General features: G+C 46.4%; 1 long non-coding RNA gene across 1 annotated transcript; it reads right to left on the bottom strand.

Moving 5' to 3' along the window:
* Positions 1-14,371: 14,371 nt before the first annotated feature.
* On the bottom strand, positions 14,372-22,791 carry LOC146198565 (uncharacterized). The gene is made up of 3 exons (XR_014704722.1): positions 22,625-22,791; positions 15,071-15,277; positions 14,372-14,437 (listed from the first exon to the last, which is right to left on the bottom strand). It is a non-coding gene; the product is annotated as an uncharacterized LOC146198565 (long non-coding RNA).
* Positions 22,792-72,089: the final 49,298 nt, after the last annotated feature.

The following is a 72,089-nucleotide window of genomic DNA, read 5'->3' on the forward strand; positions in this document are numbered from 1 at the left end:
CATCCTGGTGGATGCAGGCAGGTATTTAACTATATATGCATCTCTGTAAAATAGCAAAAAAAAAAAAATGTAGCCAAACGTATGGGTGTCGCCTCAACTATATATCAGACAGCACGTGAATGTAACTAATGTATGAAAGAAAAAGAAAACACAATGCTTAAGATAGTACAAGAAAATATCGCACTATAATTACAGAAGAGGATAACTGTGTGTGCATCCCTTCATGCATCAGGTTAGAAATCCTGAAACATTTACTCACTGCCGCATTGCAAAGTGCATACAATTGGTTACATTCAGTTATTGTGATGGAAAATAAGCACGATTGTCTGAATATGCTAGTCCAATATTAGCACCCGAAAAATTTCGACCTTTTTTACATGTTCATGTTAACAAAATAGACAGCTAAAAATGTCTCAAGATCAATTTTTAGGACATAAAGCTTTTATAAGGCCGCATCTCGAATCTGAGATTTTTTTTTTTTTTTTGACGTGTGCGCCGTGTGTAAACGGTTCCTTTTCTATGTGGCCGCAAAATAAGATAAACAGACCACGCTAAACGACGCTCAGATACTACCTTTTGTCTCCCCCTGCATGTCACAAAGAAAGAAGGTGCGTGAAGGTAAATTGTATAAAGTGCGCGCCACAACACGCTCATCGAGTACGTCCGCTTGTGCCTCCTTCTGGCTGCAATTTACGCAGAGCTCGTCGAGGATGACGCCTCGGCGATGAAGACGGTGTTTAGTTAGAAGCACTCTCATTCGCATGCTTTCGGCTCATATCAGGCGGAAGCGCGGATAAACAGTTGCTCACATATTTGTGATGCGGGTATCATGTGTCATGATCCGTTGGTACACACCTCTTCAAAATGGGGGAAAACGCCAAGCGCGGCGGCATAAAAGACCGAGAGGTTAAGGGCCCTGGGTGCACTGTCGCTGAGGTCGGGTTGAAAAAAGAATTTTTACAGACTTGCCAACCGACAAAGGAGGAAAACCTATCTATAGGTTTTCAGGTTGGTCAAATAGCTGTGGGACACATTTTACTCAGAACGCTTGACAGAAGGTCGAAAGGCATGACATGCTTTCGCCCCTGCTTTGGCCTTCAGAGTGAAGGTGGGTGCGCGCCAGAAGTTCTTTTTGCACTATACCAAACTAGCCAAAGATCAGGGTGTTCAGTTCTAGGGCGAAATTGGTTATGCTATGCTCGCTAGAAAACACGGTTTTCAACAAAGCTAATTCTTGACAAAGTGAGACATTTCTTTTAGTGAGAGGGAGATGGAGAGACGACAGAAACGGGTACACTGCTGACAATCTGCCACGTGCTCGGAGAGACTCTGCCCGCAAAGAATGTCACGCAAAGGAATGCTATAAAGAAGTAAATACTCATCGACATCCACCCAAGTGCAGCCATTATACGATTACACAGGAAAACTATACAGCTTTCTCAGGAACCTCGTAGTTAAACAAAAAGAAAAAGAATAAAATTTTTCCTTTCTTCCTAGTTAAAAGAAAACAAATTTTTATTTAACTGGAAGTCAATTCGTAGTTACTTCGTATTTTAAAAAACATCGTCCTTGTGCTGGGCTTTATTTTTTCTTGTTTCTTTTATTTGACTACGAAGTCTCTGAGAAAGCTCTGTAGCTTTCCAGTGCAGCCGTATGGCTGCGCTTGAGTGGACGTCGATGAGTAGTTACTCCCTTGTTATAAATCTACTCCACCTTGGGGATTTCTGTAAATATTCGACCAAAGGAATGGCATGTGGTTAACGAGGCCGACACCGCCGGGGGAATTGGCGTCCGCGGGACCATATACATAGTGCCTTACATCTAATGAAGCTCAGCCTGCCGCCCTAGAGTACTGCTTAATGCCTGTATTCTTCAGAGAAGCTTGAAAGGCTGCCTTTGTGACAGAGCGGCTGTGCGAAATCGTCAACATAAGCTACGACTTTAACGTGTGAGGCGCAGGGTGGAGGAAGCCCGCGTATCAATCTCGCATTTTGCAAGTATCGCAACAACGGGACAACCACAAGTACAAACAGAGCGAACAACAAGGGCTACGTTGCAAGAACTATTTCACGGCTGCAAACGCTAATTATGGGCCTACACAGGCAAAAATCTTTATGCTTAAAATTATGCTGAAGTCTAGACTTATGTTCGACAGCGTCGAAAGGAAACAGCAGTTTCGAAATGTTGCCAGGCGCGGAAAGTGATAACGGATCACGTCAACTCAGGACAGGACGGGACTGTAAATCAGGAACACGAAAAAAAAAAATAATTAGAGTTATAATATTGGGGCGTTAGAATCTCTTAAGTATATTTCTTTTGCATCATAACTATTCTGGAAAACAAAACCACATAGCGTAAATAGTACAGTTTATTCACAACACATGTATACTCTATTCCTCCCCGCAATAGCATAAACTGCACATGTTTCTCCAAACACATTTCCTCCTTATCACTTCTGACGCGTTTGTCCTCGACCGTCTCCTTTTTTTTTTTTTTTTTTGCATGTCAATTGTGGTTCAATGTGCGGTTATTATTCTGTGTCTTTGTACTTCGAGACGTAACATAATGTTGATGCTTAGCCAAATTTGAGTAAATGAATTTGTGACTTTTTGTTGTTCAATCTGACGATAATATAAAATATTTTCTTTCCTTGCCGATGTAAACCGATTACTGGTGATTCACGGATTGGAAGTCCGATTTAAGTGTCACTGGGGTGGAGACAGACACGGGACGGGAAGCCTGCCAAAAATAAGCATGGGATGCTCTTTAGGTTAAGCTTTGTTCACAGGTGTTCGGTTTCAATTGAATTGCATTTAATGTAATTTAATCTAAATTTAAATCAAAATTGTGGACAGTGGCTAGCTCCATGAAGCGGTCCACTACGTCTTCGATGCAACGCAGGTTAGGCATAACAACGCAATGCTGCTGGCGCGATTCAAACACTCCGGCGGCGGCTTGTCTTTTCAACAACTCCGTTTCTTCTATGAGTGCCAGCTAGACATTCTCGCTTCTGGATTAGGTATAGACTTACTTAATGCCACTTTCCTTTATCGAAGTAACACATATTCAAATATTTCGCCAATCCTTTCGAATTCGATGTAATCCGGAGGTATATTTTTGGTTCTTCTGCAAGTTTTTTTTAATCATTCCCACTCATTTCTAATGAAACCTGGTAAATTTGAAATAATATTTATCAAGCTGTAATTTATTGTAATATTCTACTAAAATATACATACAATATGTTTCTTGGAATGAAAAATTTATGCCTTAGACACAACATTTTTTGATGCAGTGCTAAAAATATTCTCTAGCCAGGACATAATAATAATAATAATATAAACTGGATCAGAGGAAGAAAAAGGTACTGTATCCTTCACACTTATTTCTGTGGACACCTGACCAGTGCTGTAAGGAAAGGGAAGGAGGGAGGAGGAATTGAAAGTGGAAAAAGAGAAAGAGGAGCCATAGTGGCGAATTGCGGAGTAGTTTCGACCACCTGGAGAACTTTAACATGCACTGACATCGCGGGGTAGGAGGAGGAGGGTGGTTGTTCCTGGCCCTACGGGACTAGGAATGGGTAGTCCCCGCCGTTTGTGACGGGTGACAGCCTATCCCCGGTGGGTGTACCTGTAGTAGGCTGTCATTGCACCCGCAACGGCTTCGGTGGCGGATGGTGGTGGTAAGAACATTAGCTATATGTTGTTGCTGTTTTTGTGGCTGTAGAAAAAGAGAAAAGAAAATGCACGGGCCTGCTACTGGCTCTGTAGCTCAGCCACCTCCACTGCCTGTGCGGACAGAAGAGAAAAAAAGGAAGAAAGAAAAGGAAGATGGAGAGAAAGACGCGCGCCGCAACAACAGCCGTCGTCCACCACCGAAGCGGTGGCGGGTAAAATGACGGCCCACAACAGATAAAAAATCGGTGGCAGGCTAGCCCCCACCGCAAGCGGCGGTGACCTACCTATTAGCTATGCAAGGGCCAGGAGGTATGCTTGAATCAGCCCATAACGGACCGGTCCTTAAAAGCACTAGGTGGAGGTGCCCAGTTTGCAACTCCAGTGGCGGTAGCCGCCGCCCGGGCGCGCCCGACTAAGGCTTGTTGGGCCTGTAAGTCATGGCAGCCGAGCAGGATCGCCTCCCAGTCCTCCCGGATTGGGTTGGGGATGGGGGAAAAGCCGGTTTGGAGGGGTAGGCCCACACCATGTGATAGATGTCAGAAGACACCGCTCCACAGTGTGGCCAGCTGTCACTAAAGGAGGGGTTAAAATGTTTTAGGGCTGCCAGGCACAGCAATGTATTGGTGAAAAGGCAGAGAAGGAGCCGCTCATCCGCCTTTTTGAGGCTTTTACACGGACTGGGGTAGAGACGATGACAATTTTGGTAGTACATTGTGATATCTTTGAAGGTGTAGGCTGGAATAAAATCGGGTTCCTGATCGGGTGGGGAGGAGAAAACAGCCCGGTGAGAGAGTGCGCGGGCGGTTGCATGTGCTGCCTCGCTTCCTGCAAACCCTGATGAGCAGGGGTCCATACAAGGTAACGGAGTGCGGGGTCCGTATCCCGTATGCCATTTGAGTAGATTTAATAGGCTAGGAAGGGAGTCCCAGCCTTGTCTGATGCTTCGACAGGCTCCTCGTGAGTCGGTAATTATGTATTTTGAATCTGAGTGTGAGGTCGCGAGAGCAATGACCACCTTTTCTGCGTGTGATGTACTGTGGGCTCTGAAGGTGAGACTGTTAATCGTTTTGATATTGACGGCCGTTGTGACGTGCGTCTTTTTCTCTCCGTATTAAGGCACAAGCCTTTAATACCTCATCGTTGTCAACAGACGGTTGTCAGCAGAGGTGTCACACTTTCGAGAGCGAGGGCTAAAAAAAACCTTGTCTCCACTGGGAATCGAACCTTCATGCCTTGGATCCCCAGCCCAGCGCTTCACCAACAGCTCTACGCCCCGGATCGTGAAACGCTCTTTATAACTTCGCCCCGCCGGGGTGGTGCAGTGGTAAGACGCCCGACTACTGTGCCGGAGTTCCCGGGATCGAATCCCGGCCTCGGCGGCTGCGTTTCGAGGGAGGCGAAACGAAGTGGCGTCCGTGTGCTGTGCGATGTCAGCGCACGTTAAAGATCCCCAGGTGGTCGAAATTACTGATGTCAGCGCACGTTAAAGATCCCCAGGTGGTCGAAATTACTCCGTAGCGCTCCACTATGGCCTCCCTTTCTCTCTATCCACTTTCACTCCCACCTTCATCCCTTCCCTTACGGCGCGGTTCAGGTGTCCACAGAGCAAGTGTGACAGATACTGCGCCTTTCCCTTCCTATGAACCAACCAACCATCTTTATAACTTCCATTTTCTACCGTTGGGATGATAGCGGGATTCCGCGGTTGACCGATACTGCGCTTTTCCTTTCCTGTAAACGAATTATAGAACGCCTTTTTGATGCGTTCAATGAAATGCTGGTTGTGTTTGACAAGGGGCGCGCAATGTACCATCACGAGAAATCATGACGTCACGAGCTGATTTATGCATATACGAAGCTGACCCCGCCGGGCGTCTGATCCAGGCGTCTATGCGGCGCCTTTTATTTGCCGCTTCCTCGAACGCCACACCAGACAGCAAACAGAAGCAGATCCAGATGTATAGTGAACTAGAGTATTCTAGTTCATTATACCCAGATGTCTTCGAGGCGTGAGTTCAGCAGGCATCAGCGGTGTTTGAAACTGATTTAAAAGCCGTAGTATCTATCACAATTCTCCGCGGACACTGTACCACGCCGTAAAGGAAGGGATGAAGGTAGAAGTGAAATAAGAGAGGACGACATAGGTACCGTAGCGCAGGGGTACGGTCCACCGCGCTATGATGGCTTTAAATAAATAAATAATAAATTGGTTCACAGGAAGGGAAAGGCGCAGTAACTGTCACACTTGCTCTGTGGACACCCGAACCGCGCCGTAAGGGAAGGGAGGAGGGTGGGAATGAAAGTGGAAAGAGAGAAAGAGGAGCCGTAGTGGAGGGCTACGGAGTAATTTCGACCACCTGGGGATCTTTAACGTGCGCTGACATCGCACAGCACACGACGCCTCTTCGTTTCGCCTCCATCAAAACGCAGCCGCCGCGGTCGGGTTGATGGCTTTTGCCTCATCGCACTTTAGTAGTCCAAAGGGCCCTCTAGAATTTTTTCTTTCTTTTCTTTTTCTCCTGTCCACACGAGGCAGAGGAGATGGCTAGCAGGCCCATCCAGTTTATTTTCCTCCTTCCTACTGTCGCAACAACAACTGACATCGCACAGCACACGGAAGCATCTTTTCGCCTCCATCAAAACGCAGCCGTCGGGTCTGTGGTCACAAGGAACAAGTGACACAATATTAAACAAGCCATTTAGTAGCATCCAAGCCCATCACGGACGGACACCTATTAGAGTAAAGAACTGCTTCTCTAGCCGATAAGTTCACGTGCTCAGATAATTGCCCGGAGGTGGTGAAGGATGGCAGTTCCTAGGCCTACGGGGCTGGGACGGTAGGTCAACGCCGCTTGCTGTGGGGGCTTGCCAGCCACCGAATATTCTTTGTTGTAGGCCGTCATTGCACCCGCCACTGCTTCGGTGGTGGATGACGGCTGTTGTTGCGATGCGCGTCTTTTTCTCCCTCTTCTTTTTAATTTCTTCTCTGTTTTCTCTTCTGTACGCACGAGGCAGCGGAGGTGGCTTAGCTACAGAGCTAGTAGCAGGCCCGTGCATTTTATTTTCCTTCTTCCTATAGCTACAATAACAAGAACTCCTGCAGTTAGCGAACTGTCGTCGTAGGCCTTTCCGTCTCCCGGAGTGAGCATCGCGATTTATCTTTTGTGCTCGGAACGCTTATCGGCGCTTGCCTAGCTTTAGTGGTACAAAACAATTCGGGCCCCACCGGGCCCTAGACTAGTGCGTCAGGCTGTTGTGAAGCCATTTTACGCACAGATTTGGACCAGAAGTGTGGTGGCCCAATAAGGGAACTGTTTTTCAGCCAGCTACCGAGTGGGAACACCGGACACGTTCCTCGAAATGCAGTTGTCCGTTACTACGACAGTGCGCAGAAAAAAGAGGCGGAGTCATCGCAACTCAAAATTCATTGTTATAGGGAACAACGGATGTGTTCTATTCACCCCTGATGAAAGAGAGAACATTTGGATTGTGCATTGTTTGCGCACGTTTTCATACGAGGGTAAAGATATACTTGATCGGCTGATACGATGCTGTAATACAGTGCGTTGCATCAGCCTCCGTTACGAAGTCTTCTAATATACGCTTACCGAAGCCGTGAGATTAGAGAATATGTAGCGAAAGGCGTCTTTCAGTGCTATTAACCAACGTAATACGTGCAACTATGCCTCCGCGTGCGGCTCGAAGCGTCTGCTTTAGCAAGAAGAAAAAAAGGAAGTTGCCCTTTATACAGCTGCACAATACATCTGTGTGGTTAGAGGGCTTGTTTTTATTTCGTCTATAGTGCAAACTTGGAAAATCGTACTAAAATCTAAATACAACGTTTTCCTTAAAACACGTACCTCTGGCCAGAAAGAAATCATTTCGTGCTAGGGTCACACCACAATATGGTGTTGAGATATCTGCAGCTTTTTTTCCTTCTTTAACATTCGGTCCTAACATTTTGTTTAAGCGAAGGGGGAGAACGAGGGCGGCTATCAGCGTTCATTTTGATTGCCATGGGGCCTTGGTATTCGATCCCCGTGTCGTCTACCGTCATCGGTAGGGCAGAAGAAACCAGTCAGATTAGCCGCGTACGTGACCGGCCTTTAACGCCCGAGTGGCGAGGCAGGCGTTATTACATTCTTGTGCGTCCCTGCCCGTGATGTTTATACCAAGTGGCGCCCATAGCTCTTCGAAAATGAAGTAGCAAATATTCGCTACTGGTTATAAGACAACGCGCAGTTCATGTTGCTTTGGGATAGTGCGATACGTGTCAAGATAATAATGGATAACATATTTCTTTATTTTCTGGTCTGAGAACCATTTGCAGCTTTGCAAATTAGAAGGCTATATACTGACGGCTAGAATAATACCTTTCCCACCTTGGTGTGACCAAATAGATGAACTTCAGATGGAAAACTTGGATGGGGTAGCGAGAAAGCCGTATCGTAAGGCTGAAAGTCGGGGTTGCGCTGCTCCTTGTGTGTGTGTGCGTTTCTGATTGCCTTCTTTATTTCTGCCATCCCAAACCCTCTATATATGCCTCGAGAGATATATACGGTCAAAGGCAGAGAATGTGAGGGCTATAAGCATGTGGTGATATCTTCTACAGTTGTTTGCCTTGTTATTGCGAATATGAAGGCACAATTTGCGGACACATGTGTGCTCCTTACTTAGGAAGCTTAACCATCCTGCTGTTTAAAAATCGTAGCGTATTGTACACATCATGACAAGTGGCACTTGATACGGTTCGACAGTATTTTCGCTAGTTGTTGAGAGCTGTGGCCGCTATAATTATCGAAGAGCACGTTTTATTTATTTATTCCAGTGAGCGCTGTTTAATATATATATATATATATATATATATATATATATATATATATATATATATATATATATATATATATATATATATATATATATATATATATATATATATATATATATATATATATATATATATATATATATACGCGATATGACTGTAAAAAAAATCATGGCTTCTCCTCGACACTACCCCACCATTTGCATCTGACAGGCGAATTTCTCGGTACTGATGTTCAGCTTTCTGAACTACCTTCTGTTCTAAGGCAAATGAGGGATATCGGAAGAGACCGTTACAGACATATAGATGGGAATGGTCTTAGCTTACGATGTGTATAGCGAACATTCGCTTTTAATGTTTTTCCTGACCTCACATTGTTTAGTTAATATTGCCATAATATATAATAGTGAAGCAACTGTCGAAAAGAATGAGGTACGTTTATGAACATATTTATAGAAATGGCTCAAGCTTTAGACGTGTAGCAAAATTTTGTCTCTTACGTTTCTCCTGAGCGCACGATTCTAGCCGTGGCGGCCACACTACGATAAAGGCAAAATGCAAGACGCCCGCGTACTGTGAGAAATCTGTGCGCGTTAGATCATACGTGGTAAAAATTATCCCGGGGCCTTAAACTTCGGCGTCACGTATATAGCCTTGTCGCTTTGAGCCGTTCAACCCCGTCAATCAAAGCAAACAGGAAATATATGTGGGACTGTCTTACAGAACCAACACTGTGAATTTCTTTAAATAAGCAGCAAGAATAAGTGAGGATATTTTGTCTGTCATGCGTGGGGCAATTATAAAATATGCAACATAATTGTGCTTGAAACACCTTTCCAGAATTTGGCCATTATTTCTGCATATTTTAAAATATTTCCTCTCAGTTACTTTTGCATATCAAGTCGTTATTCTGCAAAAGATCCTATAAATATCTGTGGCCACAACACCGTAATTAGAAGGAACTTTCTACAAGCCACAATTTGTCCTGCAGGAAGAAGAAAGAAGCAGAATTCAAGAAGTTGTTACATTCATCTTAAGTTCTATTTTGCTGGAAATTATTATAGTGGTTCTTTTGTTACACCAAAATATTGTCACGGACTACTCTCGACGACAGAACAAGAGGCTTTCACCGCGCTGCGGTTTTCGCGCGTTGGCACTAATTCCCTGCAGACCTACTCATCGTTAAAAGCAGTTGCGGTGCAGGTGGCCTGCATCGGCACAGTAGTAGCAGAGGGGGCGATGATCGCGAGTGCGCCAGTCGTCAATTTTGCGTGGATGCACCTGAGGAAGTCAAGCGAGGGGTGCTGGACAGATGTAGGTAAGGACGTCTTGGTCCTGGCTTCGGGGTGGAAAAACAAGACGAGCGACCGCGGCCTAAATCATGACATGTGGTGGTATTGGCTTTAGTAAGTCGGGCGGAGTGAGCACCTTGTTGACCTCTTCCTGAATCAGGGGTGAAAGACTGCATAATTGTAGCATTGATACCATTGAAAGGAGTTTTTGCAGCTGCTTGCTTACGACCGCCCTTATGGTCTCGCGGAGCGCGTCAGTGCTACCAGTGTCGCCGATGGTTGCAGCCTTAGGGATGGATGGCTGCTTTTAGTGCTTGGATTGCACCTCAAGTGCCTTCTCGATGGTAGTGGCCTCGGACACAAATTCTGCGATAGACTTGATGGGACATCACTTAAATGTAACGATGATAAGTCCCTTAATTCTCCTCATAACATAACAAAGCTTCTTCTCGGAAATGTTGGAATCAGCCTGACCGATTAACTTCGGCATGCCCTCAAAGTAAGCGAGGACGCAGTTGCTAGGAAAAGGTCCAGCTCCGCGCATTGCTGTCGAATAACGGCGGAGAAGGCTCGCTGGAACTGGTCCTTGAAGAAACTCCTCGCTGTTACAATAATCTTATGATTTTAAAACCAGGCGTCATCCAGCGAAAAGCATACATGCTGCAGTTTCTGGTAGCTGCAGTTTCTGGTAGTCGTCCCAGTAGTTGTGCAAGGCTACACTGTAAAAAAAATTTCGCTGATTTACGTAGAAACATGGAGGTGATTTATTGCCGAGCTGTTTTTGTATTTCATATAACGGACGTTCCTAATATAACGTAAAACCGTAAAACGGACTCTGTTAATTGGTTACAGAATCTCTGTTTCCTGATTACAGCATAATGTTTATTTCTGCATTATAAGGTTTCTGTTTTCTGAATACAGCATTGAGTTCATTTCTGCTTTACAGAATTTCCGTTTTCTCAATACAGCATCAAGTCCGAATTTCCATTATAGGTTTCTGTTTTCTGAATACAGCATTCAGTTTATTTCTGCTTTACAGAATTTCTGTTTTCTGAATACAGCATCAAGTACATTTTTGCATTATATGATTTCTGTTTTCTGAATACAGCATTTAGTTCAATTCTGCTTTACAGAATTTATGCCTTCCGAATACAGCATCAAGTCCATTTCTGCATTACCGAATTTTCCTTTTTTTTTTAATTACGTCAAGCAACCTGTTATACAGACCTTCTTTTGCAATTATGAAGCTGTCTGCTTTCTGAGTCACCCGCACAATCAACAAAATATGAAATCTGTTCTCTTACCGACAGTACAGCATCGGCTGGTACAGTTTGTACCAGCCGACTGGATATGATTGTTGATTTCGTTTTAGGAAGAATGTTGGTGTTCTTTCAGCATGCAGTTGAAGTGAGAGTAGCGTCGGTGACCAGATGTGAATTTTGTGATTTATCTAGTGAAGTAACATGCACGCATGCAAATTGTGTAGGACTTTGTATGCAAATATATTTAACACCCATTCAATGAAACACGTACATAATGTTTATTTCCCTTCGTACACTAAACTGTCTTCGGGGCATGCATTCTCTTTTGTAATCTGCCATTCTGTCTGAGATCCCCTGAAAAGCACAAAAAAGATAGTTTGTCAGAACCGTAAGATTCTAGGCACTGGAAAAAGATGGCGAATGGGTTTGGTTTGTGGGGTTTAACGTCCCAAAGCGACTCAGGCTACGAGAGCCGCCGTAGTTGGGGACTCCGGAAATTTAGACCACCTGGGGTTCTTCAACGTGCACTGACATAGCACAACACACGGGCGCCTTGCTTTTCACCTTTAACGAAAAGACGAAAAACGTTGTTTTCAGTACTTCTAATGCAGTGATAAAATTAACACCTGAGTTTCTGGAATTCGACACAAGAAATAAAATAAATTTGAAAAATATGGCTATATTGTAGAAACTAACATGCAAAGAAGGGATGTAAGACATATAAAAACCTTTTACTGATAATTTGCACGTTAGATAGGGTAAAAGACTTGAGTTAAAACTTAAAAAATAACTGAGTGACTATCAGTGATCTTAAATGTACTACTGTACAAGGGCAAATTATTGCAGAAGGGTCCCCATTTTTGTTAGATCAGCCATTTCAATTTTTTCATGAGCAAATTTTCAACAAATGGGACGCTGGCATTTGAATGTTACCCCTGGATGTTCATTTTTCTCTGTGCTCAATATTGGGAACTAAGTGGCTCATGTTTCGAATGTATTACTACATGCTAAGTCTGCCATGCCTTTTACTTTCCCTATGTAAAAGAGGTAAAATATTTGTTGAAAGTTATGCACGAGATGAAATGGGAAAAAAGCTTAAGTGATGCGGAAACGCAGAATTTTCAGTTATTACACTGTTTCCAGGACATTGGTTAAAGACACATAAATATATATATTTAAATGAGGAGGCATCAGTTGTTTTTAACGTAGCAAGAATTCATCAAAAAAGATCAAGAGAGCCATGAAGGCATGCAGTCAAGATCAACCATGAGAAAATTGACAAACATGCTTAGTGTATCAGGAGATGGAACGAAGCTTCTGCGCCAACTTCATAACTGTCGAATGGACGCTGGTGCGTCACTTCTTCCCGCCTCGCGACTTGTTTCCTGACAAGGGACTGATGAAAAATTTGTCTGTAAAACAGCAATGACTTGTTTTAGTTGTGTTTGTTTTACCAAAAAATACATTGTAACATGCTTGTTATGTTTGTTGCTTAGCATTTCATAAACCGTATGAAACACTGAAGGCGAACAAACTTTTTCAGTGCAACTATTTCACATTCATGCAATTCTCGAACACTGATGTGTATCGCTGATTGCTTACTATTGCAAAAACTTCGGCTGCAGAAAAAGGTAAAATAGTGGCTAAATAACCTGTAAAAATTATTTTAGTTATCTATATATCTCTGGATATAAGTAAATAAAATCGTAATGTACAGTGACATAGATTCACGTATTCTGCAATACCCCCAACAAAAGGGAATTGCAAACGCGCACAAAATCACAGGTGTATATTTTGTTTGAGCTACGAGAGGTTGCACATTAATAGAGCTTAAATTATGTGCAAAAATATTTCGTAGATTTTTTTTGCAGTAAGGAACAGATCTGGCCATCACATCGGTGCATGTCAGTAACGTGCCTATTAAAAACACCCTTGGGCTAGGTGTTTAGAAGGCTATTGACGAAAGTGACAAGGGCCTAGTCCCGCGAGGCAAGCAAAATGAGCCATGGTGGGGTTCGAGGCAAAGAATAAGTGGGAGACAAGAAGTCTGTATGGCGCTGTGTGAGGCAATGTTCTATATCTGCGTATAAATGTGAACAGCTGGGGCACTGTGACATGAAAGAGTGTTTGTACAAATAAATTTTGGCTGCTGTGTGAAGACGGAATTGCTGAAGGATGTAATTTTCACAGATCGACAAGGGTGGGCGTCCTAAGTGGCAAGTTAGCTGAGTCAAATCACTGGTGCGTGCATTATTCATAGCCTATCGCTTTGTACACCGTCCGCATTCACCCTCGATGGGCTCGTGCTTAGGAGCCTCAGCACCCGGTTTACAATAGAGCAGTCAAGCTAGTAGTAAGCCAGCTCATAGAAGGGCACATAAATTAATTATGTTTTCTTGTCTGCACCACTGCTGAATTTGACAAGATAGGGACTATTATTTTCTCAATGAAAAAGTTGAGTACTGGAAACAAGACTAGAAAAGTAGCGTTACATGCATTAGTACATACAGCACATAATTATAAATCAGTTCTAAAAGCAACAAGAAAAGTAAGGCCAGGAGAAAAGATATTTTCAAATGGTCCTTTAAAGGCACTATCCTGAAATGCTTCACCTCAACAAGCACAATAAACGAAGAATCAAGTGTTAAATGGAGAAATGACATTCATCCCATATATACGGTACAACCGGAAAAAAAAAAAAAAAAACGATAAGAGCCTCACCTCTGGATAAATTTCCGCGTCGTTGCCACTGCCTCGGCATACTAAAGATTCAGGACTTATTACAGCACGAAAAGCAGGCAAGCTGCCTCACAGATGCTGGCTCTATAAATACAGCCTCCTGTTCACAAAACACGTAGCACTGCTTTCCAATAACATAAATATTGACTTCAGTATTGTAAGCCATAAAACAATGCTAGTAACGAAAAAAGAAAGATGTGCCTGTCACGCAAATTTATATAGTAATCATTATTTGAATACTCGAAGGGGCAACTTTGTCCCATTCTTTTTAGGAAGTCTATGCCTTCAAATGGTCATTTTGACTGAAATAGGAACACATCTTGTATAATGCTCGCATATCTACAGTTTACAAGAACATATACCCATACTCATTGGTTAGATATATGACAATATCTCGTAACCTATGAAGACAGCTTCCCAAAATTTAAACCGTAATTTAATTTGGTTAGTTAGCCTTTTTGTGAATGAAGAGCGAAGCAATCCAGGAAAAGGCATGGATCACTAAAATTAGTCCGACCCCACAATCTGCGGCCGCATCCATACGTACAAAGCATGATAATAAATACCATGATCAAGCTTGTCGAGTACAACTATAACTGGCGTGGACGGCAAATCGGAGATCCTCGATGTAATGCTCGTGCCTTCCTGATAAGAGACGGGAGTAAAATCGAATTCATGTGGTAACGAACAAGAACAGTTTATAGTGCTCCAAAACAGTGATAACTGACTAACTTTATAGCTATGTTTCTTAACTCAGCCGATGCACCGAATCCCTTGGTTTCTAGGGACATATACGCGGCAAACAATACAGCTGCGGATATTCCGACAGTCACCTGCAGATTTAACTTCAATGATGCAGCTCTCTATTCCATGCTACAGATGCTAAGCATTTCAACAAAAATAAAACGGCACTGACAGGTGCACCTTTTCTTTTTACAACTAAGGAGTTTCCTTTCCTTGATGGGTTCCATGCTTTTATTCCGTATAGCCATAAGCATCAGTCTTGCAAGTAGAGAATAGTGGTGCCAGCAAATGGTAGCTACCGAACCTAACAAGCATACTGAAAAGAAGTAAGGGAAGTCAAACGGAAATAATCAAGGCTTTTAATAATTATAGTTCTTTCTTCTTTCTTTCATATAGTTCCAAGTTGCAATGAATAATGCCAAGAAGGCTGTTAGGTTATACTTGGCACCACAATATAGTTTCACATTATTTTACAATCTCCAAAATGGATTGCTCAGGATTCACTACTGAAGTACAGTGGGGTTTATAACTCACTTCAAAGATGCGGTAGAGAGCACAAGGGTCGTCCTTGAAGTATGCGGCAAGGAGAGGCATTACCACATCTGCCTCAGCTCTTATGTTGCTTTTTGTTTCTTGGAGCTGCCGCTCTGCAAGCAGGTACATGATTTCCTTTGAAGGTGCACTGTCAAGGTACTTCACAAGGAGTGGAGCGCATGTTGCAATACTGTCCTGAAATGTGGCCTGGAATAAAATAAAACATTTTTTTTTCATCATTGGCAAGCAAAGATTATTGGTAGGCTTCAATGGCAAAAGGCAAATGTTTGCTTTGACATGTATGCAGAAATTTAAATTTGCAGCAAGAAACACTGCAGTATGCTACCATTTTTCTACGGCTATCATAGTATCACCATTGAATGTGATGGGGGTCTGGCAGTCCTAAACCAAAGAAACAAATTATCGGGAAGAAATTAAACATTTAAAAGTTCTCATAAAATGATGCCCATTTACATCTTACTGATTAAATTTAGCTGCAGATCTTCACCAGCCTAGGATTTCCACAGCTTTCGCTGCTCTGCACAAGATCTGTACTTTTAATGCTCAAATTTTTCATTCGCAAAAGCAAGATCTTTCACAGCATAGCTTGGTTTCTTCACATATCAGTCAGCAGAACTGAATATCCACAACTCTAACTTGTACACTGCAGCCATTCTCCTTATCTTACCTAAGAAGGTTATTTGCAAGACTGTAGAAGAATGGTCTGTGAAATAACAATGGCCATTCTTTCACTTGGGCTGTGGTATGCACTGGGTTAGCCGAGTTGATGAACACCCGTTGGCAAAAGTATGTTTCCTTCATGTACGCCATTGCAAGCGGCACGTCTATATCTCTGAATGTTTTCCTTCCTTCCTTTTTCAAAAAATTAATTTTTTCATGGTCATTTTCGGCAATTGGCTTTTGAACAGGCTGCCAGTTCTGACAGCCATAGCTGCTGCTCTTACTTTTCTTAACTTGTTTTTTGGTCTGCTGCAGTGCCGGTGTTCCACGATGCAAATTTTCTACTCTGTTCTCTATTTGAAATGGTCCGCAATATGTAACACTAACACTAGCTTCATCCGTTTCAGCATGGCTTCTGTGGTGCCGAAGACATGGCTTCTGAAGGTTCGACAGTTCTTGAACGTAGCACCGCATGGGCTTATTGGACATAAGACACCATCGAGTACACTACTATAATAAGAAAAATGTTAAAAGTAGGCCAGCCATGTAGAAAAGCTCTGCGCACACCTGGGGCATCTGTTCATATTTCAGCACCATCCGGTTTAACGCTATAATAAAACATAAGTTGTCATATTGCCAGGGGGCGCTCGCAGCGAAAGACGTTGAAGTGGCGCTCGGAGAAAAAGGACGAAGTGAATCGGCTCCGGACTAGAAGGACGTACCTAAAGCTGGGACCTTATAATTCCACCTGCACCGGCTCTGATAGCCTAGCCCTAGTCGCCAATATCGTGACAAATCTGGTGGAGGTGCTGGGTAATCGGCCCTGCGCTGCCCATGAGGACCTCGCAGCAGATGGCGAAGGGCGAGCCCTGGGCGACGGTGATCGAGATTGCCGCAGACGAGACGGAACACCACGGCGCTGGTCATTGAGGAAATCTTCAACGGCTCGGGGCCGTTCGCCGTAGCGAGGCCGCGGAGAATCGGCGGAAAAACCTTCGAGGCGCAGTCGACGGTAGGGACAGCGCCGATAGACATGTCCTGGTTCGCCGCAGTGAAAGCATAAAGGCCGTCGGTCGGGGGTACGCCACTCGTCTGCTTTCCGTCTAGACTGTCGGGAATCCGTTACGTACTGGATCACGGGGGCCGGTGTTGTTGGTGCAGCTACGTTAGCAGGAATTAGGGTCGGCGACTGGGGTGGCGAGTATTGTAGCACCTCGGCGTATGTGGGACGCTGGCACTCAGGTGGCGTAAGGGGAGGAGCAGGGTGAGGTTCACCGCTTGGAAACGGAGGCCGGAGCGCTTGCTGCACTTCGTCGCGGACAACGCTCGCAATGGAGGTAGAAGCTGGTTGATGTGCGCCATACAGCAGTCTGAGTTCGTCGCGCACAATCGAACGTACGAGCTCACGTAGCGCCGATGCGTCCATGCCATGCGATGGTAACTCGGCAGAGACGGAGGTGGCGTGGACGGTACGATTCTGTGCCGAAGCTCGCTGCTGAAGCACTCTTTTTATTGTGGATGTTTCCGCAAGGAATTCTGCGACAGTTTTCGGTGGGCTGTGCGCCAGGCCAGCAAAAAGCTGCTCTTTAACGCCAAGCATAAGGTAGCGCAGCTTTTTGTCCTCGGACATTGTAGGGTCTGCCCGCTTGAAGAGGCGTGTCATGTCTTCGATATATGCCGCGACCGTCTCGTTGGGCATTTGAACCCGAGATTGGAGAGCGCGTTCGGCCCGTTCGCGGCGATCTGAGCTACCGTAAGCAGCCGCAAGATGACGCTTGAACTCACTCCAGGATGACAGCTGGTCTTCATGGTTCTCGAACCATGTCCGAGCGCCATCTTCAAGGCTGAAGTATACGTTGCGAAGCCGGGCGGCGTCATCCCAGAGGTTGAAGGTAGCTACCCTTTCGTAGTGCTGCAACCAGTCGTCGACGTCTTCATAGGTGTCCCCGTGAAAGGTCTTTGGGACGCGGGGGTTCTGAATCGTCACGTAAGTAGGGGCCGCTCCAGGCATTGCGACGACGTCGTGGCTGCCGGTAGTCATAGCCGATGGGGAAAACTCAGGTGGTAGGCCTCGTTGCCTGCGGCTGGTGCGGTGAACAGGCGTTTCTTCGAATATATGACCAGCACTCCTGCTTAGCGGAGGGGTACGGGACATCAGACCTGACCTGCCCAGCCCCCAGCGGGAAAACTGAAACCAGCGACCTTCGGGGGTAGGCTCGCTGGACATCGCTGCGCGGGAGACCCCCCATCGACGCGGACACGGAAACTCTACGAATCGACACTGGAAAAGTCCGCGGTTGCCGATTATAACGCTACCTCGACGACGCACCAACGCACCCGCAACAACGATGAATTGCCGGTGAAACAGACAACGCAACAATGCACCCGCAACAACGACGAATTGCCGGTGAAACAGACGACGCAACAACGCACCCGCAACAACGACGCATTGCCGGTGGAACAGATGACACGACAACGCACCCGCAACGACGAAGAATTGCCGGTGGAACGGACACCGCAACAACGCGCCTGCAACAACGACGAATTGCAGGTGAAGCATACCGCGTACACCGATGCAGAGCACTCAAACACTCAGAAGCCTGATATTCGCGAGAAGCTGTCGTTGGACATACCAGTAATACTGGATGGTCGCCATGTTCGAGCTTTGTTGGATACTGGCGCTGATTATTCTATTTTGAGCAGCCAGTTTGCCGCGATTCTCAAGAAGCTTTTGACTCCGTGGGCTGGCACACACGTTCGCACTGCGGGTGGTCATCTGGTTACTCCTCTAGGCATGTGCACGGCCAGGGTTCAAATTCAAGAGTCGACATTTGTGGTAAGCTGCCTCGTTCTGAAAAGCTGCTCACGTGACCTAATTCTGGGCGTAGATTTTCTTCGTGAATATGGCGCAATTATTGACCTCCGGGATTTTAAGGTCTCGTTTTCAACTGAGAAAGCAGTGGCCCTCAGCAGTACACAGCGACCACTCAATGTGCTTCGAGTTTATGCGGACAGTGTCACGCTGCCACCCCGAACCAGCACCTTCGTTAATGTCAAATGCAATGCACTTCACGATGGTGATGCAATAGCCGTGTGACTGTTGACGCAGGGAGTCTGCGTGGCTCGCAGTTTGATCCATCTTAACTGTGGCCAGTCCAAGGTACTTGTTACCAATTTTTCGCACGAGTATCGACACCTTTTTCGGAATACTTCCGTAGCTTTCGCGGAACGCATATCTGAAGTCTCCGAGTGCTTGTCCACAGAAACCGTGCCACCGCCCACATCCCTCGACAACTTCGATATTAGCTCAGAGCTATCGGTGAGCCAGCGTGAACAGCTGTTTGCATTGTTACTTGAATTCAGAGAGTGTTTTGCATCATCGTCAAAAGTGCATCAGACTCCCATTGCCAAGCACCAGATCGTGACGTTCGATGATGTCCGCCCAATTCACCAGCACCCCTACCGCGTCTCTTCGACCGAGCGCGAAGTTATTAAGTCACAAGTTAAACAAATGCTCGAAGATGATGTTATCCAGCCTTCAAATAGCCCATGGTCCTCCCCAGTCGTTCTAGTTAAAAAGAAAGACGGCACGTTACGTTTTTGCGTCGATTACCGCAAGCTGAACGCCGTAACCAAGAAGGATGTATACCCCTTGCCGCGGATTGACGACTCTCTCGACCGCCTTCGGCGTGCGAAGTACTTTTCGTCAATCGATCTAAAAAGTGGCTATTGGCAGATTGAGGTAGATGAGCGAGATCGTGAAAAAACGGCCTTTGTCACACCCGACGGACTTTATGAATTTAAAGTTCTACCTTTCGGACTTTGTTCCGCGCCGGCCACATTTCAGCGGATGATGGACACTGTCCTCGCCGGGCTTAAATGGCAGTGTTGCCTAGTCTACCTAGATGACGTGGTGGTCTTCGCAGAATCGTTTTCAAAACATCTTAAACGCCTGCGGTCAGTACTCGAAGCCCTTCGATCCGCTAACTTGACGCTTAAGCCACAGAAATGTCACTTTGGCTACCAAGAGCCTAAATTCCTCGGTCATGTCGTAAGCGCTGCCGGCGTGAAGCCTGACCTTGACAAGCTCACTGCTGTTGCGGAATTTCCGATTCCACGTGACAAGAAAGCTGTTCGCAGATTTCTCGGCTTGTGCAGTTATTACCGCCGTTTTATCGATAACTTCGCTGATCTTGCTGAACCGCTGACTCGGCTCACCCGGGGAGACACCCCTTTTGTTTGGAGTCACGAGCAAGAAGCTGCTTTTACCGAGTTGCGTCTCCGTCTCCAATCGCCGCCTATTCTAGCCCATTTCGATGAGCACGGTGAAACAGAAATCCACACTGACGCCAGTAACATTGGCCTTGGGGCGGTTCTCGTGCAACGTCAAGAGGGTGTGGAACGAGTCGTCGCCTATGCCAGCCGTGCTTTATCCCGCGCCGAGATGAACTATTCAACTACTGAGAAGGAATGCCTCGCCATAACTTGGGCGGGTGCAAAATTTCGCCCCTACCTTTATGGTCGCCCATTTAAAGTGGTCACTGACCACCATTCCTTGTGTTGGCTGGCCAACCTGCGTGACCCATGCGGCCGCCTGGCGCGATGGAGCCTTCGCCTACAGGAGTTTGACCTTACTATAGTCTACAAGTCCGGACATAAACATGAAGATGCTGACGCGCTCTCTCGTGCGCCCGTCGAGCTCGCTTCACCACATACGGGTGACTCAGGCAGTTTTCTCGGAGCTGTTGATGCTTCAGATATGTCTCATCAGCAGCGTGCTGACCCAGAGTTACGAGCCCTGATCGATTATTTAGAAGGTCAGCCAGCCACAATACCTAAGTGCTTTTCTCGGAGCCTCTCAACTTTCTGCCTGAGAAGTGGTGTACTCTATAAGCACAGCTCTAGATCCGATTCGAGAACCTACCTCCTCGTGGTACCAGCAGCTCTGCGAGAGGAAATCCTTTCCGCGTGCCACGATGAACCAACTTCTGGTCACTTGGGCTATACTCGCACACTTGCTAGAATACGAAAAACATTCTACTGGCCTAACCTTGCAACTGTCGTTAAGCGCTATGTTAAGAGCTGTCGGCAATGTCAGCGTCGGAAGGTTCCGCAATCAAAGCCTGCAGGCCTTCTCGTGCCCATAATACCACCACGCGCACCGTTTGATCAAGTCGGCATGGACCTTCTCGGTCCTTTCCCTCGATCCTCCGGGGGCAACCGCTGGATAATCATCGCCACAGACTACCTGACTCGATATGCCGAGACCAAAGCGTTACCTAGTGGTACAGCATCGGAGGTTGCCCATTTCTTTGTACACCAGATCATGCTGCGGCACGGTGCTCCGACCTGTATTATTACTGACAGAGGGACTGCCTTTACTTCACAAATGATGGCCGAAGTTTTTCATCTCAGCGGTACGGCACATCGAAAAGCTACTGCTTACCATCCGCAGACCAATGGGCTGACTGAAAGGCTTAATAAAACCATTGCGGACATACTGGCGATGTATGTCGACGCCCAGCACAAGACTTAGGATGCTATCCTACCATATGTGACATTCGCGTACAATACGGCAGTCCAAGAGACGACACGCTTCACGCCGTTTCGCCTAGTTTACGGCAGAGAGGTTCGGACGATGCTGGACGCAATGCTCCCTTGCGAAACAGATACCGAGCTTTCTACTGACGCCGAACACTTTGCCCAACATGCTGAGCAAGCACGCCAACTAGCACGCGCTCACATCGCCCAGCAACAGGACAAGGATTCACGCCGGTACAACCTCCGCCACAAACAAGCTTCCTACAACACCGGGGACCAGGTGTGGGTGTGGACTCCTGTTCGACGCCGTGGCCTATCAGAAAAGCTGATTTGCCGTTACTTCGGACCATATAAAGTCTTGCGGCGCCTCAGCGACGTTAACTATGAGGTCCTCCCAGATGGCCCAGAGCAGAGAGGCCGTCGGCTACCTCGTCCAGAGACAGTTCATGTCCTACGCATGAAGCCGTATTTTACGCGGTAACTGAAAGACGGCATCTGCAAACTTTTTTTTTTCGTTTGCTTTTGTCCACCTGTGTGCACGTGTGCCGTGTGCGTCACGCTTAAGGAGGGAGGAATGCCAGGGGGCGCTCGCAGCGAAAGACGTTGAAGTGGCGCTCGGAGAAAAAGGACGAAGTGAATCGGCTCCGGACTAGAAGGACGTACCTAAAGCTTGGACCTTATAATTCCACCTGCACCGGCTCTGATAGCCTAGCCCTAGTCGCCAATATCGTGACAATATAATTTACAAACAAGTTTTCATACGAAGACCACCCCGCGCACGACCCTCTGGACAATCAGCACCATGTCATGTCACCTGCCAAAGCCACCCCCTTGATTTTTCACTTACAATTAGCCGGACTTTCTGCTAATCGGCAACTTTAACGCTATCGCACTAATATTGGATACTGCAGTCGAACAGCTCCAGTTTAAAACAAACTTCCACGGTACAAACGAGCGGCTTAGTTCGTGATTGACAAATGCCTCCTTAAGTCTGATCACCGCAGCTGACCAAAATACAAGCCAAGGTGCTGCTGTGTGCTGCTTAAGTACCGCTCAACATCGGACGTTCGTTTAGTCGGACAGTGCTATAGAACAGTTTCGATATGGTCCGAGTAGTTCCTCTGTCTGGACTCATCATGCGGAGACACGAAAATCATATGAGCAATGCAAATAAACAAGACTGTAAAGAGAACGCGCCCTGTATCGAAATTGTTCACTGAATAAAACGTTCACACTGCCAGAGCCTTTGCGAAGCGCGCAACACTGCTCTTGGACATTCGTACGACGCCAGTCACGAGATGCACCTGAAAACAATTGTAAGATTGTTCTCACCTGTTAGGCGAACACGTTATCTTTTTTTGCTTGTGGGTGATCCAGATGTATTCGCAAGCGCACAAGATGGCTGGTTCGTCAAAGATAAAAAGTTGCAATGCAGTATCGCAGTCCAGACGTTCAGCTCCACACGTCCACGCCCTGTGCTCACTTGAAAAAGGCGCGAGAATGCAGTGCGCAACCGCTACGGTGCATGCGTCATTGCCCTAGCGACGAGCGGACGAAACAGTCGTCGGTGCGGGCGCCGGCGGCTTCCTGCAGCAGACGGTGCAGAGTAAGCGCGAAGGCGTAAGAACGTTGTTTTCCGCTGGGAGATGACACGTACAAGGCGCGATTAAAAAAACAAACATCGAATCGGCCGACACGGCGAGAACCGAAGAGCCTGGGAACGCCGACTTCTAGAGCAGTTTTCTATTTGTTTTTATAGTAAATGGCGCAGTACCTCTCACTTGTCGGTGGACGCCTTAGCAGCGCCGGGAGAGAAGAGGTGAACGAAAGAATAAAAAAAAATGTACGCCAGCGGACGTTTCGATCTCAACTTACACTGAGACCGCATAGTAGGCAGGCGCACCTGTATTTTGACTCCATTGCAACATCGCCGCCGCGGCCGCGATGAAAGCGCTTCTCCGGTCACCGGCCGAAAGCGCTTTGCTTTGCGCGTTAGGTGATGCTGCCGTGTGTACTATGCTTGACAGCAGCAGCATCCGGCCAGAGGAGAAACGATGCGCGGCTTTGGAATGTTGTTCGTGTGCAGGTGGTTCGAGAAGCCCAGCCCGGCGTGGGAGCATGTACAGTGTGCATGCTTGGGGATCTACCATACTTGGGCATGCGGGCGTCGCAGTGGCGTGAACTCCTCCTCCATTCATGCCTGGTTTACGGATTTTCAATACGTATCGAATAAAACGGAAGCGCCTGAAATTCGATTCACGGATGTTCAATACTTATTGAGTAACACGGAAGTGTCTGAAATGCTTATAAGGACATTCTCCTTCATCCGTGCGCCAATTCTCGGATGTTCAATACGTATTGAGGAAAACAGAACCGTTTGACGTTCTTTTAAGGAAGTTGTCTGCGTTAAAATACGTTTTTTTTACCGTGTACCCCCCCTCAAATTTATCTAGCCAGTCTTCTGAGTCACCGCCTGGAAACCATTGGAAGGTCGGTATCTCACGCGGCTGCTGCAACCCGAAGGACGGCGCAGAGGTATCGTCCCGCATCATCATGGGTGGTTGTGGAGGTCACCGAAAGTAGTGGAAGAGCAGATGGTGGCGTCCTCGCATTACGGTGAAATTGCAGAGGCATGAATTCTGACTCAAGACCTCGAAGCCGTCGGCTAGACTGATGCATAGGTTTAATATTGATGCTAGGAGTTCTGTGAGGGCTGGAGTCTCGGCTGGTTGGAGGTGTTCGGGGCACGGGTTGCGTAATCCAGCACTCCACTAGACGTCACGGATTAAAGTCTTTCCGAAAGTAACCGAGGACCACAGACCACAGAACGCAGTGAACTAGGCAGGGCCAACTCATCAAAGTTAGATCAACAATTTGCTCTCCTCGAGGAGGTACGCACTCACGATCAGCGCAAAGCGAAGAAAGGGATTGCACCGTATGATCAATATCATTCTTTCGGACAAACTGTAGGGCATTGTAAACAAAAAGGCAACGGGAAGTAGCTAAGAAGCAACCGGACAACAGAATGTCCTTTCTCCCTATTTGTCCGTCGCTGAGAGCGTTAGCTGCTATTAGCTTATTTCAGCATTTTACCATCGTCGGCCTCGTCAGCAGCGCCAACTGCTTTAGAATGCTAGTGTCAAAGTAAAGGGAAAGCGATATCCTTTGCACATATAGGGATGAGAAAGGAAAAGGAAGATGGTGGGAGGCAGCTTGCGGCCTGTGTCTTGGGCGCCTTCACACGCTATGGGAGGCAGTTGGCTCTAAACCTACGACGGTCGAATATGAGTTTAAGTGCCCTTCGGCACGGAGCTTGGCTCTCTTAGGGCTGTGTGCCTGATACAGGGCCCAGACACCCCGCTTTGCCGTTTAGATGGCAAACCCTTGTGGGGCCCAGCGCGGCATATCTGTAGGGCCCGTGGCGTGCCGCGCATTCGAAGGCCGGGCCATTTCCCAATGCTCCCTGCGCGCTGCTTGTTTCCCTCTCCCCGCTCGTTCGGGGATAACCGGTCCCGCGCGAGTGGGCTATAAAGGAAGGCACGCGCCGCCGTCTCGCCCGCTCTTCGCTCCTGCTTCTTCGCTCCTGGCGCTTCTCCACGGAGACGACCCGCAGCCCCTAGGACGACGACCCCGCACAGCCTTGGACGACCCCCGCACTGACGTGAGATTGAAGATGTTTGTTATACGGCCCGCTGTGTATTTGTCGTTCGCATCCCTCGGGCAGAGAAATCGCCCACAACTGGCACCCAACTGGGGCTGAATTAGCACCCATGTGGACGATTTCTCTGCCGACGTGGCAGCGCACGGCAACACGACGGGCCGGTCCTTTGTATGATAGGCGCGACGCCATTTTGAGTTTAGGGCTATCGTGTGCGTAGACGACGCGGAGTGTAGTATAGTAGTGTTTGTACAGTGTTTTAATTTTGTTTTGGGTTATGTACGTGTTTTTTTAGTGTCGGGCGGTTTGTGTTTTATTTTTTTGGATATGTTAGTTTTATGAAGTGTTGTAGCCGCGATTAGCCTTTGTGACTAGCCTCTTGATGCGGGCTAGGTGGTAGTCTTGCGCGTGTAGGGTCCCGTCCGGCCTTAGTTGTTGAGTGCAATGCCTCCGAGAAAAGACGTGCCAGATAGGGTCGCCGCTTCGGACGCCATTGCGTCCGGAAGTGAGGTAAAGGACGCGGTAGAGTCTGCGCAGGTTAGCGATGCGACCGCCCTGATGAGGCAGATGAACGAAATGTTGTCGGTGTTCACCCGTCAGCTTGGTTCGGTGGCTAGCGCCAACCAAGCCACAGCTGCGGCGACAGTCTCGCGTCCGCGGATAAATGTAGAGGTTCCCTCCTTTTCCGGCTACACGGACGTGAATCAGTCCACGAGTTCTTGCAAGAACTCGAGGATTATCAGACGGCACTGGGTTCCCCAGACGACGTGGTGTTAGCGCAGGTAATTCCCGTAGCACTTGTTGAGAGCGCGGCGCGATGGAGACGCTGTCAGCTGGACTTCCAGTCGATGGCAGACTCCACAGATCGCTTCCGTGCCGAGTTCTTGCCGCCAGATTACGAACGCCGGATGCTTGATGAGCTAGCGTTGCGCACACAGCCCCCAGAGGAGAGCATCCTCGAGTATGTACGAGCAATGCAGGAGCTCTACAAGAGGGCAGATCCCACGGCAACCGATCAGGAATAGGTCGCGCGCGTGATGAGGCAATGCCATCCGCGCTTCAAGCCGTATTTGCGGGGACGTGGTTTTGCAAACCTCGAGGCCCTAGCACAGGAAGCGAAGGTAGTGCAGGCGGATTTACTCGCTGAATTCCGCAACCAGCCCCCCCCCCCCCCCCCCCCCCCAAGGCCAGCCGAATCGCTAGCGCCGCGATGAGCCTGGGCCGGAGGTCAAGACTCCGCGCCGCGCACCAGTGGCGCAGACGTAATGACGGTAGGGCAGAAAAGGCCAGAGGAAGGCTCCGTGATTCCTCACGCTCTTGACCCGTACGCGTTCGAGCAGCGTCGTCGAGCTGGGCACGCCAGCGACCTCCGCATAGGCGCGGAGAGAGGGGAAAGACGTCCCCAACCGCTTCGTGGAACGTGGCATCCCCCGACCGCGTGGCAGGTGAACGATCGACTTTGCTGGAATTGCAACCAGCCGGGCCCCGTGGCCCGAGAGTGTCAAGTAAGGCGTATGCAGGGAAACGCGGACCGCAGGCGGCAATAATTGGTAATACCAACCTGTCGCCGTCGGCGGGAGAATTTCGTGGAAGCCACGGCGGAAAATGGGAAATGTACTCCCACGCCGCGTCACCGGGTGACCGCACCGGCGGCGCAGAAGCTTTTGTCCCCCTCGCCTGCAGAGCACAAGGAATGTTGTCGCGCTCGAGCCCTTTTATGCTAGTGCGGTTAGCTGGTCAAAGCTACTCGGCACTCGTTGACACGGGCTCAACTCTGTCTCTGGTCGGTGATGATGTTTTCGAGGCCTGCCGTAGATGTAACATCCGTGTCAGGCCAGCCGAAACCCCTTTGAGCTTAGCAGCAGGGACGGCAAAAGCAGAGGGAGCCGTACGTCTGGTCCTGCGTTTTGACGGCAGGAAGCCAAGGCATCACTTCGTCTATCTGCCCGGCTTAGTCATACCAGTTATTCTGGGAAGAGATTTTATTTCGAGCGAAGGCATTGTGCTTGACATGGGGGAGAACGGCTATCGTTACAGCCCCTTCACCCCCCCCCCCTCATTCCCTTTGTTAGCGCACCCAAACAGGAAATCGTCGCCCAAGCGGGCGAGCGTCCACGCTTGTGTGGCAGACGGCTCCCCCGCGACACTGAATGGTAGCCCATTAGAAGCAATTACCGCGTCCTTCTCAGGAACCGGTAGTCAGCGCCGAAAGCTCGTGGAAACTTTACTCCCGTTTTCGGATTGCTTCACAGAGAAACCAGGAAGAACCGACTTGCTTCAGCACGAGATCGAAACGGGTGATGCGCCCCCTTTCTGATGTAACCCGCGGCCGTTAAGCGCACATGATTGATACCGGCACGGTGAGACCCTCTCAAAGTCCCTGGGCGTCCCCAGTGGTTCTAGCGCCAAAGAAAGATGGTTCGGTCAGGCTGTGTGTTGATTATCGAAAGCTCAACTCACTGACGATTACGGTTGCGTACCCTTTGCAGTCGATCGAGGCTGTGATGTACGCGTTAGGGAACGCAAGGTTTTTCACAGTCCTGGATGCAAGCAGAGGGTACCTGCAGATTGAGCTGGCGGGAGGTGACATTCAGAAAACCGCATTCACCTGGCACCACGGGCTCTTCGAATTTACTCGACTCCCGTTTGGTTTGTCTAATGCACCGAGCACGTTCATGCGATTGATGGACATCGTGCTGGGCGATGCAAGGCTCAACTACACGATGGCGTACCTGGACGACGTCGTGATATTCTCACAGTCGTTCGAAGAGCATCTCATTCACCCGAATTCCGTTCTTGAAAGAATGAGACGTGCAGGGTATAACGATCAACCCAAAGAAAGTGCAGTTGGCATAAAAGAGAGTGAACCTCTTGGGATTTGTGGTTGATGATGGCACTTTGAGACCGAACGATGACAAACTGCAGGCAATTCTGAATTATCCCTGCCCGACGGACGTGAAAGCTTGCAGAGGTTTTTGGGAATGGTTGCCTTCTACAGTCAATTCGTCCCTAGTTGTTCAGAGCTCGCTAGGGCGTTGAACCAGCTGTTGCGTAAAGGCTCGAAGTGGGTCTGGGGCAAGGAACAGAACGACGCTTTTGTTGCCTTGGCTCGCGCGATAGCGAACACCGCTTGTTTGCGCCTCCCCGACCTGAACAAGCAGTTTATCTTGCAGACAGATGCTAGTGATGCCGGTGTAGGAGCTGTTTTGTTGCAGGAACACGAGGGCAAGCTGCGCCCTGTCGCGTTCACTAGCCGCACGCTCACATCGGCGGAGCGGAATTACTCCGTGGCCGAAAAGGAATGCCTGGCGATGATGTTCGCATTGCCAAAGTTCGACATATACCTAGACTGAGCGGTTTTCACCGTGCAGACATCACCAGGCGCTTTCGTGGTTAAAGAGGCTAAAAAACCCCGCAGGCAGACTCGCGAGATGGGCGCTGACGTTGCAAGTTACACGTACGCTATTGAGTACTGCCGCGGAAGCATTAATAAGGTGGCCGATGCTTTATCGAGCGCACCGTTGAAGGCTGGTAGAAGTGCAGAAGAGGCGCAGACCAGCACTGCTGAAAGCGGCGTCGCCGCTAGTGGAGAGGGCGGACGCGAGAGTCGCTCCCTGCGTAGTTAAAGAGAGAAAGGAGGCGGGCAGAGTTGCCGCGCTTTGCTGCGAGAGAGAGAAGGCGCAGCAGTTGGTGGCGGCGACTACTCGCCTGCCAAGAAGCGAGGCAGGGAGAAATCTGTCTTGGGGAGTAGCGGTCAGTAGGGAAGAGCTAATTGAGGCCCAGAAAGCAGACGGTCTATGCCAGCGGGTGCTGACATAGCTTGCGAGTAGTGGAGCTTGCACCGGAAACACTGAGAGCAAGTACGACGCTTATCTGCTGGGCGATGATATGCTTACTGCTCCGCTACTTCCCCCAACTTGACGAGGAAGAGGGGATTGCATCCCCCTTCCGAGTCGTGGTACCGAGGAAGTTGCGGAAACGATTTCTCCGGTACCTTCATGACTCAGCCCTGGCAGGCCCTGGCAGCGGCAGTAAGACTTATGACAAGTTATGCCATGTCGTGGCCTGGCCAGGTATGAGAAAGGATGTGCTGGGTTACGCCCGTACATGTCCTGTTTGCCAGGTAGCCAAGCCTCGGGCGGGGAAGCCCGCTGGCATGATGAAGCCGGTAGTTAGCTACTATCCGTGGCAAGTGGTCGCGTGCGATATCATGGGACCCCTCCCTTGCTCCGCGCGCGGACACCAATATATCCTGGTAATAACGAACCCCTATTCCAAGTGGGTTGAGGTTTTTCCCCCTTAGAAAGCTTGTGTCAGAACGGATTTGGGAGAAACTGTTGGAGACATTCACTCGTTTCGGTTTCCCTTCCGACCTTCATTACAGACAATGCCTCGTATTTCACAAGCAAAGTCTTTGTTGATTCCTGTAGGGCGCTTCAAATCCGCCACAGGAAAATGAGTCCCTGCCACGCTTAGAGCAACATAACCGAGAGTGTGAATCGGAATGTTAAGAGTATGCTGGACGCGACGACCGAGCAGCACAGAGATTGGGACGCATGGCTGTCCGAACTCGCGTTCGCCACTAGAAGAACCGTGAACAGGTCGGTGGGTATGACACCTGCTTACTTGAATTTTGGGAAAGAGATCGCTTTTAGGCTAGAGAACGCCTTACTTGACGCGGCGGGGCCCGCGCCCCCTCCGCTTGCGCAGTACGCGGCAAAGCTCCGCGAGCGCCTTGAGGCAGCGCAGCGCGCGGCTCGTGAAAACCTCGATGTCGCACGTATGGAGCAAGCGGATTAGTACAACAAAGGTCGTTGTCACGTCGTTTTCACCACGGGCGACTTGGTACTGAAAAGAACGCACCCGCTTACTAATGCAGCGCGTGGTTTCGCCGCGTCTCTAGCGCACAAGTGGGTTGGACCGTTCGAAGTTACGGCACGGACTACGCCACTCACCTACCAGCTGCGGTTGTTGGCGAGCAGTGAAACCGCTGGTCCGGTGCACGTCGCAGACTTGAAGGCTTACCACCTTCGCAAGGACGATAACTGCGAGGCGGGGGAAGCTCAAAGCGATGCAGCGATCTCCCCCAAAGTAAGGCGTACAGGTAGCAACCCGGTTCGCAACCGACGCTATAACCTAAGGCCAAGGTAGTGCACTACTTTGTCTAACGTCTTTGCTTCTTTCAGAATGCATTCTGATAAGATTTTGCAGCAGCCAGATGAACCACCGGTGCTGGGGCGGGAAACCGCACCCAGCACATGGTTCAAGGAGGGGCACTAAAAACAGAGGGTACCCCCCTAATTTGTAGTGGTTTGTGGCCCATCATTGTGACCAGCGCGGCTGCGCTGGCCGTCTTCAACGAGTCTGGATTGGAGCCCGCTGCTCAGGCCTGGAGTACGGGCCTCAGGAAGCCAGGTGTGCCCGGGGCGGAAACGCCTGCTGCAAAGGGGTCTCAGTGCATCCAGGACGGCGCCACGTGGAGTCAGCGATGTATAGTAGCAGCTCAAGGCCGCTTCCAGGCGTATCCGTGGCCGAGCCCAGCTGCGTTGTGACCCCGAGGATGTGGCCGCTGCCGGAGAGGGACCATCCGGAACAGTCCCGCCATGCCTGCTGCTTCTCCCCGTTCCACGGACCTGCTAAGATGGCATCCCGCCAGAGCCAGGCGACAAGCCTTCATATTTTACGCCGACCCGGGCTCGGACATGGACATGGCCCGGCTGTTGGCGGAGCCCGGGTCGGACGCTAAGGGGGGGGGGGAGATGTGGGGCCCTGCGGGTTATATCTGTAGGGCCCGTGGCGCGCCGCGCATTCGAAGGCCGCGCCACTTCCCAATGCTCCCTGCACGCTGCCTGTTCCCCTCTCCCCGCTCGTTCGGGGATAACCGGTCCCGCACGAGGTTGTTATAAAGGAAGGCACGCGCTGCCGTCTCGCTCGCTCTTCGTTCCTGCTTCTTCGCTCCTGGCGCTTCTCCACGGAGACGGCCCGCAGCCCCCCGGACGACGACCCCGCGCTGACGTGAGATTAAAGATGTTTGTCATACGGCCCGCTATGTATTTGTCGTGCGCATTCCTCGGGCAGAGGAATCGCCCACACCCTTTATCAAAATCCGTAGCTTGCCCATGAGGTTTGCGCCAATGTGTTAATATTATTTAAACGGCCTGACCAATGTCTTACAAGACGTACAGATTAACAAACTGGCTTGTTGGTCGGTTTGGTTCTGCATTATTTCAACAGCGCTGACAGACGCACACACACACACGCACGCACACACACACACACACACGCACGCGCGCACACACACCCACACGCGGGCGCGCGTACGCACACCCACCCACTCACCCACACACACACACACACAAACACACAGACACATGCACACACAGCCACCCACACACACATACACACACACACACACACACACACACACACACACACACACACATTGTAAACAGGAACAGAGTACCGGCGGTAGTCTTCGTCTCGGGGTTTACTCAAACGTTATGTTGACCCGAACTAAAGCCAAAATAAAAGAAAGCATAGCCGATTTAGCTAAGTTGGCCAAATGCGGAGTATGTGCGCAAGCACATCGCGTTTCACATCGCTTTCGGTTCGAAGCTAGAACAGGTATAGTTAACTCTCACTAGTTCCGGTTCAAACTGCTTCAGTGCACATGGCGACTAGAAGAGTGTTTAAGAACAGGTGTGTAAAAAAGAAGCACCACCTGCGCATTCATGCATCACTAAGCTGTCGCATAGGCCGGGTTGTTTAAGCTGCCGGCATTCAGAAGCATTTCTTTTGTCACCAGCGGTGGTTCGAATTGCGCTCGAGGAAGAAGCTTTTTATCTGCATGATATCGTTGTCAGGCTAACAATACATCGCTCGAGTAGCTTTCCCTCCGGCCGCTAAGATAGGAAATTGCACTGGCATAATGGGTGCCGAAAGGCTTCTATGAAAGTTATCTACTCCTGGCTACAAAGTCTAGGTCAGGCTTCAGGCGAAGTTTGGAAACATCAGTGATTGTGGACCTCGCAGTTGCAGTGCACTATAAATATTTTTGAACTGGTGAAAGACCCTCAACAGAAAAATGCGATTCCGTTGTGTTATGGACCCATTGCGCACGGTTGGAAGTTGTTAAAGAAAAGAACATGCCATGTAAAGAGCGAGAAAGTGGCTGGTAAACACGATGATTGGTGGGTTGCGATGAAGCAATAAAAACAAAACCGATCTAGAAATGACATAGTGCTCAAGTGATGTGGGCAGCGAAACCCTGATCGCGTCGCCGCTGGTTTAAATCTCACGCTCAGCTCAATATGGCTATGTTTATTTTATTTCTTTATGCAGCTGTAGCAGACTTCGAACACGAACAACAACGGCGTAAAGTCGGACTGGTAGCCCTGATACTAACACGATAAAAGCTTAAAAATGTGCCCGGGCATTCACCGATGCACCTTCCACGCCCGATTGGAAAGCACTACAAATTAAAGCTTCTTGCGATATGCGATTGCATTTATTCCTTTCAATGCAAATCGCCACAAAGTAAGAAAAAAGAATGCTTGTGAAGGCAATCAAGCAGTCGCTTAAGTGTTGTGTTGTTTCTCCATTGTGGGTATCACTGTAAGCATCGAGACTAATTTTAGGTTTCGTCTTGTTTTTTCTCCTAATAATTTTCCGTTTTTTTTGCGCCTTTTAAAGCTGAATATTGAGAGCGCCTAAAGCCGGAATACTTTCGAAATCCAACTGCGTTTAATATAGACAATTTCAGGTCAGTTTCCCGAATGCATCTTCTTATTTTATTTCGAGTGTTCAGTTCTCCAGTAAAGTAATTCCCACAATGGCGAAGAGAGAGAAGCGGTGGATGATTAACGCTGAGTGCACGTTGCTTGTCGTATTGCACCCTTTGGGTCTATATTACAAAAGATATCGATGCAATTCTAGGCGCACAGTGATATAAATTGGGTCCTAGCTCACAGCCAATAGGGAAACTCGACCAATCCCATCGTTGCTTGTTTTGAGCGGAGCGAATGACCCTATCTGTGTAGCTAGTGCAGGTAAAGATTTTGTTTTGTTTCAAGATTCACGGCACCTGATGCATTGTGCTATGTAGCTATATATAGTGTGGAGAATTTCTTTTTTCGCAGAGCGACATCTTAATCGAGAAGAACAAGTTCATGGCGGTCTCGGAGGCCGAGTGTCGCACCGTGCTCAGCGACTCGAGGAACGCTATGCGCAACTTTGCCAAGGGGCGAGTGTGAGCGCCGGCGGCCGCCATCATCAGTAAGCTCCAGCTTCAAGACCGCGGCAACACTATCCGCATCAAGTGGTTCCCGGCGCACGCGGGAGATTGTGCATCCTCACCGAATCACAACGAGACGGCCCATTCGGCGGCGCGAGCGCTTACCTTCCGCGCCCCCGAGAAGGACCGTTCCGAATGGTGGTTCGAAACAAAAGACCGAATGACCAGTTACGAGGAAGTGACAAAATTTTACCGCCCAGCTCGACGGACAATGCCGCCGCCTCACCCGGCACTTAGTCGGGAGGAGGCGGTCATCCTAAGGCAAATGCAAACCGGGTCACTCCTAGCCCCGGCAATGCTACACGTCCTCCACCCAGACATCTACACGAGTGATATGTGCAGTGTATGTCAAGTGGGTCCGGCGGACCAATGGCGCATCATGTGGGACTGTGCCAGGTTCCCGACCGAAGCTGCATCCAGGACATACCCGCCGGAACTTCAAAGTGCTGTGCAGAATACAGACAAGGACATGCAACTATGGGCCGTCCAGCAGGCTCGGGGTGCGCTCGAAAAGCACAAGCCTCACACCCACCACAAACGGGTCTAATGAGGTAGTGCAGAGTAGGGCTTAACCCCGGGTAGACGCTTGGTCAGCGTCACGACGCTTTAACCCGTCGTTTGCCCTAATAAAGTTATACATACATACAAGTTCATGACCTCGTAAAACTAGAGCTTTATAAGGTCGACGCAACTGGCCGACGTACGTGAAGGTGGACACGCAGTAAACATCTGTGCAGAAGAAAAATTTCTACGCATAGTTACACAATTGCCAATTCGCCGCTTGGTCACCTCACTAAATAATAATCTGATAGCAGGGTAGTGTATTGACTCGGCTCATTGCGTTTTACCGCATATGCCAAATAAAAGATGTTGAGTTGTTTGAGTGCGCTCTTATCAATAATAATAAAGATAATTTGACGGCTTCCGTTAGCATCTTCAGCTCCCTTTTCGGGCTCGTTCGCGCCGTAGAAAGATGTAGCATTTTACTCCCTTCCAGTTACTTCGGATACAATAGCTGTCGATTCATCATGCCTCATAGCTTGAAGCTTTCATAGGATAAATGACTGAGTTTGCTGCAATCACGAAAATGTGTTTCTCCAGCCGAGCAATTCTTATCTTTCAGCAGGAATAGATCTTTGCATTTAGGCTACTGACAGTGAACAACTGCGTAACGCATAGTTCCACAAATCAACGCATTTATTTGTTTTCCGCCGGTTAGCTTTGCGACAGTGTGTTTGAAGCTGAATTAATGGACTGGGGAGAGCATAAGGGTGAGGTAATAGAGGGATGTCGCGAAACAGCTAGACAAACAAAACAGGAAGAGGGAATGCACTGCGAAGGGTCTTTGCAGTACTTTTTCTGAACCTATGCATATTCAGCGCTTTCTTTCGTATGTGCCCTCTTAGGAACAAGCTCGCGGATACCTAGATGCTATTTGCAATACTACTCAGAAAGGTTTGCATGTCATCGCATACTACAGAAGCCACCACTGAAGATAATGAACCACGCTTGGTATTCGTCGCCAAAGAGCTTCAATATATGGTACTTGGATATAGTGAATGCCTTTTGGCAGTGAAAACATGAGAGTGTGGCTGGAAATACTTCAAATACCACTGAACGTTGTTCTTAAGCAAAGCATCTTAAGAAAACATATGCCTTTGTGAGCTGATCACCAGAGAGCGGTGGCTTCTCGTGCGTCAATCGTGTTCCAAGGACAATAAAATGGTGGTACGCAAGCATGAGGTTTCAATCGCTCTACACTGAAACATTAGCTTGGGCGTGGCAGTGTTCATTAGTTTATAGTGCGTAGCGATACAAAAGTAAATGGCATATGACACGTTAGGGACATGTATCGTCCCAACATGTCGGAAACAAGCGGACAGCAAAGAAAGCATTGTACCGAGTATACCGAGTGGAATTCGGGTAGTATGCCCAAACAGATGAACATGTTTTCCTGCGCTAGACAAAGACCTTGCTTCGTCGCGCCCCTATTTGATCAGTTAGCGAAGGTGGTTCCTGCGAAGCTCTTTACTCTTCTGTTCTCTACGAGATCAAAGCGGGTCTTGTTATAGCTCCATTCATAAATATTTCCTATGTAAATGAAAAAAGAAAAAAAATTCGTTCCTTTTGAAACAATTAAATACTTCCACACTTTCCGACTTAGAAAACGTTTCTTCCTTTTTATATCGCGACCATAGTCTACGATACTTTGTCTCACAGGCGAACATCGGCACGACGTTTCCAGATTAGATTAGCCGTACACATAACTATGCAGATCAGGTCATTACATTGATTGTGAAAAGGCTGAGCTTGTTTGACAAATTGGGTCCCCGAAAAGATTTAGTGTTATGGGCAACCGTATGTTTCGAATGTCGCTGTATTCTTTGCCATTTGTACTGCATTTACTGTTAATTAGGCAATTAGTAAAAAAAGGAAAGCTAGGTGACAGATCCTTTCGCCGCATCCTGGCAACCTGTTAAAGTCGGCGATAATGAATTGAGCAGGGAAGCAGCCCCCGCGGACAGACAGGCGCCCAGAGCCATCAAGCTGAAATCTTTGGAGGGCAGAGATGGCGAGACGCGACTTGAAGCAGCCATAGCAGAAGAGCCGAAGAAGAACGCCGTGTTGTCTGGCCGGTCCTGGACTCCGGTCAACGAGCGGGCCGTTGGGAACGAAGCAGCTCAAGTGACTCCGCACTGGTCGGTACCATCAATACGGCCGGGCGGGTATCCTCCCTTGATGGGTGGCAGAGCGGAGAGAAAAACGGATCATTTCCGGCTACATTTGTCCTTTCGCATGCCCGCGGAGTGTGTCGGCGCCTTTGGCAATGATGCGCACCCAGAAGGTAAGCCACCGGCAGACACTGGGCACTTGTGCAGCCGTCTTCCCCTCCTCAAAGACTTGCTTCTCACAATCAAGTCCGAATCCTTTCGGGTGCGTGTCATCAGGAGTGAGAGTGTGCAAGTGCGCGATATTGCCACGAATAAAGGGATTTATGGGTATCGGCAACAGGGGCAGATACAGACAGTCAAGAGAGAGGTTCCCGAGAAACGGTAACACGAAGACACAAGCTCAAGAGTCCACAGTCCTAACTAGCCGAAGCGCGCGAGAGTCTCCAACTTCTTTGTCATTCAAGCGCTACCTCGAACCGTCAGGTGGCATTATTCCCCCCCCCCCCCCTCAAAAAAAAAAAACGCAAGCTCACAGAAAAAAAACTGCTCCGGATGGCAAATATGACTTTCAGCGGGTAAAATACGGCTTCATGCGAAGCACATGCACCAGGTCAGACGAGCACTGACGACTAGAACTCGGTACAGTTCCGTCTGGAATAACCTCGTACGTAACTTCTGAGAGGCGACGCAACACTCTGTAGGGTCCGAAGTAACGATTGAGAAGTTTTTCTGACAGGCCTGGGCGCCGGACAGGTGTCCACACCCAGACTTTGTCACCAGGCTGGAACACGACATAGCGATGGCGGTCGTTATATCGGCGTGCATCTGTTGCTTGCTGTTTTGTAATGTGATTACGGGCGAGTTGGCGAGCTTCCTCAGCGTAGTTGGGGAATTATTCTGCGTCAGCGGTAAGCAGCTGGTCGTCAGCCGCACATGGCAGCATAGCGTCGAGCATGGTCTGTACATCGCGTCCGTATACTAGACGAAACGGAGTGAATCGAGTTGTTTCTTGGACGGCCGTGTTGTATGCAAATGTGACATAAGGCAATATCTCGTCCCATGTTTTATGCCGGACATCGACATACATGGCGAGCATGTCCGCTATTGTTTTGTTTAGTTGCTCAGTAAGGCCATTAGACTGAGGATGGTAAGCAGTAGTCTTTCGGTGATGTGTCTGGCTTAGTTGGAAAACTTCTTCAAGAAGACGCGCTGTAAATGCCTTGCCACGATCAGTAATGACGTATGATGGGGCGCCATGGCGGAGGACAATCTGCGTCATGAAAAATTGTGCCACTTCGGAGGATGTTGCACGTGGCAACGCGATAGTTTCCGCGTAACGTGTCAGATAATCTGTAGCCACGATAATCCACTTATTGCCAGCTGACGATAGAGGAAAAGGGCCAAGAAAGTCCATACCAATTTGGTCGAATGGTACTAGCGGTGGGGGAATAGGCTGCAGGAAACCCGCTGGCTTCAATGGCGGTGTCTTGCGTCGCTGGCACTCACGGCAACCTCTAACATATCGATGAACGGTGGCGGTAAGTTTGGGCCAGTAGTAGGCCTGGCGCACTCTGGTAAGAGTGCGTGCAAAGCCCAAGTGTCCAGCGGTGGGTTCATCATGGCAAGCATGAAGGATTTCATCGCGGAGATCTGCAGGGATGACTAGACGATAGGCTTGGTCACTGTTGCCGGCTCTTTTCTTGTAGAGGATTCCGTCGCGCGTACAGAAGGATGACAAGTTCTTAGCAAACAGTCGAGATACTGTAGAATTGAAACCCTCCAGATGATCGATCACAGTTTTGAGGTCTGGGTCAGCCCGTTGCCGGGCCTTTAAATCAGAGGAACTGATAATGCCAAGAAAATGGGCGTCTTCATCCGTACTGTCATGGGCCAACTCAACGGGTGATCGAGACAGTGTGTCAGCATCTTCATGTTTACGTCCGGATTTATAAACGATAGAGTAATCAAACTCCTGCATACGAAGGCTCTACCGTGCAAGACGTCCTGATGGATCTCGAAGACTAGCTAGCCAACACAAAGCATGATGGTCTGTCACAACTTTAAATTTACGGCCGTAGAGGTAAGGTTGGAATTTCATTGTGCCCAAACGACGGCGAGACACTCCTTTTCAGAAGTTGAATAGTTGATTCTGCCCGAGAAAGGGTGCGGCTGGCATAAGCGATCACTTTTTCCTCGCCTTGCTGGTGCTGGACCAGAACAGCACCCAGACCGACATTGCTGGCGTCGGTGTGAATTTCGGTGGCAGCGTCCCCATCGAAGTGTGCAAGAACGGGAGGGTTGTGCAGCCGTTGGCGCAGCTCGGTGAATGCCTCCTGCTGCTTGGAAGACCAGACATACGGGACGTCATCACGTGTCAGGCGCGTCAAAGGTTCTGAAATCTTGGCAAAATCGGCAATGAAACGGCGATAGTACGCGCACAGGCCCAAGAAACGTCGGACTGCTTTCTTCGTGGTAGGGATGGGAAAATTGGCTACAGCGGCTGTTTTATCAGGGTCAGGCCGGACACCGTCAGCGCTAACCACATGACCGAGAAACTTTAGCTGCTGATATCCAAAGTGACATTTTTCCGGTTTGATTGTCAAATCGGCCGAGCGAAGAGCGTCCAATACCGTTCGCAGCCGCTTAAGATCTTGGTCAAACGTTTCTAAAAACACGATGACGTCGTCCAAATAAACCAAACAGGTTTGCCATTTAAGACCAGCAAGTACGGTGTCCATCATTCTCTGGAACGTCGCTGGCGCTGAACACAGACCGAAAGGCAATACTTTAAATTCATATAAGCCATCGGGTGTCACAAAGGCAGTCTTTTCCCGATCGCGCTCATACACTTCTATCTGCCAATAACCACTTTTTAAATCAATGGAGGAAAAGAACTTGGCGTTGCGAAGTCGATCGAGTGAATCGTCGATACGGGGCAACGGATATACATCTTTTTTTTGTGATGTCATTCAGTTTCCTGTAATCAACGCAAAAACGCAGCGTGCCATCCTTTTTCTTAACCAACATGACGGGCGACGACCACGGACTTTTAGACGGCTGAATAACATCATCATTAAGCATTTCCTGGACTTGTGTCCGAATTGCCTCACGTTCTTTGGCCGAAATACGGTACGGCTGCTGTCGAATAGGTCGGGCATCGTCAGACGTTATGATGCGATGCTTGGCGATAGAAGTTTGCCGGACTTTCGATGATGAGGCAAAGCACGGGGCGTACTCCAGCAGTAAGGCACGCAGGGCGCGTTGTTGACAGAAAGAAAGGTCACTGCTAACATCGATGCGGTCTAGAACACTGGGAGTATCAATAACGTCAAACGCAAAACATTCAAAAACTTCCTTTAACAGTTCGCCGAAAGCGATGGCAGTAGAGCGATAGAGGTGGCGAGATTCATTCGTGAAGTTCGCGATGAGAAGCTCAGAGTGACCATTGCTGAGAATAATTAAGCTTCGAGCTGCACAGATGCCATGAGAAAATAAAAGAGAACGGTTGTTTTCAGCTATTATCGGCCCGTCACGAAGCCCGTCGCACACAACACTCACAAACACGCTGGAGCGGGGAGGCACTGAAACACACTCGGCTGAAACCCGTAGGGCGCACGTACGTTGGCCATCGGTGGGGCTGGCAGCCGCTTTCTCCGTTGAGAACGAAACCGTTCGCTGTCGGAGATCGATGATGGCGCCATATTCCCGCAGGAAATCCACACCGAGAATCAAATCACGAGAACATTCCCGGAGAACGACGCAGCTGACAACGAACGTTGACATACGAATCTGGATTCTAGCCGTGCACTGTCCAATAGGAGTAATTACATGACCCCCAGCCGTGCGTATTTGCGTGCTACACCATGGTGTCAAACCTTCCTAAGGGTCGCTGCCAGTTTCCCACTCAAAATCGAAAAGTCTGCTCCGGTATCCACTAAAGCGCTGACATTATGACCATCGATGCACACAGGGATGTCCAGCGATAGCCGGTCTCGTGAACCAAATGTTGTCGTTTCTGCTCCAAAATCCATACCTGTTCTCATTGGGGGGACTTCTTTGTGCTGACATTTAGCGGCCCCGCCCCCGGAGGTCGCTCTACTCAGTTTTCCCGGTGGGGGCTTGGCGAGCGACCAGGCGGTGCTCGCGGAAAGTTACCAGTTGTTGAAGCGGTTTGCCGACGTGGGGATGGAGACCTGGATTGTCGGCGCGCCATCCGGAGGCTCTCTTGTGCGAGGTTGTCTCCAATGTCACGAGGTAGTTGTCCGAACGTGCGTCTAGGTGCGTTGGTGTAAAAACCCTCCGGTCCGAGTTCCCGATAAGGGCACCACCGGAAAATGTGACCAGGTTCCCCACAGTGGTAGCAAAGGCGGCGTCCCGAGGGGCCTGTCAGACGTCCGTTCGTCGAAAGTTTGATCGCGGTGGTCGCACGTACCGCGTTGGCTGCTGTACAGGAATGTATTGCATTGGCTGCTGGACGGGCATGCACTGGGTTGGTGGTAACGTAGACAACGGAGCTTGGACAGGAACTGGGCGTCGGAGAATGTCAGCGTAAGTCGGACGAGAATAATCAGGAATAGGGGTACTTTGAGCTTCAGCAACATGCAGAGATGGCTGCGTGACTTGCTGAATCTCTTCGCGGATCATATGTGCGAGAGAATCACCCCTGGGTTGGAACGTGCCACAAACCTTCTGCAGTTCCTCGCGTACAATCGCACGGATAAGATCTCGGAGCTGTTCAGTATTGCTTACAGCAGCTGTAAGAGGCTCGGCAGCAGTCGTAGCGAGGATTGGGCTGTCGTAGATCGCCGAGCGGCGCTGGTGTAGGATCTTTTCCATGGTGACCGCCTCTGTTAAAAATGAGGTAACTGTAGTTGGTGGGCTACGTACAAGACCAGCAAAAAGCTGTTCTTTAACCCCATGCATGAGGTGGCGCAGCTTTCTTTCGTCAGACATGTTGGGATCCGCACGTCGAAATAGTTTCGTCATGTCCCCAACATACATCATGACGGACTCGTTTGGCATCTGTTTTCGAGATTGTAGAGCACGTTCTGCTCGTTCGCGCTTATCCAGGCTTTTATACGCCTCTACGATAAGACGGCGGAACTGAGGCCATGATGTTATTGTGCCTTCTCGGTTCTCATACCATGTCAAAGCATGGTCTTCCAGGCAGAAAATGGCGTTCCGTAGCTTTAAGTTGTCGTCCCACTGATTAAAGGATGCGACTCGTTCGAACTGAGTTAGCCAATCCTCAACGTCTTCATGCGCAGTGCCATAGAACGATTTCGGAACTCGGGGGTTTTGAACGTAAACAGGAGTACCTTGCATGACTGTCGTAGTGCTTTGCGTGGCTGGCCGGAAGCTCGTTGTTGAAGTGGACTCCAAGGGCCCGTGTTCGGGAGGAAGGCCCAGGTTCCCCCGGCTGACGCGATGAACTGGCGTGTCCACAGGCAAAAGCTCGGTGTCGTTGGTTCGCGGAGGGGTGTGCGACATTGAGAGGACAATTACCCAACACCTCCACCAAAACTGTCACGAATACAGGGATTTATGGGTATCGGCAACAGGGGCAGATACACACAGTCAAGAGAGAGGTTCCCGAGAAACGGTAACACGAAGACACAAGCTCAAGAGTCCACAGTCCTAACTAGCCGAAGCGCGCGAGAGTCTCCAAATTCTTTGTCGTTCAAGCACTTCCTCGAACCATCAGGTGGCAATATTGAAGTGAACTGTACACTTTCTCGACTACGGGCCCGTTTTCACCCTGGGAACCTAGAGAACACTAACTCTATGAAACTGTGAGTATGTCTGGGAATTGGTGTTCTTTCTTGGTTCTTGATCGTCCTTTCCTGGCCCTTCCAAAGTGTAAATAAACCCAATCCTCTCCATCCTCCAGTTTCGTATCCCTTCTCTTGCCAGACTTCTCACCTCGGTGGATTGGTCGTAGACTTGCCAAAGAATCCTCCAGCGGGGCACTCTACATCTAACCATGCGCAACCCATGGCTGGCTTTGCTTAATGTGGACTAGCGCAGAGGACGAAAACGAAGCCCATCAAGGCGGATAAGTTTAATACTATTAGTTAATCGCTTATAGAAATTTATTCCTAACTTATTTTGGAATTTTTAATCATTATTTCTGCATATTTTATACACATTTGGCGGGAACTATCATTAGTTTCACTCATATTTTCTCACTGTACACCTGTCCAGCCTCATGCAACAAAATTTCTCACAAATACTCAGCTTGCTTTCCGCCGTTTTGTAATATGCGTGTATAAACGAGCATGACAGCGTGGCACCGAATTCTAGCAGTGTCCAGGTGCTATTCGTAAAACAGGATCCGACAAACAGGCAGCCGCACATATGGCGCAAATCGTACCCAGTTCCTGGAGCGCGGCAAAAGCAATAAAAGCATAGCAAACAGCGGTAATCAGAATAATTACCTGGCAGCGATCCTTTGAAAATGTGTATCCCACGTGCAGCAAGACGGAAATTCCAGCGTGCGAAGACATTCGCTTTGAGTCGCCGTTAATAACCAACACAACCGCCCCGAAGGGGACGGCCAGTCTCACGCCTCATATTTTATTTCGCCTGTACAGAAACAACGAAAGAGCACAGGCGAAACTTGTTTAATTGTAATCCAAATTTCAAAGCGCAGTTTTGTTTCTTCTGTGAGAGACATGAAGGCTCACAGATACTCTGCCATCAAGTGCAGCAAGAACTTTATTCTTCATTCCTCGGTGATGTGCTAATAATTGCATCGTACGAAATTTCCTGGTCATGCATTTCGAGCCTCTTACGCAATGTTTTTTTTTTTTCTTTTCAGTTGCGACTAAAAGATAAAACATAATTGCATGTGTAGTTTGGATCTACCTCTGCCGCAACGCTTGGGCTGAACGTCGTTTCTATTACAAGGAAGTTAAGTGAACTGCGGAACTCGGTGCCATTAAAATGTCACCCTTTGTTAAGCATGCAGCAGCCATAACTTTTAATAAGACCCGTCGCACGCTTCCTCATCGACAAAAATGCAGCGTCCACATTCGCGCCCACAACAAATTATATCAGAGTGAAATTAATTGTTTTAAATTGTTTAAGTTGGATATTAGAGTGAGAGTCAACGTAATGCAAAACGTTTGTTCAAGTAATAGGCCTAAGCACGAGAACAGTCGCGCAAAATTATGAGTAGCTGTCATTTTTAAATGTTTTCACTAGCGAATTCCCAAAATGCTGTGAAAGCACCCTAAAATCGGAGTGTTGAACCGGGTTCTAGAGTTTCGCGCATAAGACCCTCAATGCCCCTTGCAAGTGTTGACATTATCAGGCGTTTGATTAAGTAAAATAACAGTGTACTCTAAATTAGGCTTTTCTTTTTGCCCCGTTAACACCATGAGCATGCAAAGAAAGCCAAGCCGTGTATTTATACTGATTTCTCACAACTTTGCTATTTCCTGTATACCGTTACCCTCGCACAAACTCTTGCCAGCTACAGAAATGCTAAAAACACAGTTCTATTTTTTTTTTAGGAGAATGCTACTCGTTGCACGTGCAAGAAGATGACTCAGTTGTTTGGGCCTAGGGTGCGTGGCTCGATGCAAGGTGGACACTAGCTTAGTTTGATGGTTCTGCCTCTTAAGTATGCAGATATCGACCTAAAGACTGCAGTAAGAGGGAAAGTATTCTTGAAGCCAGCAATTCGTAAGCATAGTGGGCCTTGGAACAGTGCTTTCAGCAGCATATTAGCTCGTGCGATGCAACCTTTACGCAGCAAGTAGGTTGCAAGCTTGTTTTATATCTGAAGAGAGCTAATAATACTTCATACAGTTCTCTTGGCCATGCAATTTTGGCATCCTAGTCTTTGAGTGCTTTTTGGATTTCTTCATTTATGGTCTGTCGATTTCAAACAAAATTTGTTTTTCGAACGCAGCGTTATAAGCCCGATAGTAGTTAAGAAGCTACAGAAAGTACCAGTTCAGTTCAGTTCAGTCGTTCAGTCGTGTCCGACTCTCCGTGACCCTATGGACCATGTCACGCCACGCTTTCCGGTCTCTCACTATCTTTCTAACATCACATAACTTCATCTGTGGTGCCTCGAGGATGCCATCTAACGATTGCGTTCGCTGCCTACCCCTTCTCCGGCGACCCTCAACCTTTCCCAACATCAAATCTTTCTCCAGCGACTCCTCTCTTCTCATCAGATGACCAAAGTAGCTGAGCTTTAACTTTAGAATTTGACCCTCCAATGAGCAGTCAGGGTTTATGGTCGACAATATTGACTGATTTGATCTTCTGGCAGTCTATGGAACTCTCAAGAGTCTTCGCCAACACCACAATTCAAACGCGTCAATTCTTCGGCGGTCAGCCTTTTTCACAGTCCAACTCTCGCATCCATACATCACAACTGGAAAGACCATAACACGAGTTATACGGATCTTGGTTGGCAGACTAATGTCTCTGCTCTTTACTAGGCGGTCAAGGCTAATCATTGCTCTCTTTCCCAGAAGCAGGCGTCTCCTAATTTCATGACTGCAGTCTCTTTCCGAGGTCATCTTGGATCCCAATAAGAGAAAATCTGTCTCAGCTTCCACTTCTTGTCCATTGATGCTCCAGGAAAGTACCAGAAGGGTTCAAAATGCTGCGTTCCAAGACTTCAGCCTCTCACAGTACCGCTAAATCATTTGTCCTCCTACAGGCCTTAAGACCTCCTCGGAACGAGAACAAAAACCAAGAATTGTGACATGCTAAGAAACTTTACTCTCACGAAAAACCGTCGTAGAAGTAACGAACTGCATATTGTCAAGGCCCTTAAATATTCGTATTAAAAGCACAGTAGATCAATTCATCAAGAAAACTTATCCTGCACCATTGCGGTGGTGCACGAGAGAAAATAGATGAATGGACTTATAAGTAAAAACTAGAGAGGGGCTAATGTTGGATGAAGTGGTGATTGCACAGGTTGCCACCCACTACGACGCAGTGCGCATAATGTCGGGCTCGCAGCGGGCCTGCAAAAGTTAGCTGCGGGGTAGGATGGCACCCCTTGCTCGCAGAATGGTATTGGCACATGGGAGCAATTCACGTTCGGCTACTCGTAAAACACCGATAACACAGGTGCCCGGTCACCAGGGAGAGGAAAGAAATGAGGGCGCTCATGCGGCTGTCTGAGTGCTCCGCCCTCGGAATTTCACTCCGTCCTCCGGTCCAACCGAGGCAACCATACGTATCAAGCCAATAACTTATGCGGAGCTCACAAATTATTGGCGCCTCTGTATGAGGGCACTCGTGGTTCCGCTAAAGGTCACGACAGATCGTAGGTGTGCCACCTTAGACGGTTTTAAACCGTGTATTCCCTATATCCCGCAGTAATAAAACACATTTAGCCGACATTTTCGGTAGGTAAAAATTTTGGGGGCAGCACGTTGGCGTTCACACTACATGGTGTGTGCATTTCAGGAAAACGCAAATATCGAGATCACAAGTCCGCCAAATAGGGTCGGTTGGGAGGCGGCATTGTCCATCTCGGATCTGAAGGCCCAACGAGCATGGTCTGAAAGCTCGTGCAGAGGCGACGGCCAGTGGTGCAAAGCGCCACGATCATTCTCGCTTCCTTTTCCCGCATCAGATCTGAGCATCAGTGAAAGATTTCTCCTTCTCCTTAGCTAAAGCATCGGTTTTAATTATGGATTTGTTGGCCATGGCGCGAACTGTGAAACGGTGCTATAAGGCCAACATACAAGCAGTACATTTTTGTAATAAAATTACTGTAATTTTACTCTTTTTCTAGTGAGGTGGGATGAAATGAATTACTTTCTGGTCTATATGAAAGAGCACTCAACGAAAAATAAGCGGGGGGGGGGGGGGGGGCAACAATGTTCGCAAGCCAAGCTAACGCTTCGACAAGCGGACCTGTCTTCGTCTGGGCAGTCTGGGCACTGCGATCATCAATACAGGGGATTAAAATACGCTTTTACTTCCGAAAAATAAAATTCAGGGAGGGGGGGGGGGGGGGAGGAGGTTGCGGGAGAAACATTAGGGCAAGGAGGAAAGAACGTTTCTTGGGTATGAATTTCTGAGCACGGAACCGCTGATCCAGTGGCCTGAAAACGGAAATAAAAACTGGCAGTAGCAAGAAAACCTGAATTCCGGTGTAAATGGTGAGTCAGCACCTAAAGCAGATTTGATGTTGACACGCCTTTTTTGAAAATCCCAGGTAGCACAGAATTTGGAGCCCCAGTAGGTCCGATAAAGGCAAGTGGGGCTGGGGCAACCATCATAACACCTGCATCGGTTTCTGATGGGCACCTGTGGGCAAACCCAATTCGGGCTTGCCCCTGTTTCTCCTGCATGGGTCACATAGCGGCGTTGCTCGGGATAATGCAGAGAACGTTCCTGCATACAGACCACAAGGCTCCCTTTTTAGATCTTTGAGGGCAATCCAACCTAAACGTGGGTTCTTTATGGGAAAGCTCTCATAGATTTGAAATGAGGCCACCCCCCCCCCCCTTCCCCCCTTAAATATCTGTGGGACCTACATCGGCCGTAGTGGGGCAAGAAAACGAACATACCCACATGCTGCCACAATCGGCCTTTTGTAGGTTACTTGAGGGCTGATGGAATATGAATAAGAGCTCAATTTGGGCTAGCCCTCATGAAGTCTAAATGAGGCAGCCTTAGCTAAACCGCTTAGATCCCACATTGGTCATAATGAGGTTGGAAGGCGGGCGTGCCCGCATGGTATCAAAATCAATCCCTTGTGGGGAGTTTGAAGGCCCGTGCAACAGCATGTAGACTCTAGGCTCCAAAACAACGGCCAGTCCAATTTGGGCTGCCCACACAAAACTGCTTTATGTCCCACATTGGCTGTAATCGGACAGGAAAGCGGGAGGCCCACATTATACCAAAATTGGTCCCTTGTGGAGAATTTGAAGGCACGTGCAACAGAAAGTGGGCTTTAGATTCAAAGACCACACCCAGCCCGATTGGGGGTGCCCACACAAAACCGCTGTAGGTCCCACATCGGCCGTAATGGAGTCAGAGGGCATGCATGCTATTGTGCAATCATTCTTTCAATTCTTTGTTTTTATTAGACGTTGCCCTAAATTACTATTTTAGATGATTTTTATAACATTTGTTGCCATTTTAGATGGTTAGAAATATTACATGCCTTTAGTTCTTGCGCTCATGCAAATTGCGCTAAAAATACAGATACATACTGATTGTTAACTGTTGCTCCTTATGTGGTTGTTGTGGACAGCCTGCAACTCTCAACACAATATTACTGTTCAGAACACACATTTCCATAGCCTGAACAAGATGTACATGAAGTCATTTAGGTTAAATTTTTGTCATGAATTGTTGTAAAATTTAATATTGTGGCTGTTTAGAAAGGGCAAACATGTATAAAATAATTAATTACGTGCGTAAATTTTCATTGGGAGAACTTGGACTAGGGCTTCCCATCAATTATCTGCGTCAAACCCCTATGAGAAGACTGTGGGCAAGCCCAAGTGCGGCTTGCACTATAGAACCCGCATTTGTCCTGTGTCATTATCTGAGGAGCTGACCGACTATGGCTTCCCATCAATTATCTGCGTCGGACCCCTATGGGAACAATATGGAGAAGCCCAATTGCGGCTTGCGCTATAGAACCCGCATCGGTTATATATCATAATGGGAGGGGCTAATTGAAAAAAAAATAATAAACGTTCATACAAAGCGGCTGACCGAAGAAGTTCAAAGTAGGACCATAGGGAGGAGTTGGCGGGATGTGCCCTTTTGGCAATGTGAGAACAATGTGGGCAGCCCCGCAAGGGCTGCCTGCATCGGTCCCTAGTGGGGCACATCAGGGCTTTGTCGACAGCCCCTTTCAGGCCTACGTCGGCCTCTTTTGCAGCACCCCCGTTAAGCCCACCGGGGCTGTCCTGCGTTGCCTACATCGAACCCCCCCCCCCCCCCCCCCCTTCTCTTTAGAGCTTACTTTATGCTCCCTGGGATGGTCAGGCATTCCAAAGAATACAGCTGCAAGAAAACAGTAAATAAACGCTTTCTGCAAAGCGGGGAGGGGGACAAAGAAGCAGACCTATTACAGATCAAGTGAATCACGCATGCAAAGCGCATTATCTGAAGAGAAGGGTTTAAAGGGCAATTCGTTGGAGACGCAATCCAAACGCAATTTATCTACTTTCCCGTAATTATCAGGTACCTGCATAATTTAGGTCTTTTTTTAGAAAATTTAGCCGTCGATGTTCTCTGCTGTGATGGCGAGGGAGGATCGCAAAGGGACGCGACGGGTGCGCAGGCGTGTGTTGGCCGCAGCGGTGCCCACGATAGTTAGACTAAGCGCCGTGATAAAATTACCAGCGCAGCTGGCTATTGAACTTGGCCTGTTCTCTTCTTAGCGGGGGAAAATATATTCCATAATCAGCGGCCGTTCATTTCCAGATAAGAATCTAGTCTCAAAACTTTGAAGAAGTTAGGAAGCGAAAATTATGCCGTGATTTCCGAATCAGTACCACCACTGTTCGTATAGAAATAGGGAAATATAAGTCGCATTGAACTGGACTTGATTACACCTTTTTTGCCTCATAAACTGCAATGTACGAACTAGGTAGACAATAATAAAAAGACAAGCGCAAATTTAAATTTAGGTTTTAAACTTGTAAAACCTAAATATCGCAAAGAAATAGAAATTTGTTGTCAAATTGTTTTTTGTCGTCCTGTTACCGTCAACTTTAGAGTGACAAGTACGCTCTTTTGTTTCATGCAAGAAGGATTTATTGCGGAAAACTTTTCTACCTCTAGAGACGTTCGTTACAAGCCTCCGAAATACATCTACCACTCACTGCATCGAAACTTTCGGGGGAAATTCGTTCGTCGCAGTGGCTCCCTTTCCGGAGGCGCGTCATTTATCAGGCCCCAGATATGAGATACCCACGGTAGAGGGACCGTCAGAGAGTATTTTTGCAAGCATCAAACTGCAGTTTAATGGGCGCGTTCATTTTGCGAAGAAGCATTGCCATCATACTATATAACTGTGCGAGGCTTCTCTTTATTGTTTGGCCTCTTTCATCTTTTCCTTCTTGATACTTGCTGATATTACCCACATGAGAACGTCTCTTCGTGTGTCAAGGTGCGCCCATCGGTCGAAAAGCTCATGTTTATGGTCCTTGAAGGAGCAAGATGGCTGTAAGGCTGGTTTAAGGTTACAGATGGTCCCAGAAAGTCGAGAAAACATGTGCAAAAACACATCCCAAACTCTGTCGATGCGGAGAGACTATACGGGCAGAAAAATGGATTGGCTACAACAGCTCGACATTGGTACACTGCTATTTTTTTTAAAGGATAGAGCTTTGCCGCGTTTTTTTTTCTCCGGCACTGGTTGGAGGACAGAACAGGATGAGAATGTGTCATGGCCTGTAAAGCTGAAACTGGACCATTCAACGACTTATTTGGACATTACGCAACTTTTGGTTCACTTTGTTGCTGTTCATTTTCCTTATGGAAAAATTGTGCACTATGGTATCCATTGTGGGATTATATTTCCCTCTGTGAGTATCCCATACCATGCCATAGCGCTGACGTACGCACAAATGCACACGCATACTTACATTCTAAATGCACTATAGAAAGCTTTCGAATGATCGAAAAAAAGGTTTCAGGTATCAAGATTGTATACCAAAACACGAAGAAAGCAAAGTTACGAATGCGAATGCTTCTAAAGAGTACCTAAGTGCCTAGCGCTAATAGACGACGCACAATCATTGACGCTTGCCTAGACCGTGGGCACTAATTGTCGCCGCAGCCAAGCTATTAAGTTGAGAGCACAAAAGCGGCCTTTTTTTCTTCTCTTTCAATCATCGGGCTGCTGAGCACTTCAGCGCCTCCGGAATTGGGAAGTTGTTGGTCGCGCCGAAGTGTGGTGTAAGAGTTACCGGCATCACCATGCGAGGTGGCTGCCTAGGTAATTTGCTCCCATTCTCGGGGAGGGGGGGGGGGGGGGGGGGATTGAAAGTAGTTCTGCCGACTTGGGGAATCTAAATGAACTGTCAAAGGCACGCCCGTCTGCCGACGAGAACCAATTGCTTAATGCTCGTCATTGAGATGGCTTCGCCCAAACCTTCTATTGTCCCCTGAGGTCGCATTTGGCTTCGCTCTGGCGCTCTATTATGCAGGTTTCTTTATTTTCTCTTTCAAATTAATTACGGGTGATAGCCGCTTGCCTTCCTTTGTGTTTTTTTCTTGCATCTGCTCTTTCATACTGCTACATCAGCCCCCTTTGATAAGGTTGTATAAACGGTACTTTGCAATATATCCCATGAGATGGCTGTTAAGTAGAACTAATATATGCTACGCGCTGGTAAGTGAGACGTATAGTTGGGTACATTTTGTTTTCTGTTGCAGGAACGGCTCATTTGGGCAATGAATGAATCACTGTTAGGTCCTCATGGTAATATAGCATCCCTTATGATCCAAGCAAAATTATTAATCCCCACCCTGCTATCGCTCATCCATTTTTACGAAGACAAGTCGTGTTGTCTAATTGTTGGCATAGGAACTCAAGCTCCAATTAACCCCTAATGGTATTTTTTTACACGTTCTTCAATAAGTATTAAAGTTGGTTTGGTTTGGTTTGTGTGGTTTAACGTCCCAAAGCGACTGAGGCTATGAGAGACGCCGTAGTGGAGGACTCCGGAAATTTCGACCACTTGGGGATCTTTAATGTGCGCTGACATCGCGCAGCACACGTACGCCTCTTCGTTTCGCTTCCATCGAAACGCAGCCGCCGAGGTGCTGGGACATATGCTGACCCCTTCTAAGTAGCGGAGCTCCTTTGCTCCTTTGTAAGCCTAAGGCCTTAGGAGCGAATGACGAGACAGCCTGACAGGGATATAGGCCAGACCAGAACAGCCATCCAAGCTTCACGTGCCACCGCCAGCCGCCGTCTTTATTGTTTCGGCTACGTGCCTTTGGCAGTCGAGTGTTGAAAAGAGTGCCGGCGTATTCCCTCTTGCTATCGCTGCTAGAGTTGTAATTTTACCTGAAATACACGACCGTCCTCACTCATTTTTTGTTACCATTTGTTGTTTTCCTTGAAGCTTTGCATTCAGAAAGTTTGCGAGAGATGCAGAAAAATGAAGCCACCTCTAATCGGACAACTCAGGAAGTGGCCTATTTTTCTCCTTCCAGAAAAGGTTGATTTCTTGTCTAAAGTCAAAAAATCGTTTCAGTTCTTTCCTACGGCTCAATGAGTGCATATCCTTACATATAGAATTTTTTATTATTTTCTTTCACCTTTTTACACAAAGAAATGAGATAACGGTGTAGAGAGGTATTGTATACTAATGACGTACACGGCACCTAACTCAATATTCTACGAGAGATATAGCATTCAGTGCCTTGCTATGCTGTGTGCTGTCACAAACTGTTTGGGGATCCCAAGCCTTGCAAGCTTCTTTCGCCCACGTCCTACAAGACAACTTCCGCTTCCGGTAACTGATGGCTGACTATTAGCTGCCAAATACTGTTGTGAACACCACACATATATTTAAACAAGTTAAAACATTTCTCTAATTAACGAAATGCTGACCGCTGCTGTGGCGATGCTTTCACCGAAACAAAGTCCTTTGGGTCGGGCACGTCGATAATTTTGTCCACGCCCCTGTTGAAAACGGCTGTAGTGTGCTTTATCTGTAATATCAGTGATTACTTCAGTGCCAGGAGAAAGGGCTTTCTTTACGTTCAACATCGTTTCATCAAGGCGTTCTAAACTTCAGTAAATCTTTCCACAACAACTTTTTTTTTTTCTTCGCAGCTTTCGACAGCAAGAACCCAGTACTAATTTTCACTCCAATTATTTCATGGGCATGGTACAGCAAGCTGTGTAAAATATATTCAAAAAGGTGCCACAAAAGTGAGACAGAATTTAAAGCAGGCTATAGCCAAGTATATTTTGGAAGTGATGTGCCCTAGAATTACAACGCGCCATAATGGGCATGTTGTTCTGACATGATGGCCAGTACAGCTTTATTTGTGTCCTTTCATAGCTTTGGAGCCGCTTTGAACAAGGGAAAAGGGAAATTTAGAGTAATTGTTTCCTTGACTACTTTTAACAGCATCGTCTATGCTTCGCATTGGCAACTCGGTAATACCTCCTAGCAAGAGACGAAAGTTAACTAGTGATTCGTAGTCAGGGATGAAGGGGAGGTAGAAAGTTATTGCCCTCAAGGTTTCGCACCCAAGTAAGGCTAGCTGTTGAGGGTGCGCGCCTGCCTGTTTCGAGGAATTCAACCTCTGGAAAGAGATAGTATGTAAATGAAAAAAGAAGGCCAAAGTTTGATGGCCCATTTCTAGAAACCTCTACGCGATATTCGTTTTAAAAACAAATTAGTCATTGGCCACGGTCGCTTTGCCACACTTGCAAATTGTTCTTGGAAAGGAAAAGCACTACGTCTTCTTCCTGCACATATTTCGCACTCTCGCCACTTCAGGCCTGCTCGGAGAGAGAAAAGGGAAGAGGCAATGTTTGCTGTCGTTTCGATCTACCCTCAAAACAAGAAATTTAAACGTTGGTGGGAAAAACGAAGGGAAAATTTTTTTAGGTGTCTCTTCTTGTGGGCTCCTGAAAGCAGCTGATTTTCTTTCGAAAACTACTCATTTTAAAGGACATTTGCCTCCTTTCGCTTCTAACAACTAATGAGTTCTGTCATAGGGCGGCATTTTTTTTTTGTTAGTTGATTTCAGTTGTCAAAGAAGTTTGACCGTAAAAATTTCTCGTGAAGCTCCCTTATTTTTTTGGAACAATTTTTTTTTTTAATTTGGGATACCCGCAGTCGCAGGCGGCTTGCGGGCTATGTGTTTTGTGCCTTTGCCTAAGCATTAAATGGCCTCAGTGAGGTTAAGATGGCAGGGAGAGAGTATACGGTAATGGAGGTCAGTCGATTTGATATAGGCTACAGATATCATGATGCTTGACATTATTATACCGAGAACCACCCGAGAATCCCGATGGCCAGATGCTAATTAAACTCGAAAATTTATTATGGAGATTTGTTGTCTTACAGACATATATGATCACGCTCATAAAGCTCCACAATAGCCATGAGCTGTTGTTGTAGTACGTATTTTCTTGAAGATAATTGGTCTTCCTTTGCCCTTTTGGTTTGTGACAATTGCGAAAATAAAAGAAATATTCATGGCGTCAAACCCGAGAATGCCTGCATAGCACCTTCAGGCTGCTTGAAAAGCGCGCTTGTTAGCGCCCTACTGTCCCTATAAATGATGTGTAATAATAATAATAATAATAATAATAATAATAATAATAATAATAATAATAATAATAATAGTAATAATAATAATAATAATAATAATAATAATAATAATAATAATAATAATAATAATAATAATAATAATAATAATAATAATAATAATCAATCAATCTTTATTTAATGTGCGCAGGAACAACCATGTGGTCTTTGTGCTGCAGCACAAATAAAAAAAAGAAACAAAAATGAAAAAGCACAAACATGTTTACACACACACAGAGAACACAAAAAAAGAAATAAATAATATATGAAATGAAACTGAGACAAAAAGTATTACGGAAAGTAAGCAAACAATGAGTAGCATCACTTATATACACAGTGAGAGAATTTTTTAGCACACCAGGAAATAAAAAAAAAAAAGAACGGTAGATAGAAGAGAAAAAAAAAACAACCACAAATAACTGACATTGATTACAGTAATATAGAAATATACATAAAATAAACAACCCTTCCAGGCGCAACAAGTGCATGGTACTTAAAACACAGGCTAGAAATACAGAATAATACAATAAAGAAGTAAAATTAAACAAGGGACAGTAAGATTCGAATATAAAGTTTAAAGTTGAAATACAAGTAAGAAACGGATAAAAAGTAGTTCACGATACAGACAGCATTGAACAGGAGAAAAAGCAAAAAGTGAAGTAAATACAATTTAAGGCTAGAAAGTGGGAGTTATATGTGATAAAGTACTATTTAGAATACAACGCTACGAACATCCAATGTAAATGAACAGAGCGAGTTTTGGAAGATGTCAAGGTGAGGACAAAAAGAGTTAAATAACCACTGCAACCTGTCCAGAGGGGAGTGGGAATGAAGAGGAGAAACCTGAAATGGTCTGAATTCCCTCATGCTCTTTCGCGGAACGCGCAGTAGGATGTACTGTAAGAGCTGAGGGCACATAATGTGGCCATGAAGGAGTTTGTACAGAAATATGATATCAAGTCTGATACGACGGCAGTGAAGGGAAGGAAGATTCAGTTGGGCGCTCCTGGTGGAGCGAGAGGGGGAAGTTGCGCAAGGAAAGCGATAATGAAATATCCGTAAAAATTTTTTTTGTACTCTGTCAACCTTGTCCAAGTTCGATTTGCAAGTGCCATTCCAAACAACCGACGCATACTCCAAGACCGGCAGGCATATGGACAGGTACAGTTTTAGGAACGGAAGTGGAGTATGGAACTCTCTCGAAAGTCTGCAAACGAATCCGAGTGTGCGCATAGCCCGCTGAGCAATGCGGTTAGTGTGAGAGGAGAAGCTGAGGGTGCGGTCAAAGAGTACACCAAGGTCATTAATTTTATCAACCCTATCCAACAGCACAGAATTCACAGAATAATGGTAGAGAAAGCTATGTGTTTTACGAGTAAAGGACACAACCCTAGTTTTGGAAGAATTGAGGGTAAGTCGATTCATCGCACACCAATCAGAAAAAGCAGATATGTCCGATTGCAACAACACGCAATCTTGAAAAGAATGTATTACCTTGAATATTTTTATATCATCAGCATAAAGAAGAAACGAGGAGTTCTTTATCGCCGAGAAAACATCATTAATAAAAACGGAGAAGAGAAGCGGGCCTAGTACTGAACCTTGAGGAACTCCACTCGTTGCAGGGTAAACGAAAGAAGTCTGTCCATTGACACTGACAAAGCAGAAGCGATCAAGGAGATAGTTGCGTAGGAGGGCTACGAGTGAGACTTCAACGCCAGAGAGTAGAAGTTTTTCAAGAAGTAGTGAGTGAGTAACAACGTCGAAAGCTTTGCTCACATCACAGTACACAGTGTCAACCTGACCCCTCTGAAGGACTGCTGCAGAGGCATACGTCATAAACGTGACTAGGTTGGTAGAAGTAGAGCGGCCCGACATGAAGCCATGTTGATTCGGTACTATGATATGTTTGAGATGGAAGGAAAGTACGCTGTGCAAAGCTAATTCGAAAAGCTTAGAGGTTGCACATAGAAGAGAAATCGGACGATAATTGGAAACATCAGATTTGTTTCCAGACTTGAAGACAGGAAACACGAGTGCCATTTTCCACACGCGAGGAAAGGCAGCATTTTTTAAACAGTTATTAAATATGGCAGTCAGTACTGGTACGAAGATATAACTGAAGGCTATTATTATGGCAGCTGGAATGCCATCAGGTCCAGGAGACAAAGATGGTCTCAGACGCTTAAGACTCTCAGTTATCAACTCCTCGTCAAAGAGAATGGAATTAGATAGTGCACCAGATGGGAGGCAAACGGAATCACAATGTGGATGTTTGTAAACGGAGGAAAAATGTTGTGCAAAACTGTCGGCAACATCCCGAATTTCCGAACCCTGAGTGTCAACTAAGCTGATACTTAAATCTGATTTAATGGAACGCTTGCGAACGTAACGCCAGAACTGACTAGGATGATTTGAGGCACTCCTCTCTAAAGACTCAAGATAGAAGTCGTAGTCCCGCTTGTATAAGCGTTTGCAAAGAGAACGCACACGGCGAAACTCATCTGCCCAATTGTGAAACCCAGGGCGTTCCGCTTTACGATGGGCCCGTTCCTTGAGCTTTAACGCCGTTATTAGTTCCCTTGAAAACCAGGAAGGGAACTTCCTACGCGTAGGAGTATGCAAAGGTATGTACCGACGCATACCATCAAGAACCATTTCTGTAAAGCGACTGACTTGTCCATCTGAATTATTAATGTCATTTAAAAGGGACCAGTCGACGGAAGAGAAGAAATTGAAAAGACCGACATAATCACCACGTGCATACGCGAAACGGGGCGAATTCCCCACCCGATCTGAATTAGTAGAAGGTGAGGCAGAGACAGCAGTAGTAACTAGAAGCGGAGGGTGAAATTTGTCACAGCGAGTCAGCGGTATGTCTGAACTCGAGACTCGAACACTTTCAAAATTCGATAGACAGATGTCAAGAATATTACCGCAACAGTTTTCAATGAAATTGTGTTGCTGCAAAGAGTTAAAGGCTATAAAATCAAGTAGAGCGTTACACTAACTTAATATGTAATGATTGTTGTGAGAAGAAATAAGTGAGTTCCAATTGATACCAGGAGCATTAAAATCACCTAAAATAAGAAGTTTGCTTTTGCTATGACGGGTTATAACATGTTCGATTGAGAGCAGAACATCATCATAGGCTGAAGGAGGTAGATTCGGAGGAATGTAGAAAGCTGCAAGTAAAAGTTTTTCATATCGATTTAAAGTGAGCTCGAGCCACACACATTCTTCAACAGTTTCCAGATCGGAACGTCGAACACACTTCACAAAACTGTCAATACCAATGAGCACTCCACCTCCTCTTGATTTGGGACCTGTTTCAGGGCGGTCGCTACGAAAAACAGAGTAATTATTTGGAAAGAAATCATTGGAAGGAATCTCACTTGACAGCCAGGTTTCGGTAATCACAACAGCGGTATAACAAGAGGACAAGACGCTAGAAAAAAATTCTGATCTCTTAGTCCGAAGACCTCGGGCGTTTTGATAATAGATATCCAAATTAGGGGCCACTGCAATTTTGTGTCAGTTCAGAGGGATGAAGCATATCGTCGTAAAGCATCCCACGAAAGTCCTTGTATATGCAACCCATCGGCCACATCGAAGGCTCAACAAGCTTACTGTAGGATTCTTCATCAATTTCAATATGGAAGGACGAGTTGGAGTCGTAGCTTGTTTTCAGCTGCCGGCAGGAAATGGGAGTAATATTCACTGATTTTAGATGGTTGGTAAGGTCTACCGATGTAGTATCGGGACTGAGTTTAGAGACGAAAATAGTCTTCGGACGCTTCTTTTGGTAAATGGCAACGTTCAGGACAGATGAGCTCGATGCGCCAGTAATGGCTCGACTTCGGTGCTTCTTCATCGCACTGGGTAAGTCAACCGCACGGCGAGGACCAGAGGCAGAAGATGAACAGGTAATATCTCCAGGAGTCATCCCTCGATGAAGAGCGGCGGAGTAGTCCACAGATGGCTGCTCCTCACGGGTAGGATTGCCCACGGAGACAACGAGAGGACGCTCGACGAGAGGACGCTCACACTGCGAAGCAGCGCACCGCACAAGCTCCTGGCGTAGGCCGTGAACATCGGCACGTAGAGAGGCGATAACCTCGGCTTGTTGTACGAAAGCCCGCGAGTTCTCTACACGAAGGCGCTCGTTCTCTTCCCGTAGCTGGGCAACCTCATCGCTCAGAAAAGAGATTCCCTCAAGCGCGTCGAGGAGGAGAGCCTGTAGCGAGGCAAACTCACCGCCATGTTCGCCGGTCGCGGCTGAAGGGGGAAAACCGGTCGGGTGGCTGGGCAGGAGCGGGGCACCAGGGACTCTAGCACCACCGTCGCTAAGCCTAACACCGTCAGACGACGACGACGCACACAAATTACACAATGGCCGAGAGCCGGACTTCAGAAGTTGCAGCTCGTCATCCACCCAGCTGACGCACTTCGTGTGAACACGTTTCGCACAGCCGGCACATCGTAAAAACTGCTGCTTGCCAAAAACGGGCGGGAGCACAGCGCACATGCGTCCTTACTGGGCGCCATCGTGGAAAATAATAATAATAAATAATAATAATAATAATAATAATAATAATAATAATAATAATAATAATAATAATAATAATAATAATAATAATAATAATAATAATAATAATAATAATAATAATAATAATAATAATAATAATAATAATAATAATAATAATAATAATTCAGATATAAGAAAAGCCGCGCCCCGCCGGGGTGGCGCAGTGGTTACGGCGCTCGACTACTGTTCCCAAGGACGCGGGATCGAATCCCGGCCTCGGCGGCAGCTTTTCGATGGAGGCGAAAAGCAAGGCGCCCGTGTGCTGTGCGATGTCAGTGCACGTTAAAGAACCCCAGGTGGTCGAAATTACCGGAGTCCTCCACTACGGCGTCTCTCATAGCCTGAGTTGCTTTGGGACGTTAAACCCCACAAACCAACCAACCAAGAAAAGCCGCGGTATCTGTCCCACTTGTTCTGTGGGCACCTGACACGCGGCGTAAAGGAAGGAAAGTGAGAGTGAAAGCGGGAAGAGAGAAAGGGGTATCGTAGTGGAGGCCTCCGGAGTAATCTAAACCACCTAAAGTGTAAAAATCCGTAATCGGAAATTTGGGGACTGTGCTATTTAACATGCAGACTTGTGTGCTGTAACCCGAGAAGTAGTGTTTTACCGTAAAACTATCACTACAATAACGGACTGTGTTGAGGTTTTAAGCGATATCTCTCCCATGTATAAAAAATAGTGGTATGTAGACGCCATGCTTAGCATTTGTTCCAAAACTATTGAAGGCCTCGACAATGGGCGTCATTAGGAACGCTGGAAATTTTAGGCCACATTTTGTGAAGAAAACACAATTTTGAAAGTCTTCAGCTCCATGTGGTTTCTTCTAGAGGCTTCATATATAAATGGTTCGAGATTTCGTTTGTTGGATGCCGTGTATATGACGCCAAACAAGAAAAGTGAGCAAAAGTTGCAATTGCATACTACAGTTATTACATTCAACTCAGTAAGCCTAGATCGATGCCGTCCAAATTCACGTATAAACGTTTGCGTCAAGTGAAGAAATTCTAGAAGGGCTTCTTATCTGTCTAAATTGGTCCGATCTGTATAGGCTAGCTCAAAGTGAATATGATAGTCGGAAATAGGAAAACCAGGAAAAAAAAACAAACAAGGATAACCAAAAATGACGCACAGCCACAACGCTACAAAAAATACAAGGGCAACCGAGAATAACGGACAAAGATAGCACTGGAATGCATTTCTATAATGAACCCATTCCTATTATCTCAGTTGGCAGTGCTGAAAGTGAAAAAAGAAAGCCGTGTGGCGACACCAGCAGTTCTCTTACACGAAGGTTTAGGAGAAAACACGTGCTTACGAGGGTGGCATAAAGTTAGGGGGGGGGGGGGGGGTGATGAGTTTAAGAAGTTTGCCCGAGACTAGTGGTTGCAGGTAGCACAACAGCGAGTTAATGAAGGTAAAATGGGTGAGAATTGCCCTGACGGGGTATAGTCCTAGTGATATTAATGATAATGACGCTACGCAGGGCCGAAGCCTAGCGGTCCAGACGTACGAGCATAAAAAAATGGCTCTTGGGGTTGAGCCTCCGCTACAGCATTCCGTGAATTTTTTTAGCAAGAAAGAAAATGCAGCTTTTGTTTCTTATCAAGCGAAACATGTTCAGCAAACAGGTATACTAGAGGGCATGCTGCCTCGTTTTCCTATTAAGACTTCAGCTGTGCGCGCCAGTGGCTATAAACAGAGACTAATTTACGCTCGATAGCTCCAAGGAGTACAAGTTTTCCTGAACTATGGGCTGAAAATGAGAATTTCTTCAGCCTCAAAAGGATATAAATGTTATACCTGTGCCCATATACGATAAGCCGAAGACAGATCACATTACGTGATCAAGCCAGCAGAAACCCGTGGCTAACAATGTTGGTATCCGTTCACGGTTAAGACAATACCTGCGTAACTTATTCCGAGTTGGGCAGAAAGCAATCGGGCTGCTTAACTGCTACACACGCCTTACATTGCGAAATTGTGGCCTACTTCTGGCGGTGGCCACAGACATCACAAACAGCACACAAACATTGAGGCCAGCGACTGTCTCACCGTGATAAGCTTTTCAGGGCAGGCCCACTTAATGTCTCGAAAAGTCCTAAAAGGTCATTTGGTGCACGTACTATTAACAGGGAGCGAGGTGAGCCGTCTGAGCTATTCTTGGAGAAAATATTAGGTGAGGGCAGTGAAGTTTCTATACAGAAATCGGGATTAATGGGCCTGTTAGAATTAATTAAAATGCTGGTGATTCTTTAAGTAGGTCTTACTTTGCAAGTTGCTAACATTAGGAGGCTAAATTAAACGCTGTAGCTAAATTAAACTTGATGCTGCTATTTCACTAAGGATCAGTCTTCTTATCAGGCCGGGCGTGGCAGAAAATTTTTCGCTTGAAATATTTGTATGGAGAGTTTTGTTTTTAATCTTTAAAAGAAAAACTACCATCGTCCGGGCATTATGCAGGTCATCACTGGCTGAGCTGCTCTTTCCGCTTTTCTGTTTTCTTGAACTTTACTGCTACTCAGTGTTGAGGCATGTAATGGGACATCTCGAAAAGTTGTTCTCTCATTCTTGCATTTATGAGCGGCAGACTTCATTTTAAATACATCTTCTCTGCCCATTCCTAGGCTTACATACTGCAGCATGAACTTCAAACTCAGTTTCAATTTATTAATATTCTTTAACCTTTTTGAAATATTTTTGTGGAATCTTTATCTAATTATGCAATGATTTATACCCCATGTACTCGTAATCTCTGCTGTATAATACGTTAAGCATACACATCGAAGCGCGCACCAAAATGTCCTCAAAATCGGCATTATCATTAGGCACAGAAGCTACAGAATTCGAATTAGTGCACTGCAATGCCACGAGCATTCATGTGACTCTCATTATAAAAATTTTTTTAACCTGAAGTCATCTTCGCTCGCGTCATGCACCAGCAGCCACGGACTGAGCACAACGTGATTTAGAGCACCTTTGCTGCACTTCAAAATTTTACGCTTAAGAGAGGCTAAGTGTTAATTTAGCAGCCAGAGCATTCAAAAACAAGCTGTCATTTTGACAGCTTGTTTTTCGTTTCACGCAGTATATATAGGCCCATGGCTACGAGAACAGGACTGATTTCAAGTTCAATAGAAGTGTCAAGTATGCGTTTTACGCAATTGTTTTGTTGTTGTTCTGGTTGCATCTTTGGTTGTCGTCATTCTGCCTTGTTCTGCCATGTAGACCACGAATTGAGCCCCAAAGTGCACAGCCGCCTATATGTCAACGATGGTTATTTTAATTACTAAATGTTTTTTTCTAACGTTTAGATTTTGCGCAGTAATATCAGATTTAGAAAAGCATTTGATAAGGTTCTACGGTATCGTCCTTTGTTAATCTTGTCGCGTCTTAACATTCATTCATGTGTTCTGACCTGGATTCGACGAGTTTTAACTAACCGTCAACAGTCCGTGTCTGCTAACTCATACTCTTCTTTCTTAACAACCGTGCTTTCAGGCGTACCAGAAGGTACTGTGCTTGGGTCTGTCCTATTTATAATATACACTAAATGTCTGTCTTATAATATCTCTTCTTATATCCACCTCTTCGTTGACAACTGTATCGTCTACCGATCAATAACGAACTCCATTGACTACCTCGCGTTGAAAAGTGACCTTTCTCGCACACAAGACGGGTGTAACACTTGGCTCATGTCATTAAATGTCTCTAAAACTAACCACCTGCTCATTCGCCGCTATGGTAGGCAGTACGTAGCTCGTAATTACAGCATCCATAACATTCAGATTGCAAAAACTGAATCACAGAAATTCATCGGTGTACATATTTCGTGTGAGCTAACATAGATGCAGCATATGTTAACCAGATAATAATTTCTGCTAACCGCGGTCTCGGTTATATACGGCGTAACCTTTTTCTCGTTTCTCCCCCTATTAAACAACTCGCTTTGATTGTGCTACCTAAACTAGATTATTGTAATGCTATTTTTGACCCATAACAAAATAACTTTATTAACGGCCTTTAATCAGGTCAGGATCGAGCGACACAATCCATGTTCTATTATTCCCATTCTTCGAGTATCTAAGCACTAAAAGCTCAAATAAGCTTGCCATGTAAGCTCGCCTCACGACCTAGAATTGCGCGTCATAACCTTTTTCATTATTCTTTTTATTCTTTGCCCTCTGATAGCCCGTACATACAAAGCGCCCATGCAATCGCACCGCACGCTCCAGCCACATCAATGCAATGTATCCCACACAGGCGCATACTACTGCCTTTCAGCAGTAATTTTTCTCCTGTCTCACCTCACGACGTAGATTTGCGCGTCTTAACAGTTTTTATACATTCTTCTGTTTTTTTTTTTTTATCCTTGATAACCCGTACATAAAAAGAGCCTGCCGAATCGCACGCTCCAGCCGCTTTAATGTAGTGTATATCGAACACAGGTTTATACTGCTGCTTTTCAGCAGCCATTTTTCTCCTGTCTAGCACCAAGACGTAGAATTGCGCGTCTTAGCGTTTTTCACACATTTTCCTGATATTTTCTCTTTGATAGCCCGTACATAAAAACAGCCCGCCGAATCGCATGCTCCTGCCGCATTAATGCAATGTTTTGCACACAGGCGCATACTACTGCTTTTCAGCAGTCATTTTTCCTGCGCACAGCAAAAGATTGCAACGGCCTGCCCACCGAAGTCGTCACAATCATCGACCCCAAAGTGTACAATCGGCTCAGCGAAAACGTTTCATTGTGGTTTTCGAGATACGTATTCGCCCATGGAACGCTCGCTCCTGCCTGCATGGTTCACGGGAGACGTTTGAGGAATAAATAAATAAATAAATAAATAGATAGATAAATAAATAAATTTGTTTACAGCAAACAGTATAATCCAGAGAATGAAATATCGGCGCCTTATTCTTGCCCTCCCCCCCCCCCCCCCCAACATAAAAATGAAAGTCAGCTCTACACTACAATCGCAAAATGCCATGAAAGCAACAAAAAAGACAAATCTCTTTGTTAGTGATTACCATGCTAGTCAACTGTGCTAAATACTCTTCTTACAATTTTTTTTTCTGTGACCACAAAATAAAAGCCTAATTTGAACATCGATCTTTCTCTCATAATAACCTAATTTGTTTCCCCACCATGTCATGTAAAAAATCATGTCGAAAAATTATGAAAACCAACAGTTACTCTTGCATGATTGTGCGGAATATATTTAGTCTCTAAACGAAATGATTTAACAAGGCAAGATTTTCGAAGGCAGCTTTTCTGATAGTATAAATAAGAGCGATAGTATAAATCAAGGCAAATGTAGTAAATAAAACGCACAAAAGTAATGTAGAACGTACATTTCTGAATTCTCATGTCTTCTGCATCATGTATCAACAGAGATACGAAGCCGTTTTGATGAACAATGCAGCAGCCAGTCCAAGCAATGGTGCTTTTGTGCCAGCCCAAAATGAGACCATGGCAGCACCTTAGCTTATATAGGCGTGAAAGTCATTGGTCCTGATAGAATGTAAAACCCTCCATCAGCCATCAGCACCCGAGCAGCTTTTAAACATCCCCATAGAGTTAGCTGTGGTAAAAAGTAGGGATGTGGAATAAAACTATAGTTTCGATTTTAATGAATTCCCCTATCTGCCATTACTTCCAAATCTAAACAGCACAATCTGGTGGCGAACGCAAAGCAGACTGATAACAAATACAAGCGCCCCATTAGACCTTCTTCCCTCAGCCCATATATGTTACTGGATGTAGCTTCAAAACTAAATTTCTCAAATGATAATGGTGCGCCACGCAACCAAATGCAGCGGCAGCTTATTCACTGCCGCTAACGTAAAGCAATAATTTCAGGCAACCCAGTTTTACTCAAGCCTGACAGAAAACAGTGCCGAAGAAGTCACTAAATAAAGAACGGTAGTTTGAGAGGTGAAAGTAACTTTATTACTTTGAAGTGTTTGGACTGGTAACAATATAATTCAGCAGGTAGCCGTAATGAGCAACAAAATAGAAAGAAAACTGCTCAAAAGAAGCCGTGTGGATTTTCGAAAACACTTTATAGTCGAGTAACGAAAAAAAAAACAGATGAAAAAAGCATTATACAGCTGCACAAAAACTAAATCGAAATGAGGGGAGTGGGGGGGGTGGGGAGGGGGGGGGGGCAGGGGAAGTGGCTTGAAAATCTTCCTGACTTGCATTAAACAACTTTCAAACTAAGGTCAAAGTTTAAGAGGAGGCAGTTTTTGCAGCGAAAGCTTTTTGTAGTGTATGCAAAATAGTGCTGGCTTCCACTGAGCGACGGGATCTCTTCCTAAATTCCTTAAAGTTCTTAAACTGGCTTTTAAATCTCCCATAGGAATGTCAAAGTGTAGACGCCTGACACTGTCCGCGGTCTCGACGTTGTGCGCTGAAAAGAGTTTTAAAGATGGTATACATGACAGCCGTGGTTTTCGGTTCTTGTGGCGCTCTTAAAGTAATACAACGCTGACAAATACTGTAAAAGGCGCACTTCTCATGGGCCCAATATTTCACCTATGCGGATAAATTAGCAGTGTCGTGATAATTCGAGGTTGCTAAAGTTTACAAAACAGGAGTGATAGCTTTCTCGGCAACTCTTTCGGACAGATTTTTTGGAGGGACCAATTTTTCGCAGAGGTCTTTGTGATAATCGAAAAACACCATAATTGGCATTGAAAAAAGTCAGTTTTTTTTTATAACTAACGAGGCTTCTACTTGCGGCTGCGTGAGAAGAATGTCTTCACTCTTTGTCCCCGGACTTCGAGTTTCATAATTTTTAATCACTTGACGTGGATAGGAATTAATTATTCACATTAAAAAAGTACTTATTGCATGCGCCTCATACGTCGATCACGCACGCGGGCCAAATTGGTTTTATTATCGCATGCTCTTAAGAGAATTCAGGAATTCACCGTATCTTTTTTAAAAAACAAAAACCTCCTTCAAGCTACCTCCCCTTAGGCTTGATGGTTTTCGGCATTCGGTCAATTTTTATACCTATTATTTCTATTCTCCGCATCGCCCACTACGCTATAGATAAGTTGTCAGTAGGTTTTGGGTGGACAGTTCCAGATTTGGAACGGAATTTGCGGAATTTTTTGTTCATAGCGCATACAGAAAACGCGCACATAAGCATACATGTGCACATGTTAGTTGGTGTGCATATACTTCGTTTGGTTATTAAGCAACAATTTATTTCACACAACAATAAAGTTAATCAGTTCCCTACAAAATAATGCTAGCTATCATTTTCGCTTACTTTAGTCTCTAGAATATTCATAGCAAGTAAGGTTTTTCAATGAGCTGTTATAAAGAAATACATGAAACAAAAGCGAAGCACAAACCCTCTCACACGAGCGAAACAAAGTCCAACGGCGATTCATTATTCTTTGAGCTCAGATGCTCTCCTAGAAAGCCCTACTTCACTCGCGCAACACATGTCTTCTACACTTTTTAATTGCCATTCCCATCGGAGTTAATTTATTGCAAGCGCCGAAGCTGCTTTCCTGTGCGAGGCCTTCTCACGAAAATACTGAGATCTTAGTGGGGCTCTCATTGTACCATTGATTTGTCTTGCCTATAAAGACTCGTGCTGATGTCGTGCTATTACTATCAATTATACAGCTATTGTTGCCTGTATGTAAAATGTCGATGAATGCGGCAACGTATTTCACAACCTAAGCTATATGAGCCATGATGTGAATAACGCAGTAATGATGGGGATATTGATGTTGTGTCGATCAGACCACATTGCACCACAAGACATCAAACACATTGGCAGATCATGGCAGGAATGCGAAAGCAAAAAATGAAGTGCTTTTTTATTAAATTTTTAATTTGGAATACATATCATCTATAATCATGATTAGAAGTAGATGATATGCATCTTGTAATGAACTATGTTTCCCTTGTTTTTTATTGATTGTCGTCTGCGTCTGATTTGCGGTCGCGTCGTCTCACTCAGCATCTCCACGAAGTTGTTAGGGTCAAATAAGAAAGGGGGTGTTTATTTACAGTGCTGTGGCAGCGGGAAAAGGTGAAGCCTACTAGCCCCCAGAAACGAACGCCTCTTCCTCCTCTTTTGCCACACCATCACAATCCTTCATCGTCGTCAGTAGTATGACAGTATTGTTGGAAAGCAATACTCTCATATCTGTCCTTTGGAAATAAGGCTACCTAAAAGAGCGATTTCAAGAGCACGGTTTGAGTCCCTGGCTTCAGCTATCCATATGCGCACATTCGCGACATCTGATGATGAAGGGAGTGCACTTGTGTACTAAAGACAAAATTTTGCAATGAAACATTGAGGATTGAGTTTTTTTTAAGGACATGATCCCAAAGGTACCTGAAGCTTAATTTGGTGGCACATTTGCTTAGTGTTGTGCACATGACTTCCCACGGTAGTTTTAAAGAAATACAGCATGCCCTCTTACTGGGTTCATAGCAATGTACGTAACTTCTTTTGCGAATTCCACAATTAAGTCATCTACCACAATGGCACTGCCCCTAGATGTATTTGTTCCCTACTGTTGTTTTATGAAAATGTTTTCAGCAAGGCGAGCAGATGCACAAAGAATGAGTAAATTTGGAATATTTTCTTCTTTTCAGATGAACGCAGCAGATGTCCCCAGATAAAATATATTGCTCTTAGAGAGCAGAGATAAACATTGGGTGTTGCTACTTTCTGGAACACGAGTTACATTTACTGTACAGAGTTATCTCCACCAGAAGAAACGCTGTGCCGAGCGGATATTAAGTCTAAATCCCAGTGAAGCTCCCCAACCTTTGAGTTGTCTTCATTGTTTGCCCTAAGGTGGTGAAGTAGGTTCCCGAAGCAAAACATAGATTGTAAGCGAGGTACCTGAAAGGAAGTCGTTAATATAAATAAAGAGCAGAGGATAGTATGGGCCACGTCCTTAAGCAATTCCCAGGCAGAGCGGAGCCCCAGGACAGCCTGTGTTGCCGGTGGTGATAAATTTGCAGATGTTGCACTACGAACTGAGCAGCCAAGCGAATTGATTACGCGGTGCTTTGTATTTGCTCGGGTTAAACACCAAGCGACTGCTGACGTAGCAGACCCCAAGGTAATTAAAAAGTGTAGGCTGTCTGGTTCACCTGAGAGGCCGACGCCGAGCCATGGCTTTTCGAGAATGATGCTTGATTAAAAATATTCCTGAGCTCCATAGATAGTGGGCTTGATATAGCTGAGGTCACGCAAGTTAACCAGTAGTTACTAAGCCGTAACTTGTTGCTTACTTAAAGTGAGGGTCTAGGCCGAGCTGTGCGATAAAGCCTCTAGCCTGGTTTTCCACAATGTTTTTCAACTCAAAGAGGTTCGGGGTCACATGCTTCAACGAAGAAAAATCATCTGATAAAAAGGAAAGATTCTTTTGCTCCACAATTTCCTGCCAAAAAGGATAGAGGGTTAAAATGAATCCGGTAACTAATATAGTTACCTGTGACCTGTGCTATTAATTCACATTTGAGGACTACATTCGACCTAGCTTTGGGAGTGAGCCTAGTCTATTTTTAATATGGGCCAATTCGTTTTTGAACGCCACAAACGCAATTTTCTAATTGCGCAAAGTCAATTCTGTGAGTGCCCTTTTAAATCTTTAATGTTTGTCATGTCCATTAACCTAACCATCTCTCACCATTAAAGGACCGCATAAAAGAGGTAAATGCCACTTCGATCTGTTTGTATCCGTTGTGCACGCAAAGAAGTTGATGAAGGGGACGACATGCAGTGCATAAGGCGAGAGAGTGGTAGTAAAACACGCGCGTTTATCGGATGCCGCGATAGCTTCGTTGTTCCATACTCCTTCCCCGCAGAAAAGGCCTAGGCCCTAAGCCGCTCCGCTCACACGTCTCATACAGCTTTTTTTTTTTTTTTTTTATGCGAAAGCATTTCTGGTTTCATGTTCCGTGAGAGCAAAAGGTGTGACCAGAAACTGTCCTTCACACCGACACTCAAGAAAACAATCGTGCCGTCGCCAGCGATTGAACCGCCATCCGAGCAGGTCAGCTTCCTGGACCAAGCGCGTGAGCACTACACTTTCGCCGAAGCCAGCCACTCCTCGTCTATTACCGGAAAACCCATACGCGCTAAGCTGTAAATTTGAAGTCCTTCATCAAGTTCCAAATGAAAAGCCCCTTTGGGCTCTACAGTGAACATCGTTGTCTTATTGAAGTTCCATCTGCGCCGCTCCCTCATTTATCCGATAGATAAAAAAGCTCCGTCCCCAGAATGTGTTTCTCCTGAGTTCTGCAGAGGCTTCGTACTATATTTGTGATTGGGGGCTGGTAACCGCATAAAGAAGCATCATTATGACACTAATGCTGTTAAGGCGTCCTCAGTACGGATTATTTGGAGAAATATAGGAGAGACTTCTGCACTGCAGGCAGTCTAGTCTAGCTGATAAATATTACGATTATAATTAGAACTTTCGCACTAAAACATACTCACTAGTAGTCTTTGGAATGTGCCCGAATATGGCAATTTGCCTTCTGCAGTGAAACAGAAGTTATAATCATTTATTCCTTAACTGCAGAAAGAGGATTGGAGGGGGCACCTGCAGTCATCCTGCTTTGCGTCTTGATTGTCAGGAAAGCGCATTTTCCCAGTACTGCAAGCCTATTTTACTCTTATTTCCGTTACTAAGCGTAAACATGTTTAATCAGGTACTACCAGTGCAGAGAGCGAAAATATAAGACCGTAAGCATGCATCACTCTGCGTTCTCCCATACATTAAGGGGACGCGCACGTCCATAATACCAACAAACCTGCTGCCGAGACACTGGCATCAAGGAAGTCGTTAGAGAGGCCCCAAATTATATGCACTGAAATATAATACCAATTGTTATCTTCCCGGCCCGTATGAGATCGCGATCGTTCGACACAGTGGCAAAAACACGACATTCGCCGCCAAATATCTGTTTAGCTTGAAACTGCACCGTCATCATATTCCAGGATCAATCGTGCCGACTGCGATGAAAACGCCAGAAACCTTGGTGCTGAAAAAAAAAAAGTGTTACTAATGCATGGTGGAGGGAGCGGAATCAGATCCCTCCTTACACTCGGAACTTTAGCTAAGCGATCATGAATGGCCGTCCTTACTTTTTAGGATGATAAGCGAGTAAACGAGCCTCATTATGCCAGTAATGATCCGAAGGCGTTTTCAGGAAATATGCAGCACGTGTAAGTTCTTTTTTTTTCTTGCAAACATGCAGTTTTCTGTCATTACGTAATTGCGTTTCGTGGGACGGGGCTCTTACGATGGATGGAAGACACCTGCGCTGCAAGCTCATCGGAGCGATGACCGAGAAAAAATATAAAAGAATGTATTCTTGCAGTTCTTAATGAATTGATTCGTAATGCGATTAGTATTTGTGCCGGAATATATATTGTTGTTGAAAGACGCTTTGTTCGTTCAATCCCAAACTGTGAATCTTCAAGTCAAGTGTCAGGAGATCACCTCTAAAGATATTCAAACTTATTTTAGCAGCCCTTATACGAAGGCTGGATATTTGGCAAGCGAAACTTTTACGTCATTCATATGGATGGACCACATGGATGGGTTGAGACCGTGGTAAGGGAATATTATTGCCAATGCGCCTGTAGTTATCTCAAGTCCGCAGCCCACAGGTTTCTGCACGTCATAACCGGTGACTAACCGGAATATTTGCAGTATTAAGGCAAATAAAAGGCAAATATGCATTTCCCACAATTAGCGTGTAAATACTCATGCCGAAAAATGCGTGAGCACAGGGTCGTCAGTGGGGTGTGTAATGCATGGTGAGCATTCCGTCAACGCTTCAGTCAAGATTATTCGTTGAACGCCGTTCAATCAGGGTATTCAGTCAATCGTGTGCGACGACAACATATTTTCTTTGATTTCTTTTCGTACTTTTGCTCGAGATGAATAAAACCAACAATAGATTCTGAGCTTGATTAAATAGACAGCCATGAAATTAGATCATTTCAGCTTAATAAATGTATCATTTTTTATCGCGTACCTGTCTTATCAGCTTGTCAGAAATAGTTGGAAAAAAATTCTGCGCAGCATTTTCTGCCAATCGCTCAAATATATTTTCTCACAAAGCCAAATATTAGTCTTGACATCGAATAAAAATTGCATTAATCGAAACTTCCAACGCAATCAATTGCAGCTAACAGAAAGCCACTGATTACGAAAAGCCGAACGTTACCTACCTTACTTCTAAACCAAACCGTACTCACATGCTCTTTCAATTCTGGCACATATTTGTAGAGCCTATCACTGAGCATTCCTAGTGGTGGAAAAGCATTGCTCAGTCCCTGAGAAGCGCAACGTAATCGGACTTGACGCTGCATGGTTGAAATATCAAATAAGAGAGTGACGTCTCTCTGGAAGCGAAGTCGCTTCTATTTTGCTGTCGCCAATCGCTACGTTTCATCAGAAGTACATGCAGTGTATTTAGAATTTTAGGCGAAGTAATTTTAGAATCCGATGTAAGCCGACGTCGAGCCCAACAACAAAAACAAGCGTTTCTACACTATATTCGCGGAATCGTAAAGACAACAAAGCCAAGCTTTTCATCTGTTGATGAACTCAGCTCGCACCTCTATGTTTGTGCCAAGTAGGCTTTAAGATCAGTTCTACTTCTCAAGCTCTTAGGAATGGTTCCAGCTGCTGTCTTTCACCGATGCTCTTTTCTGCAACACCGACTGCAAAAGGGGCCGAAATTGACCTAATCCTCTTTATCTGTGAGAGAACAAAAACCAACAATGTTTACCTTTGAAATTACTAAATACTGAAGAGGCATGCATGGTGCACGAGAAAGGCGCGTGAACTTCGCGTACAAAAGCGACCATTCTGCTGGCAGCGAGGGGAACGACCAAGCCGGCGGAGGAATAGAACTTAGCCAGACGCCGTTGCGGTTTACCACGCCCGACAGACCGCTTCGAGCTTAACTTCGAGAAATGGCATTAAAGTAACCTGATTACAGCTCCACCATGGAGAGCACTAAATAAACTAGTGATAGCATTCATTTTTTACAACTTGGATTCGTTGTTTCTTTTAGTGCGGCTGCTATTTCTGTGCCTTTTTTTTTAAGCACGCGCTGAATGCTGCCGCTGTTTTTTTTTTTTATTTCTGTTCCTTTTTATTTTGTTTTTGCTCCCTAACGTTGTTGCCTCTATAGCACTGCAACTCTCCGGAATTTTTGCATCAAAGGAAGCAAAGCATGTTTACCACATCCTCCGTAGCAGAATAAAGAAGATGTGAAAGAGAAATGATATTATTAAGGGGAGAATGGGAATCAACCCCACGTTTGCGAGCTTGGGAGCATTGCGCAAATTTGCGCAACACTTGCTGCAGAGCAGCAAATTTATAAACAATAGCCTGGTGTACATGCCACTCACACATACTAAAGAAGATTAATTCTCGGCATTGTTTTCGAATCAGGCCTCTACTGAAACATGGTTCACTTCGTATATAATTTACCTCCCGGGCTGCAAGTTTTTTGCTACAAGCAGTATTAAAGGCCCATTAAGCCTAGGTTATAAATGGGCACGTCTTCGACCTCTTCGAAACCGGCATGAGCAGTGAGTGACCTCTTCCTGCTTTCCGGGAATCTTCAAATGAGCGTGACACGAATGTGCCAACCCTCTCCTACCCAGCTATCATATAGCGATAACAATTTTTCTATTTGCGAAATAATTTATACGATTATCGCAGCCGAACAAAAATCCTGCGTCAGCCTCGTTGGTTGCCATGACAGTTGTGACGGCATCCTTTTTCGATCCACCGAAGCGGAGAGTGGGACGACGACATGCACAACCAAGGAGGTTATAAAAAAACTGCTGGAGTGGAAGTCCCCAATACCGCCCAATGGGGTGAAGAGAAGCATGCGGCGGCCATCTTGAGGCGGGTAAGAATTGGCCTTTAAAGTGCCTGGGAGCGCAGTTCGCGGGCGTTGCCAGTGTGTTTCAAGTGCTTAAAGGATTTTTAAGTTATCATGCAATGACGTGGGCTATTAAATGAGCCATACTAGACGTCTCCAAATCGATTTGAACCGCTGGGAGCTTTAAAGGCATGGATGATATCCGAGTACTGAGAGGTTTTCTCGCTCCACCGAGTGCGAAAGTCGCAGCTCAACATCAATTTCAGACATTTCGTGAAGCTTTAGCAACTTTTACACAGTTGCTTAGCTTATGTCGACTATAACAGCACTGATTTTTTAAAACACACAACGCCACAAACTAGGGGCAAGGAAGTAGACGGGA

Source organism: Amblyomma maculatum, chromosome 2 (assembly GCF_055883805.1).
Source record: "Amblyomma maculatum isolate TAMU_Amacu chromosome 2, ASM5588380v1, whole genome shotgun sequence".
Lineage (NCBI taxonomy): Eukaryota > Metazoa > Arthropoda > Arachnida > Ixodida > Ixodidae > Amblyomma > Amblyomma maculatum.